This window comes from Agelaius phoeniceus, chromosome 10 (assembly GCF_051311805.1).
Source record: "Agelaius phoeniceus isolate bAgePho1 chromosome 10, bAgePho1.hap1, whole genome shotgun sequence".
In the NCBI taxonomy this organism is placed as follows: Eukaryota; Metazoa; Chordata; class Aves; order Passeriformes; family Icteridae; genus Agelaius; species Agelaius phoeniceus.
In genome coordinates this window covers 4,178,020-4,249,596 of record NC_135274.1, presented here as the reverse complement: position 1 = coordinate 4,249,596, position 71,577 = coordinate 4,178,020, and the positions used below count along the sequence as shown (strand labels likewise).

At 40.9% G+C, this 71,577-nt stretch overlaps 1 protein-coding gene across 11 annotated transcripts; it reads left to right on the top strand.

Moving 5' to 3' along the window:
- Positions 1–16,025: 16,025 nt before the first annotated feature.
- Positions 16,026–65,950, top strand: PER2 (period circadian regulator 2). 11 transcript variants are annotated; one of them, XM_077183640.1, is made up of 26 exons: positions 16,026–16,161; positions 24,687–24,743; positions 25,602–25,665; positions 27,626–27,790; positions 35,665–36,142; positions 36,916–36,984; positions 40,225–40,379; positions 40,899–41,020; positions 42,600–42,801; positions 44,298–44,349; positions 45,689–45,831; positions 46,022–46,100; positions 50,425–50,531; positions 51,200–51,353; positions 51,530–51,638; positions 52,161–52,292; positions 53,431–53,527; positions 54,060–54,216; positions 54,299–54,426; positions 55,909–56,082; positions 56,342–56,602; positions 57,340–58,187; positions 59,879–60,065; positions 60,569–60,761; positions 62,350–62,500; positions 63,479–65,950. In XM_077183640.1, exons 5-26 carry the CDS (start codon positions 35,871–35,873, stop codon positions 63,626–63,628), a joined length of 3,942 nt encoding a protein of 1,313 aa, XP_077039755.1. In that variant the 5' UTR covers positions 16,026–16,161; positions 24,687–24,743; positions 25,602–25,665; positions 27,626–27,790; positions 35,665–35,870; the 3' UTR covers positions 63,629–65,950. The 11 variants fall into 11 exon arrangements, with proteins under 11 accessions (XP_077039755.1, XP_054495733.2, XP_077039756.1 ...); XM_054639758.2 differs by having other exon boundaries at positions 27,534–27,790; XM_054639760.2 differs by lacking the exon at positions 16,026–16,161 and adding an exon at positions 16,389–16,473.
- Positions 65,951–71,577: the final 5,627 nt, after the last annotated feature.

Sequence of the window (71,577 nt, the reverse complement as noted above, 5' to 3'; positions counted from 1 at the left end):
AAAACTATAGATTTGTCCTTGGTAACTCAGTGCACCTGGCAATCAACTGGGGACACTTCTGAGTCTAAAAGGAGACAAAGCAATCACTGATTTCATACACTGCACATTCTGGTCTGTGTGAAATAGCAAATAAGGATGAAGAGAGAAAGTGAATTATGTTGACTGGTGCATGTGAACACGATATTAAAGGACACAGGAAGCTTATTAAGGCAGTACAATGGGCTGATGCTCCACTAGCTCTCTTACAGCAAGGTTACGTAATTAGCTCAGCTGTATTGAAAAAAAATCCCAATTTCTGACTTTTGAGCTTACATAGACTTCTAGCAGATGATAAAACCAAGTGAAAATGAACTTATGTTTAAAATGATGGAGATGTTTAGATGGCTATGGAAGAATCAGTAAGATTATATGAAAAATCTATCTTTCATTGTGGTCAGATAGATTTGCATCATTCATGGCAGTTTGGGGAGCAGAAAGAAGAACTGATTCCTAGGGATTATTAAATTGAGGGGGGTGATGAGCTCTTGGGAGATGCACATGCTTTGGAAAGTTAATACAAGACAGTTCAAAGACAAAACAATTCTTGAAGTGACTGCCTGCACACTTTGCTTTGTAAGCTGAATTACCAGAAGGTAAGTGAATGAATAAGTCATTTTAAGTGTTCTTGACAGTTTTAAATTTTTTCCCAAAAAAGTCTCACACGACTAAAGATGGTCAAAACTGCAATCTGAGAAGAAATGTTGGTAAACTGCTCAAGTTCCATAAGAAAGAGGGCAAGACAGTGGTAACTACTGTAGAGCTGAGGCAGCTTTTTTTGCTTTCCCAGGAAAGGGAAAGTTTCTAATCTAGAGGAACAAAACCTTGTAAAACTGCCTGTGGTTGGGCAGCTATCATCAAGAGCTCTTGCCAGGTTGTGGTAACCATAACCAGTACATTTTACTAGGGGAATTTCCTGGCACTGAGCTATTACGCTTTTAAGGGGCAGTTTTTGGAATTATTCTGCAGAAATAACACCCTTGTCTTCTCCCTTATCATTTGAACAGTGTAATTAGAATTTAACAGCTGTTGGCTGACTGCTTTACAAAGGCAAGGAAGGCCTGGTGTTTCTACATCCTGTTGGCCATAATGCAGATTTACTCTGTAGAATGTAGTCAGTGGGTTGGATAATTTGACTTCTGGTACTTATCTAATGACTGGCAGGTTGTTCTGTTTACCAGAAAATGTACAATACAGCATCAAGCTATTTACACCTTCCCTGGTTCAGCCTAGAAAACGCCTGATCCAAAGCCCAGTTACAGCAGGAGCTGGAAAGGCTCCCCAGTACCATCCAGTGCATGCTCCTGTGATATAATCTGTAATAATCCATTTAGGCTGGAAGAGCTGCCTAGATCAGGGCTGTTGCCAGCACCATACAGCCTTGCACCCATCCAGGTTTTGTTAAACTTCCTCTCTAATGATCCAAGAAAGGTACAGAAAAGAGAAAACCAAAAATTCTCACTAGTCTGAGTCAAACAACCAGGGAGACAAGAAGGAATTGCTTCTCTCAGATCAGACTGGCCAGTAAGCCAGTTCAGTTTTGGATAGGATGCAGAAAGGAAGCATCTGAAACTGTCCTGCCCCAAGGAGCACTGGGGTTAATAGTGATTGAAATATAAGCCAGTAATTACAATGCACACCTTGCCCTGGCAAAGAATACTTTTAATTTGCTTTTAATGTCTGACTCTGAAGATACCTAAAAGTTTCAGTGGCAAAGTCCAATCGTGTTATCACCAGGAAGTGTCTGCATTACTTTTGCTATCCTTTTACCTGCTTATCAGCCATCATTTCATAACCACACACACTCTTGGCATGCTTCAGTCCTCTAGAAAGCTCGATTTGAGTTGGGTCAAAACCTCTTTTTATTGTTCTGCATCCTATCTGGGCACAATGTATAGTTCTTACTCTTCTGTTTGCTGTTTTCCTTCAGTTCAACTGCCCATGTCCTCCTTGAGCATCCTGAAAGTCCCTCCCTGCACATTTGCCAGTTCTATCTCTTCTGACCATTGCAGTTCTCTGCTCTGTGCCCTGAGTAAAGGTTTGCCAAATGCTGTACGTGGTGGAACAAAATGTTCTGGTGTCTGCATTGAAAAAACCTGAAATATCTTACTACCACCATAGAATTTCTCACAGCTGCCTTTCCCCCTCAGCCTCCATGGCAGTCATCCTCATCATCCTGTTACACCTGCTGGGTCTTTTAATCTCTTTTTCTTACCTCTATAATTTAGTGTGATGGTGTTCACAGGGGTCTGAGGATGAGGGAAGAGGTGAGGGTTTGATTCTATGTTTCAGAAGGCTTGATTTATTATTTTATGATATATATTACATTAAAACTATACTGTAAGAATAGAAGAAAGGATTTCATCAGAAGGCTGGCTAAGAATAGAAAAAGAAGGAATGAATAACAAAAGTTTGTGTCTCAGACAGAGAGTCCGAGCCAGCTGACTGTGATTGGCCATTAATTAGAAACAACCCCATGAGCCCAATCCCAGATGCACCTGTTGCATTCCACAGCAGCAGATAACCATTGGTTACATTTTGTTCCTGAGGCCTCTCAGCTTCTCAGGAGGAAAAATCCTAAGGAAAGGATTTTTCAGAAAAGATGTCTGTGACAGTTTAGGACCAACAAAATTATCATTGTTGACTCAATAGTAAGTGATAGCCTCAACAATGAATTTGATCCAAATTCTCCTGCCTTTATCACCAAAACAAATCCTATTGATAGATGTAGTGCCCAGGCAGATGGCAGCCAGGTGACCTGAGACACTGCCTATCAAATCACCTAACAGTTTCATTTCAGTCTTTTGTTTTACTCAAAAGTCTCACACTTTACATGACATTTTCTTCCCACAGAGGTTTTTTTATACCAAAAGTAAAACCTGCCTACTGCACTCACTAGCTGGACATTTCTTGACTACTCAGGCATCTCTGTTCTCTTTGAATGCCTGTTGAAAATACTATTCTTTCAGGATGCCTAGGGTTGGCAGCTAGATGAAAAAACCACAGTCTTTGTTAAGGAGAAAAGGCATCTTTGGATAGCTCAAGTAAGCACAAGTATCCTCAAGGCCTGTCTTTAGCACAGATAGAGCCAGCCCACATCTTCTGCAGCTGAGCCTGCAATTTGAAAATGTCTGGAGTGAGAAAGCCAAGCCTGGCTGTGTAAGTGGTGGTGCTGGGCCCATTATGGGCTTCCCTTGCCTATATGGAGATTTATCAGCTCTCATGTAGGGTATTGAAGTGTCTTCTGATGCCATTAGGACAAGGTATCCCTGCGTCTGGGCTTGGTTAAAAATGGCCTTTGTGTAGATCATTAATACCCAGTTAAGTGCAGCTGAACACTCCTCCAGCCTTGCAGAACACATCATGGTGTGAGCCTGGAACAGAGAGGAAGCAAAAGGCACATAATCATTAAAAAGAACCTCATCAGCATAAAACCTGTCTGCTGTTATTTGGCCCAGACAGGAGGGGGGAGTCAAAATTCAATCCACTCAAACCAGCACCTTCTACTCCTGATTGTTTTCTCTTTGCAGCCCACAGCACAATCTTTGGGACCTTCTGGAGGGATCTGCAGAACCATCTCTGCCCCTCAAAATTCCCTGACAAGGGTGGGCACATCACTATATATCTGCAATGCCAGAAAGCATTGCTGTCTTTAAGCTTTCTTCTCCCACAGATAATAAGTAAATATTTAAAAAGAAATGTTGTCTTGATTTTAAAACTGCCTCAATGGAGGGAAAAACCCCAAAGAACAAACAGGCCCATGTTTATTGGTTTCAGCTGTCCAGCAGTGCAGCCAGCTGCCTGCTGCAGCTCCCTGAAGTGATTCTGCTGCTGTCAGGAGGCACCCAGAGGGCACAGCCATGACCACGCCATGGTGCCAGCCTGGGAATGCCAAACAGGGGCAGTCAGTGCAGGCAGCACTGCACTGTGACAGCAGGGGCTCTGCCAGTCACTGCTCCCTGCTCCAGGGAGTTTATTTCACAAATAATGCCAACATAGGCTAAGAGGGTCAGACTCAATCTCAAATGCAAAATTTATCTGGTCACAATTTGTCTGTATGGGATTAAAGGGCATTGTCCACCCCTTGGGTGAGCCATTCTGCTGTAACTGGCATTCATTTAAAAAGTTTTTCAGAACTCTTTTTCATCTCTTGTACATGAGTTTCTTTAGCCAAGGCTTCAAATTTCTCAAGTGTTTTCAAACATAACTGCATTTTTGTGGGTTTGTCATTGTCTCATTCTTCCTCTTTGCTTCATCCCACCTGTTCTCTGTTTCATGGTGCTGAATGAAATATTGTTCTCCCTCTTGTCTTCAACAGCTATTACTTCTCAAGTAAGTTCATTAACTCTTAAACTCCCCACTTTCTCCATGGAAAAAAGTAATCAGATTATTTGTGTCTAACTACAAAAGTTGCATACTTTGCCTAAGCCATGCATTATCCTGATGCTTCCAGAGCTGCTTCCTACACATTGACATTCTCTGATTTGGCATTGCTCAAGTTGACTGATCGTGTTGTCTTGTTTGTCATTAACAGAAACTCTCAACTCTTGTTTAAAAACAAGTATAAAATATAAATGCACCTTGGTCTTCAAATGAAAGGCTGTGAGTTTCTTGTGTTTTGGGCCTGTCCTGTGCTCTTGCAAGCATCAGAAAACTGCACTGACATGAAGTGCCTGTTGATCCCTCCATCAGCACCTCTGTGAAAAACTTGTTTTTAAAATTTTTCAATTTTAATCAATTACTTGTTTTTAAAATTTTAGAAGTTTAATAGTAATAAAATGGTTATAAAAATAGTAATACAATTAGAGTAATAATAATTTGGACAATTTGGATTAGGACAATATGAGACAATAAAGACAAAGAGTTACAGACATCCAGGTACCTTTTCTGGGCAGCACAAGGCTGAGAGGGGACCCATGTTAACAGAGGATTAACCCTTAAAAACAATAACCTGTTGCATGTTCATACACCTCATCCATGATGCATAAATTCCATTCAAACACAGGATTCTGTCTGGTCAGTGTCAGCTTCTTCCTTCTAATCCTAACAGCACCTTCAAGGTGGGAAGAAGTTTGTTTCTTCTGATAAGAGAGAAATAAATTCTTTTTGTCTGAAAGATTCAGGTGTCCTGTGGCTGCTATCTGGTGTGAGTGCTTTCTTTAAAAAAGTATCCTACATAGCATCGTTTCTATTTTAGCATTTTTTATAACCTAAAACTATATTTAACACACTACTTAAGAGAATTAATACAGCATTACTTTCTAACACAACACATACAATATTCATTGTAATATTTGCTAAAAGCCAATCATAAAACACATGCACTTTTCACAACCTCCAAGGTCAGGAGCCAACGTGAAGCATGTTGCCTGCAGCTGTACAAAGGCTCCCTGTGTCATGTGCTGCATGGGAATGAGCTCACCAGCTGAATGGAGCTACTCAACCAGTTGTGGATGCAGTCTGGCAGTCACAGAACAAACATGACTCATTTAAGAACATTCCCTTCCTTACCTTCCTTTTTAATAATTGGTTTCTCCAAAGTCAGTAAAGTAGAACTGAAGGGAGGACAGAGAGTTCTCCAGCGAGCTCTGCACAGTGTTCTCACACACCCCTTCCTGTGCTGCAGGAGCACGTTTGAAACCAGAGCTCCACAACAATTCCCTCTTCTCTGGTGGTGTCCCAGCCCTCACACTGCAATCACCTCCACAGCAGATATGGGCATGCCAGTACTTACAACAGCAATGGATGGTTCTGTGTTCTGGATCTAAAACCAAAAAGCTTTAACAAAACTAAATGCTGGCGTGCTGCAGAGACCATCATCCATGTTTATGATAACGATGGTGTTGAGATGAGAACAGGATTCTGAAAATGAGGAGATTTGTGTCTAATTTGACCATCAAAGCTTGGTTGTGTAGCTTCACATACAAGAGTGTTCACCTTTCACACTTAGTTTTCTTAACAATGAGCTAAGAAATTAATTCCTGGTATGCTTTTGCCTTTCCACCTTGCAGTAAATCAATTATCACTTTAATAAAAGTAGACAATAGAAATTACAATATATCAGGGTAAACTTTGAGAATTAGAGCTTTATTTGTAAAATATTTTTGGTATTATAAAATCTTAACTCCACCAGTACCATTGACAACAAAGAAAAAAATCTTGATTATAAAAGGGGAACTGAGGCTTTGTTTCAGATGAAGCTAATAAAGTATGCAAATAGTAGCATGATTTTTGAATGTGGAATACACAAGTCCTCATACTAGTTCTTCTCCTGTTGTTTCCCTTTGATTGTAGTGGACTGATAGTACAGGATTGCTGTGGCATCCCAAATGGGAAACAAGGGAATGCACCCACCTCAGGAGCAGTGGCTGTGCTTGGATGGGCCCAGGGCAATTTTCAAGTATATTTTGTTAATAGTCTCCCTATAAAATTCATTGTACTGTCATCCAACATGTGTCTGGGAAAAACTTCATTCAGATTGATTTGGCTGCTGTAACTGATATTTGACATTAACTCAGTGTGAATTGCAAGTTCTCCAGCTCACAATTTGAGGTGTGGTGTAAGGGCCTCATGATGTGGCAAATGACAGGTGTCTGGTCTTGGGCACTGATTTGTACTTCTGAGGGACCTGAGTCCAAGTTCTAATGATCAAGTTTATAGTGAGGTAATAGCTTATAGATAGGGACATAATGAGCTTTAATTGCATTTTAGAACTTGAGGAGATGTTTTCTCAGTAGTAAGTCAGTATATGACAAGAAAAGTTGATTCATTGGTTATTGGGTTCCAGTGAAGTCTAAAATCTGTCATTTAAAAAATTCATCTGTCATTTTAAAAAATCCCTTTTTCAGTTTGCTCTCTGAAGTGCCTTGAAGAGTAGGACAGCATCCTCTCTGACTAGGCCAAAGCACAGCTGAAGTAGATTAGCCCAGTCTTTAAATCTGAGCTGTGAAGTTTAATCAAAACACCTGTTTGCTTTTAACCCTCCTCTAACGTGAGTTAGGTAACCCTTGAGAGGGAATCCCAGATGGGACTAGAGGGAAACCAACAGAGTGAAGGTACAAAGTCTTTCAGCAGAGGAAAATTCTCCTCATTCTAGCAGTGCCATGAGTGGGGGAGCACATGAGGAAACACTTCAAGGCACCAAGAGTTAGGGGGGCAGCAGCAGCATCACGACTGCAGCCTGCCCACACTGCTGTGAGCTGTTCCCAGCTGGAGCAGGGCTCTGGCACCACAGGCTCCATGATCCAGCACTCCCTGGGTCCTCAGGTGGGCTTTCCACCCACTCAGCTCTGTGCCTGTCCAGGGAGTGCCACTGCTTCAAAGCTGACTTGGGTCTGCCCTCTCAGGCTGCCACTACAATGCAGATGTGCTCTAAGGCTGCCCCAAGTGTTCCTGGCACTGTGTTCACTTTTCAAAGACCAAGAATGCCATCACTGCATGACAGGAATCCTTCTCCCAACTAAGCCCTGCTTTCTGCAGTGTTAAATGAAGGCAGCAAGAGCTACCAGCGTTGTTACCAACCACAGCTGGTGGGTAATGCACAGTAGGAGAGCAGGGCTGGGGAAACAAAATGATAATTGTAAATTACCCATATCAATAAAAGGAATGAAAGGTGGCTGGATAAGTTTTTTAGACCCACTGGGAAGAAAGACACCCCAATGCTCACTTAGTTCTCTATCCAGCCCCAAAGAAACCATGAGCAGCATTTTTATAAACGTGCATGGAAGGCATATCTCACAACTAGGCTTTTTTGGCAAGGTAAGATTTCTTTCATCTTTCTGTTTTGATCTGGCTACTCCGTTTTTCTCAAATATAGTTTCTTTGTAGCATGAATGTAGCACAGCCTTTCCTCTAGGGAACAACAAATAACTAATATTACTTAGGATTACTAATTCCTGCCTTCTTTAAAATGCCCTTTAACCATTCTCCTTTAAGAAATGTAAGGGTTTGGTTTAGTTTGGTTTGGGTTTTTATTTTTTCTATTCACTGACTTAAACTACTTTAATTTTTTTATTGTGAAGTTACACAACAAAAGCATTGAATTCCAGAGTTCTTCTACTGCTAATGAAGTATGACATAAGTGGATAGAATATGTCTCATTATGGTAATGAGTACTATATTTTAGTTGGTTTCTGTGTAAAAAAGGCTCATGTGATCATTTTGATTTTGTCTGTGTGTTTGCATCTCCCCATTCACATGGTAATTTTAAATTTATTGTCTACTGACAGATAGGAAGAAATCCCAAGGATATTCCAGCCACATAATTCTCATAATTCTCAAGAAATTTTACACTCAGAAAACGAGGTGGTTGAGCATTTTGTTCCCAGAGCTGCACTTAGTAAAGGACTGTAGTTAAGCTCATACCAATTAAATACCAGATAATCCACAAAGATGGGAAAGATTTCTGCCCCCTTTGGTTTAGTTACTCTCTTGAGCAATTGCCAAAGCTGTTTATATCAAAGGGATTTATTCAAACACACTTCGTATCAATCCTTCGCCCCCTGGTTCTGTGTTTCAATGACAGTGTGCAAAGTGAGCTGTCCTTTCTCTTTTTCTTCTAATTGATTAGGATTAAACCAAAAGAATTTCTGATTGCTTATCAGAAACTTCTATTTATTGATAGCATCTGTAAAACTTTGTTCCTGAAGTCTCTCAGATTGACTTAGTACAAGGGACTTTTGCAATGCCTGATTATTAAAATCCCTGCTTTGTTTTCAGCAGTGTGGCCAGGTACATCAGGTTTTCTTCCTGAAGCAAACTCAGGCAGTCACTGAACACAAAAAGTCCTGAAAACAAACCCAAGCTTCCTCTGACTTCAGTAGCAGCAACGAGCAGCTCAAAACAGCTCAAGTGTGAACAAAAGCCGGAAAATTAATTGACACAGAGGAGTAATGGGAAATCCAATCTGAAAATGAAGTGGTTTTAATTAAGAGACACTCTCCAGAATTATACAGAAAGACACTCTTTCCCATTTAAAATTTGGCTCTTCCTTCCTCAACAAGTACAAATCACCGGTCTATAATTAGTTCTGTAGTGGAAGGAATGGCTGAGAGTCTGGCTGGAGTCAGGCCTGGGACTGTGACAGGGAGGGCAGTTGCTGTGCTGCAACAATTCCAGCTAGTTTGCCACTTAGCATCCAGTTTCTTACAAATGTTTCTGTTATAATCTGTTAATGTTATCATATTTGTTAAAAACAAAACCAAAGTAAGGAGGGAGAGTGCCTCAATTCCCAGTAGCTGAGAGCATGACTCCCTGGCATTGTCAGTTTACCTGTGAGCAAGTCCAGCTCCAATCCCATGCCAAGACCTAATCCAACACTTTATGTAATGATTATTTAATAAAAATTGCATAAATGCTCACTGGTGGGGAAGTCAGTACCCAGATGTTGTCTCTCTACCCTTATTCTGTTTGTGAAGCAAGGTCTGTCTCTCACTGTGTTCCTGTAAGAGACTGATACATTTCACTCTGCAGCTGTGAGCCCAAGAGCAGATCACAGACACAATGGAGGGCAGTAAACTGACTCTGGTCAGCAAATGCAGAGCTGAAATCAATGCAAAGAGTGTGCAGTAGGAACCAGTGGGGAGGCAAGGGTTGGAATACACTGTGGTACAGCTTCAGTACCATGTCCTAGGCCTGGATGCTCAGGTGTCTGTTGAAGATTTGGGTGTCTCAAGAACACCTGCTAAATAAGGGCACATTTAATCCAGAAAGGAGTGTGCCTCAGGTATCAACAGCTGCGGAAATATTTTCTGCAGTCTCATGTCGGGTCTGTCTGTCTGTCTGTCTCTGCCCCGACACGGGTAGGGTGGTTCTTGGGTGGCACACGTTTCAAAGGATGAGTCTGGACTCTTCAGCTTTTCGGTCTTCAGATTGTTTATTATTTCTTATCTACAAAATTTTCTGTCTGCACAACAGAGGTCTGATCTGCAAGCAGTCACAGGCACTCTCTGACCATCCACGGGGCAGTCATGTCTTTTTATACTAAAATTTACATACATGATATTTACCTTTATTTCCCAATACTTTTCACCCATGTTAGCAAGTGCACCTTCACATAAACCAATCTCTAAGTGCCAACATCATCACAGGAGATGGAGGACAAGAAGAAGAAAGAAGAAGGACGAGAGACGCCCTGATCCCTCCATCTTGTCTCCATAACCCCCCTGTACCAAAAACCTTAAAGTCTATAACTCACCCTCTAAATGTGTCCCTTTTACACCTCTCACTCTAAAGTGATTCTCACGCCCTCAAATTCTTGTCACTTCTGTGGATGGGTCAAAATCAAGCCACCAAGCACTCTTGGCAACATTCCAGGATTTTCAAGACCCCCAAGGGTTCTCCTGGCATCTCTGGACATCAGGAGCGATGTGCTGAGATCCCACAGTCTCATTGCCTTTAAAAGAGCTTTTCAATGCCCTGTCCATGGCATACCTGGACTTGGGAATGTACTTTCTCATCAAGGAATATTCAGCAGCTACAGGCAGGAAACAAACCCAGGGATCTTTCTGGGAGATGAACCAATTGAACTGGCTCACTGAGGGGCCAAGGAAGTAGCAGAGTGGGAAAAGGAACAATCAAGGCCACACAGCCATGAGTACTTGGTGGCAGTGGTGCCAACCCCTTGATGGAAGTGAAATGTTGGGTCAGCTCAGAAATGCTGTGAAAGTTGTCTTTGGCATAAATGTCTGGATGCTTTTGAATGGTGAAGCCCAACCTGATGTAATCACTTTCTATCAGGGCAGCAGAGGATATATAAATCCAACACAGTCGGCAAGAATAAGGATGCACTTCCCTGCTTGGCATCTCTTATTAGCTCTCTTATGCTAATCTAATGACATGCAAATTTCATTTTAAGTGTCTAACTCTGTAATTTGATGTTCCTCTTGGTCTTGGATCCTCGCTCCAGCTCAAAATATGTTCTTTGATCCTGTTTTGGTTTGGCTTTTGTGCTCCCACAGCTGTGATGTAATCCAACCAAAAACTTCTTTCATGGGATATTTTCAGTCAAGTTGGTTTCCTAACCTAACTAACAGTACAGTTGCATAATCACTGATTTTTAACTCAGTGGAGGTGGTGGGACTGTTCCTTTTGGTGGATGTGTAAGGACTTTGATCACCTGAGGCAGACTGTGAAATCACAAACTATCACTCTCTGAGTTATGCAGGAAGCTTTAAACCCCTTTTCAGCACTGTGAATTCAATTTCAAGCTCTCTTCATTCAGCTTTCTGTGAGGCTGACTGCAGAAAATGAGTTGCTAATACACACTAAACAGCAGGATCTCAGACCTGGAATGCTCTGAGCTGTCTGCTTCTAAAATCATGCTCATGAGCTTGGGGATGAGCACCTGGAGGGACAGTGGGAAGATACACCCCTTCCATTTGTATCCTTCTAAAAGAACAATTCAGGGCTCCTTCATGTGTCACTTTTCAAGATATTTGGAACATAAAATTACACTGCATTTGCCAACAGAAACTGAATTTAATAAGAATAGATAGAAAACAGCAAGAATAGGGACAGAATGAAAACCTACATTCCCCAGTTGTCTGCAAAGGTTTTCTGTCGGGCAACAAGCAGACACTTGTGCACTTTTGAACTGCAGAATATTTCAGGAACTTGCTGCTTGAGTTGAAGTTCTTTATCAGGTTTATTACATTCCTCTGCATTTTAATCAAAGCACTTTCAAAACTGTATGATATTGCTGTCTATTTGTTACAGTTTGTTCCTACACCCTCCAATTCTTTTAGAAAAACTTGTTCATATATTTACTGGTAATGGGCATAGTGGGTTTTTTCCTTTCCTCCTCCTTTGTCTGTATGAAGAGTAAGAGTGACGACTTTTGCTCATTAGCAAAAAAAGCCTTTCCGGATCTTTGCAAGAATCAATGACTGTCAGCGTCACTGTAAATGGTGAGTAATTAGACCTAGGAAATGAAGAATTAGACGTGGGCTCCAGCTGTAAAGTATTGATTGGTTTTTTTTAATAATATACAGTTCTGTCAGCACTGTGTAGTATCTTGGAACAGGAGACCTCTACAAGTGGATAGGGAAGCACAGCTATTCAAAAAGAGGAGCCTTATTTCCTTAGCAAACCCAAGCAAGCAGTCCTCAGGTAGTTTTCCTAGTGGTCCCAAATTATTCTTTTTCCATATTGAAAGACTTGGATTTTTTTCCCCTTTAAAAATGTAGATACCGTCAATACGTCACTGCTTACTGACTGAATCCTTTAGTTAAGCAAAAATTCTACTTTTTATGTATGCTGGGAAAAGGTTTGGCATTTGCGTGTGTAGCTAAAACTCTACTGATAGAAGTGTGAGAAGCAGCGGGATTCCATAGGGAGTCCCACAGGAGCAGCATGTTCCCGGCGGGGCCGCACGAGGGAGCCGGGCAGAGCCGGAGCTGTGCCCGGAGCTGTGCCCCAGCCCTGGGCAGTGTCCGGAGCTGTGCCCCGGCCCTGGGCAGTGTGCGAGCTGTCCCCCAGCCCTGGGCAGTGTCCGAGCTGTGTCCGGAGCTGTGCCCCGGCTCTGGGCAGTGTCCGAGCTGTGCCCCAGCCCTGGGCAGAGCCGGAGCTGTGCCCCAGCCCTGGGCAGAGCCGGAGCTGTGCCCGGAGCTGTGCCCCAGCCCTGGGCAGTGTCCGGAGCTGTGCCCGGAGCTGTGCCCCTGCCCTGGGCAGTGTCCGAGCTGTGCCCCAGCCCTGGGCAGAGCCGGAGCTGTGCCCCAGCCCTGGGCAGTGCCCGGAGCTGTGCCCGGAGCTGTGCCCCTGCCCTGGGCAGTGTCCGGAGCTGTGCCCCAGCCCTGGGCAGTGTCCGGAGCTGTGCCCCAGCCCTGGGCAGAACTGGAGCTGTGCCCCTGCCCTGGGCAGAACTGGAGCTGTGCCCCGGCCCTGGGCAGTGTCCGGAGCTGTGCCCCTGCCCTGGGCAGTGTCTGAGCTGTGCCCCAGCCCTGGGCAGTGTCCGGAGCTGTGCCCCAGCCCTGGGCAGTGTCTGAGCTGTGCCCCGGCCCTGGGCAGTGCCCGGAGCTGTGCCCCAGCCCTGGGCAGTGTCTGAGCTGTGCCCCGGCCCTGGGCAGTGTCTGAGCTGTGCCCCAGCCCTGGGCAGTGTCCGGAGCTGTGCCCCGGCCCTGGGCACTGTCCGAGCTGTGCTCCGGCCCTGGGCAGTGTCCGAGCTGTGCCCCAGCCCTGGGCAGTGTCCGGAGCTGTGCCCCAGCCCTGGGCAGAGCTGGAGCTGTGCCCCAACCCTGGGCAGTGTCCGGAGCTGTGCCCAGAGCTGTGCCCGAGCCCTGGACAGTGTCTGAGCTGTGCCCCAGCCCTGGACAGTGTCTGAGCTGTGCCCCAGCCCTGGACAGTGTCTGAGCTGTGCCCCGGCCCTGGGCAGTGTCTGAGCTGTGCCCCAGCCCTAGGCAGAGCCGGAGCTGTGCCCCAACCCTGGGCAGAACTGGAGCTGTGCCCCAACCCTGGGCAGTGTCTGAGCTGTGCCCAGAGCTGTGCCCCGGCCCTGGGCAGAGCCCGAGCTGTGCCCCAGCCCTGGGCAGAGCCAGAGCTGTGCCCCAGCCCTGGGCAGAACTGGAGCTGTGCCCCAGCCCTGGGCAGAACTGGAGCTGTGCCCCAGCCCTGGGCAGAGCCGGAGCTGTGCCCCAACCCGCCGGGCAGAGCCAAAGTCGTGGGACAGTGCCACAAGAGGACCTGGTGTGCAAGGCACACAAAGGGCTCGCTGAACATAGCAGTGATTTGTTCTGCCATGCTCCAAGAGTTACAACTGAACACACACACACAAAAAATAAACAAAGCTGGGAAAAAAACCCCGACCATTTTAATGCTTTCTTACAAGCTTTATGTTCTATAGAACCATTTGTGTGTGCATATACATATTTTACTCCTGCCTACCAGACAAAGTGACCTTCAAAACAAACATGTAGAACTTGTAAAATTTTGCAATAATTTTATTTTGCTTTGTTCCTTAGTAGATAAGTCAATAGCAATATTCACTCCTTTAGAAGCCATGTGCCTGCACTCTTGTTATTTCAAATTGGAGGTGTCTGGAATAATTTGTATCTACACACATGATTTCTCTTGTGCCAATTTTCTGGAAGCTGCAGAATTTGGACTGAACTTGTTCAGGGTGCATAATCACATTTTGAGTAACACAGCTTACCCTGGTTTTTGGTACATTAAATACAAAGCTGTAACTACTAAAAGATGGTATGAATAGAACTTTTAAATTCTTCCCATAAGCTTGACTGAAACAATTGATTAGTATCCCTTTAAAATAAGCAGAACTCAGGTAAGTCATCCCTCTGGTAGTTAGCAGGTGGGAAACTGGCTGTTTGTGGTGGTGGGGGTTACTCTTCTGCCAGGACTGGCATGTCCTGCTGCAGTGGGGAATGTGTGTCCTGGGAACTCATTTAGCTGTAACACAGTGCCATGCTTTGCCATCCTTCTCCTACTTGTAATCTGATGGGGTAGGGGACAGTGTGGATCTCAAGGTTTTGCTTTGGTTGAAGTGCCTTAGTTGGAGTCTGTGGTAAGAGACCACAGCCCTTAGCACACAGACAGGGACAGATATTTTTGGCACGTAACATGAAAAACAACATCCCATGGAAACCAAGAATATTATTCTACATCCCTTTAACCCTAAAGCAGAGAACTTACAAAAAGACAGTAAAATTCTGGATGTGAAGGCCTACCAACAATGGGTTGATGAAACTACAAAAAGACTGCCTAATTAGGATTAATCTTAAAATTAGACTCCTCGGAGGAGTGCAACCTAAGAATGGTATCCTGGTAAGCTGACTTGTTCATTGCAACAAATCCAGTTGCAGAATCTGGTCCTAATGCTTCCGCTGCCCACCCCCTCTCCTGTGTCCAGCAGTTAAATACTCCACAGTCCTTTACTTGCAGGCTGTTTCTGTAACAGTCAGAGCATAAATATCTGTGTACCTAATGGACTTATCCTTAACACCGCAGTGAGGGAGGGAAGCGGCATTAACCTCATTTTGCAGATAAACAGTGGAAGCCCTGATGGCTGTCCTGTGTTTCATCCTATGGAGCAACTGCCCACATGCAGGGAGTGCAAAACGCTGTCAGCCTGAACGTGGCTTTGGCTCATTCTCTGTTCCCTCTTTGCAAAGCCATCTACCACAGTGGAGACACAGGAAGCTCAGAATACGCATACACCAACATGAATTTCTCAGCTACTGATTGCTCTGCCTAGCCTTGGAAGATGTGGAGGCTGGAGCAGGCCGAGTGTTCAGCAATGGGTTATGGGCTTATCTCACCGAGCTGGTCAGGTCCTCTTAGCAGTGTAGGATGGATGGTGCAGGGGCCTGAGCGAAAACCTGTGTGACCAATGTACAAGAATTCATTAAATTCTTCCTTACTGTGAGATGGGAAACGTCAATGGTCTCTGAATATTATGCTTGAACACAAGGGGGAAATATTCTTTTAATAAATATGAAAAACTTCTTTAAACAGTCAGAATTGAAAGCAATCGTATAGTAACATGTTACCATGTGGAAATACTGTTGCCGAGAACAGTACGTTTAGAGCTCGGAAATTCTTAGTTTAATCGTTGTTGTAGTCATTCAGGCTGATGCTGCGGGCCGGTGCGGGAGAAAGCTGCAGCCCTACGCTCTTCTGCGCTGCCCTTTGCTTTGTGACCCGGCGCCTCCTGAACAATACGCGGGGGCACTTTCGAAACTTCAGGGCGTGCACCCAGCGCGGGCGGCAGCACCAGGAAATGGGATCCGGCCGCCGCTGCCTTATGTAAGCGAACCGAGCGGCGGCAGGGTGACCCCGGGGGCTGCGGCGCGGCCTGCGCGGGCCCGGGCGCTGTGCGGGAGCGCGGGGCCCTGGCGGGGCGCTCAGGCCGGGCCGAGCTGCGCTGAGGGGGCCCGGACCAGGCCCCGCGCGCGCACCAACGGTCCCTGCCCGCGCGCGCGCACGACACGTCACGCGCGGCTCCGAGCGGGCGGGGGCGGAGCCGCTCTCCCTGGGGCCGTCACGTGACCGCTGCCCCCCCCCCCCAATCCATCCTCCCCGGCCCGGCGGTCCCGTAGCGGCGGTGGCGGCGGGCGCGGGTAGAGGCGAGCGGAGCTACCGCGGCTTCGGCGGGAGGCGGCGCGGGGGCCGGCGGTGAGTGCGCCTCGGTGGCGGCGGCGGCGCGGGGGAGGGGAGGGGCGGGCCGGCGGCGGGGCAGGCTCGGGAGGCGGCCGCGGCTGTCGGTGGAAACATGGTGCCACACGTGAGGCTTATGTAAAGTGAGCGGCGGCCCGCGCGGCCAATGGCAGCGGCGCGCGCCCCGCCCCCGCCCGCGCGTCTCGCTGGCGTCACGCGGCCGCGGCCAATGGGGGCGCGGGCGGGGCGGGCGCGCGGCGGCCGGTCACGTTTCTGCCCGTATGAAGCCCGAGCCGGGAGGCGCGGGGCTGGCGGGACGCGCCGCGCGCGGTGAGTGGGGGCCCGCCGGGCGCGCTCCCCGCGGCCCGAAGGGGCTGGGGGACCCTTGGGGAGCAACGGGAGGGGGCGGCGAGCGGCGGCCGCGGGGGGCACAGGGGCTCTCCCGCCTCCCCCGCCCGCCGGGCCGAGGTTACGTAACCCTCGCGCCGGGGCTCTCCGGTTGCCGGGACGATGCGCGCGCGGGTCGCTCCCGTGCCGCGGGGTCGTTCCTGTGCCGCGGGGTCCGTCCCGCTGCCGGCCCCGGCCCGCCGGGGAGGGGGCGCGCGGGGCTCCCTCCGAAGGGCGGCTGTGACACACCCCCCCCCCCCGCTGCCCGTGAAACCGCAGCGAGGGAAGCGGCGGCCGGCTGTGAGTCGCTCCCCGGGGCGGGGTGCGGGGCTGAGTGCGGCACGGCCCCCGCCCGCCTTGGACCGGGAGAGCGTCCGGGAGTGGGGGCGCAGACACCCCCACCCCCAGCGGGGCCAGGACGGTAGCTGGGCTCTCCGAGGGGCGGCCGCCTGGGGCCGGGCAGGGGCGCACGGGGGGCGCTGGCCCCGGCCCGGAGCGGGGGAGGAGGCGGCGGGGCCGGACCCGGTCCCCCGGCGGGGCTCAGCTCTGCCGGCCGCGGGCTGCGGCCGCGTCTGTGCCAGGGGTGCGGAACCGGCGGAGAGCACGCGTGTCCCGGGGCGCTGAGCGGCACCGCGGGGGCACCGAGCTGGGCCCCACCGGGCAGGCGGGCTGCTCCACGGGAGGAACTGTGTGGCAGCGAGTAACAGAATCTCAGCGCCGCTGAGATGTGCGAGCTACAGGTGGGGTAGGCAACAGGTGCTGTCCATTTGTTTTTTGCGGTGCCCGTAGTTGTAAGGACAGTCTGTTCCTTGAGACGGTGTGGTTGTGCTGCTGTTCACATTAGGTGCATAGTATTACATGCATGATTACAAAACGCTTTATGTAAGTACAGTTTTATGCAAATAGGTGAGCAGCATGGTAACAGTCAAGCTGATGCTTTACGTTTGACTTTTCGCAATAGGGTAAGCATTTTCATAATGGGACAGCATTTCTCCGTGTACTGTAGGAGCTTAAAAATGCCTCCCGGGAGGTCGGTATGAGGTATCGGGTGCTTGGGAAACTACAGTGCTTTGTAAGTGTAGTCCAGTGAAAAAGTAACTTGGCTGAGACAGTGCATTGATTCGGATCAAAGAAACAGCACCATTAAGTATGGAAAAGACCTCTGAGATCCTTAAGTCCAACTGTTTTATCCATATGTCCAATCTAAATCTACCCTCTTGCAGTTTCAAACCACTGCCTTTCATCCTGTCACCATATGCCCTGATAAGAAGTCTTTCTCCATCTTCCTTGTAAGCTCATATCTTTCTTTTCTAAATGCAAGACTTTGAGATTTATTGTCTTGGACAGCTGAGATTGAATAGCTTTCATGAGTAAAGGGAAAAAAGTGGAAATTCTCTAATGATTCTAGTGGTAAGAGTATCTGTCAAGTCAGAAGTAGAGTAAAAAAACCTGATTAGTATAGTGAGAAAACCTTCCAAGTTGCCAGTATTGTTTCAGCCACAGTTTGATTGATGTTAGGGAGAGTGCCCACATTGTTGCACTATAACATCAAGTTCCTTCTTGCTTATGCTTGGACGTGTTTGAATGCTTTTATGATCTTTCTCTTTTGCCTTTGTCTCTGAAACTTGTGTTGTTTCTGCAAAGTGAGGAAGTTTCACTGTAGGGCTGGACTGTGGCCTTGCTCCATGCAAAGCTAGATGTTAGTCTTGTGATGAGGACACTGTCCTGAGGTGTGGAGTCCTGATTCTGGACTGTGCAGGTTGCTCACCTCACTAGTAACACATAGAGGAAAAGAGATGGCCTTTGGCCTGGAGTAGAAAAAAAAAGTCTACCAAAACTTTCTGGTTTTGGTGAGGTTTTGGCCATTTCAAGTGTGTATTTCAAGGTAGAAAGAAGATATTGTAGTTGGGTGTCATAAATGTCAAACACTGCAGTGAAAGAGGATGGTCTGTTCTGTGAAGAAGTGGTTTGGCTTGATGAAGTTCAGAAGGCAAAGGCATGGAAAGCAGGTTTTTGGCTTTTGTGCACTTCTTCAGATTTGGCAAGTTTTTTTTTTTGTTTCATTTATAATTCAAAGAATGCATGGTTTTGCTGGAATTTTTCTTTATTTGTCTGTTGGTGGGACTTGTTATAGACTTCCTATATTCGTTTTAGCAAACAAATTCTGTCAGTGAAAATCCAAGTAATTTTTATTTTGACATTTTACTGCTACTCATTTTGGACTTCCACAGAGAGGCATTAAAGAGGCAGCATACTCTTGGCATAATACCTTGTCTGGTTTTTCTTCCTCTAGTCATAAGATTAAAGTAACAACACAGTTTACTTGATAAACTTACTTGGGCCTCTCCCTGAACAATATGCTCCTACAGTAATAAGCTTTTCTAGTAGACTGAGATGTTGATGGAGTTTAGTCTCAGAGTATGAAGATAGAATGAAGTGGGGAAAGTGATTGGCAGTAGAGTTCTGGATTCTTCTTCTACTTCAGACGTTTATTATGACCAGGAAGTATTTGGCTTAGATACAGACTGATAAACAGTTTTCTTTTTTTCCTGGGTTCTTGCCACACCCTTATTTCTCTAACATCTTTACAGTATTAGAATATGCTTTACTGCATTAAAAAAAAAATCTTTTTTTCACTCCTCAAAGAATAAGGAAATGAGCAAGTTACCATGGGATGAGGTATATTTGTTGTGGTTTAAAAGCAAGAAGATTACTGGTAGCCAGTAGAACAAGTAAATTATCACTAGTCTAGATCAACTGTAGTGTTTTCCATAGGGTTGCTATGGTTGGCCTATGTTAAAAGGAACGTCATGTTCTGAGCAAGGCCTTGTGTAATAGCTGGCATGAGTGTCCTGTAGACACTGTATAATACTCATAACATTACCACATCATAATTACTAGGTAATCAGGTGTTTCTGAAAAGGAATTTCTGTCTCCAGTTTTGGTTGCATGGCCTAGAATTCCTCTATAAAGATGGTGGATTATTGGGATTTTTAACTGGATTTTCTTACTGCATTCCACATTCAGTTATATCTGTGTAGTGCAAGTTTTAAACTGCTTAAATATTCATTGTGTTAACTTAGCTTGTCAAGCACGGAACAGCAAAGGAGTCAATTAATATCCCTATTATTCTTTATGATACTGTTGTATTACTCTAAAGAGCTTTTACTTGTTCTTTTGGTTATGGATGGAGTTGAATACAGAAAGTGTTGGTCTTGAAAGTAATTCTGCTGCTGTTTTGTGTCCTGTGTAAGAAGTGTCTGTCTGCTTTCCTGCTTGAACTGTGGCCTTAAACTTAACCCCTGCTGTGGGGTCAGACTGAATATTGTTGGCTGTTGTTGGCTAGCAAAGAAGGCTTTTTTAAAGTAGAACTGACTTCTTAAAAGTAGAACCAAAGCTACATTGCCTTTGCTTGTAGAGCTCTGCCTTCTGACACTTAGAGCTTTGTTTGTGAGTGGATAGGGGTGTTTCTTTTGAGACTTCTCTCAGTGAAGTATTGTGAAAAACACCAATCGCTTGTTTTAAGAATTTTTAAATTTTCATAGTAATAAAATAGTTATAAAAATAGTAATACAATTAGAGTAATAATAATTAGGAGAAATTGAATTAGGAACAATATGAGACAATAAAGACAAAAGAGTTATGGATGTCCGGGTACCTTTTTCTGGGCACCACGAGCCCAAAAAAGGACCCACCTTAACAAAGGATTAACCCTTAAAACCAATAACCTGTTGCATGTTCATACACTTCATACATGATGCATAAATTCCATTCAAACACAGGATTCTGTCTGGTCAGTGTCAACTTCTTCCTTCTAATCCTAACAGAACCTTTGAGGCGGGAAGAAGTTTGTTTCTTCTGATAAGAGGGCAATAAATTCTTTTAGATTTAAGTGTCCTGGGGCTGCTCTCTGGTGCAAGTGCCTCATTCCTTTCCTTAAAAAAATCCCACTAACATAATTCTTATTTTAACTACAAAAGTTACCTTTTAATTACAAGATTACGTTTATCAAAATACATATGGTAAATATCTGCATAGAGCCATATAATAATGCACTTTTCACAGGTATGTTTAAAGGACATTGGAAAAGAGAAGGTAGAGTCAAAACCTCAGTTCAGAGGGTGATAGGTTTGCTATCTCTTGCTGGGATTTCTTGCATCCGCAGGCTGCTTTTGTGAATAGTGTGGCAGAGAAGACCAAAAGGAGAAGGGTGGGATTGGAGTGTGTATAAAGCGAGTGGAGATGCCTGCAGTGCCTCTGAGCCCGTTCTGGGTGTAGTAGGCAGCAGCGAACACATGGAACCCCGCATGCCTGGTGGCCGCGCCGGGCTGTGCTGCTCTAAGTGGCTTTAGCACACCGGCAGGCACGCTCGGGCAGCCTGCTCGCACCCTGCTGCCAGCGCCGCTGGGACCTCTCGGGATTTGCTGTTTATTGCAGCCCTGAGACACGGGAAAAGTCCCTGTTTCGGCCTGAGTCGGAGTTCTTCAGTTCTCAGTCTCAGAGTTGTTTGTTGTATCTTATCTATGAAAATTTTTCTCCTGTCCAGCCGAGGTGCGCTCAGCAGGACAGACAGCGGCGCTCTGCCCGCCCCCGGGGCGGTGTTATCTCTTTATACTACAAACTACTGATAACATGTTTACAATTACTTTCCTATACCTATCACCTGTGTTAGACAGTGAGCTTCTACTCTAGACCAATCCCAAAGTGCCAACATCACAGCAGAAGATGAAGATAGAGAAGAAGAAGAAAGGCTGGACATGCCCAAGTCCCTCCATCTTGTCCCCAAAACCCCCATTCTAAAAATCCCAAAACCTACCCCTTCACCTAGTGATGATTTTATTATTACACTACTTCTGTGGCTTTCAGGTCTTCATCCAAAGCTGGTAATTTGCTCCAGGGGTCATAATCAAACCCCCAGGTGTTCTGGGCTGTGTGCCAGGGTCTGTGAGCCCCTGGCAGGGGTCCCAGCAGCTCTGGACACCCAGAGGGATGCACTGAGTTCTGACAGGATACGGGCAGGCTCTGGGCCTCTGCTCTGTGTTCTGGGGGTACCTGCCAGTGTACATGGGGGCTTTGAATGGCTGTAGCTGTGACAAACAGGGCCAGGAGAGCAGCTCCTTTAAAAAGACCTTTATTAAAGACAGCTCTGGGTGGGGAACCCGAGGGGTCGCGCACGCTGCTGCTGCTCCCACAGGACTAGGACAAGGAGGAGGAGGAGGAGTGCAGCTTTGTCTCTCAGCAGAGCTGGGGCTTCCCTCCTCACCAGAGTCCTTAGGAAGACAATGTTGGCTCATAGCTTAGGGGTATCCTCCAAGCTGAGTACTATTAAAATTTTAAAAATTAAAATAAAAACTATTATGGGGGCAGAATGGAATCTGGCTCTGGTCAAGGGTAGGTGATTTAGTGTGGTTCTGCTGGGTTAAAATCATATTTGATGTGCTGGTTTCTTGTTTTGAGAGGGTTCATATAGTTCCCACAGCCTGTCATTTAAATTCAGTCCGGGTGCAAGTCCTTCTGGGAGCAGGGGAAGTGGTTCCCTACAGGGAGGGATACAAATCCGGGGTGAGGAGGGCTACAAATACAGAGTATGACGGAAAGGGATAAAAATACAGGGTAAAATAGTAACACTTAACAGCGGCAACTAAAGGCAAGTCCTAGAACTCTAACATTCAATATTTAACAACAGACCAACACTTCAAATTAAGACCCTATCAACTTCATTAACATCAACTAGGAATTACTACTCCAAAAAAGAGCTCTCATGTCCAGGGTTTCATTTCTCACAGCTGCACTAGGCTTGCACCAGTAGGGAATCCTCTGACTTGGTCCTGTGAACCCCCTTGTGAGGGGTTCCTGAGGGACAGCAGCAATGCACTGAGTTTCAGTGAGCTGCCCAGCTGTGTTCTGAAGTTTTCCTGCTTATCCACGTATGAAAGGCAGGTTAGGAGAATTTGTGTGTGTGAAAGCTTTTGTGAAGTCAAGAAGTTTTTGTACAGATGTTCTCAGCTGCTGGGGATCTGCTGCTGAAGTAGTGTGTGGTAGTCCTAGAGGAGCCTTATGAGTTCTCTGATATTTTTTGGTAGGCAACTTTGCTTGTAGAACACAATCAGAGGTGAGGCTAAATTTACCTTCCTCAACATATATAAGCATGGAATATGGATTTAATTTTTCCTTAATTTTCTTAATTTTCCATGATTTCCTTAATTTTCTCCCAATAGGAAGGAAAATGTTATTGAGGATGCTGAAGGAGTAGTGACTCAACATGTGGTTTACATGAGTGGACTGGAATACACAGAAGGCATTTCTTGGGCAAGAGGATGAGGAGATTCTGCATATGGTGTGAGCAGGCTGCAGAAGTTCTGTACAAGCAGTACCAGTGTTGATCCTGACAGGATTTGGTGGTGGGAAAGAAAATCCATCTGTATGCCAAAATGTCTGGGAAAGACTTTAGTTTTGCTTCCACCTGTTTTTGAGCATACCATGGAATTCTTAACACTTGATTTTTCTTACAGGTAGAATAGTTAGAGATGGGCAGAGATTTCTTGGTGTAGATGACTTTTTTTTAAAGTAGAACTGACTTTTAAAAAGTAGAACCAAAGCTGCATTGCCTTTCTAACATCCTGTCCTGAAACAGAGGCAATTCACTGTTAAATAACACCTGCAATTGATTGTAATTGAAGCTTAGGGAGACAAGATGAGGTGGTGAGGATGTCTAGTACTTGTCTTTTTTCTTCCTATCCTCCTTATTCCTTGCAGCTTTTGTATCTTAGTACAGTTTTTGTGCTTGACCTTATTACATGTACTTTTATGTTTCTGCTTAGTTTCTTTAATTGTACAAAGATCTTCAGTGTATAAAAGCCCTTACTTGATTCCAGTTACATCTCTGCCATGGTTCTCCTGTGACTTGAGCTCTCATTTCAGTACTAATACATCCAACTCCTAGGACAAGTACATGGTGTTTGTTAGGTTGCTGCACTTTTTGGAGTGGATTATTGATGTGAAGGGGACAAGAATTTATTTGGCACAGCATCTTCCAGAAGGGGACTTTGATTCTGGCTGAAATTTTGAACAGGCTGTGAACCACAGCAATGTCTGAAGGGCAGCATTAGCCTGGAACTACAGTCAATGTGGTGAAAGAATATCTTTTCCTTAAAGGAGAGGAGTAGTAGATATGCAAATATATGCTTAATGGGGATGTCAGCAAATACTAAAGTTGATCTAGGGTATTGAGATATTTTTAAATCTAGTTTCAGCTAGAATAAAGGTGAAATATATGACTGGTGGGACATTATTTTTCTCTCTTTTCTGACACCACTTGGCAATCTCAAATGTATAATTTTTCTCATTTTTTTTTCAAAAGGAGCAAGAATTGGCATGCTAATTTAGAGTTCTGATTATTGATGTTGTGCTTAATTGTCTCTCCAGTTCCACTTGGGAAGACAGTGGCATTTTCTGGTTACAAAGGAAATAAGGGTTTTTTTAAACTTCACACTGCATACAAATAATTTTACATACCTTTAAGAAGGCACCTTTTTTAAGACTGGAAGCTGGAAAAAAGGATGTCTAGAAATCAGCATGGGACAAGTGAAGGAGATGGTGTTTTGTGTCTCTAGATGTCTCAGCACAGGCTACTTTTTTTTTTTTTAATAGCAAATACCCAACTTGTTGGCAATTAAGGTTGGCTCCTCCTTTCACCTGTTATTCAAGGTGAAAGAACAAATTTGAGAGACAGTTTCTATTTGTTCTCAGGGATGATCAGTTCAGATTCACTGTGGAGTCTTGAGCACAGGTGGAGGGTTTAACAGCACAAGGAATTCTTACCTGAAAGGGTAGAGTGAGCTTTATTTCTGGTCTGGCAGAAGTGAGAATTTGGGCTGGTTTCTTACATTTATAAAGGGAACAGACTTCAGTGGGTAATTATTCTGGGCATTACTCAAGGAACCAATTTAGAAGTTAGGTTACAATAATACTTTTATCAGTAAAATTTAATTGCATCTCATCTTGTATTTGTAGTCTTTATAATAGTTCTTCACCTGTGGAAGACATATTTTGCATGATTTGACTTCTGTTGCATTATGAAATGGATTTGATTTTTCTTTTATAAAAAAAAATATGTTGCTTACAAAACCTGATATTCTTTTTTCTTTTTTTAATAGGAATATATTGATGACACTTTGAGATTTGGAAAGACCATGATTAGTACATTCATTGAGGTGAGTGTTTGATGCTGTACCCAAGAAAGTGGTTTGTGATATCAGTTCTTTCTTAATGACTCTGAACTGGGGAGGGTGGGAGGTGTCTCTGTGGTTTTGATATTGCTCTTTTCTGTACTTCCTTTAAAATGTAGTGTCAGAACACCCAAAAATAGGGATCTTCAGGGCTTGACATTTCCAAAGACCTGTTGCACAAGTCATGAAGTACATGGAAATGCTGTGGCTTCTCTAAATCTTTATGAAACTGGAATTCAGTGTAGTGTCAGTACCAAGTGCTGCATCTGCATTGTTTGTGCAGGTGTTTATTAATAGCTTCCATTTATTTGATTGCTCTTGCAGGTGGTAAGGAACTTTCAATTATGAGGAAAATTTTGGGGTCCAGAAAACCAAGTACCTACTGTTGCTTAGATAGTTAGGATGATAGCTCAGGAAGAAAAGGGAAAATATTATGCTCCTAAACTTGAATTTAAAAAAGCAAATCGTAGCTTCCAACATTATTTTTTGGTCAGTTGTGCTCTGTTTTGAAAATAAAGACAAGTTGACTGTTATTGGAGCAAAAAAACAAAATATAATTAAAGGAGTATGGTGGAGGAATGTAATCTGTGATTTATAATGTGCTTTCATTAAATGTGATCTGATGATGCCCCAGTACTGGCCCTAGACAGGAAAGACAGATGATGTGGATAGTACTGTGATATTGCAGTACAGATGGAATTGTAACTGAGATTTTGAGGATTAGCACTACAATGTCTGTTCAGTCTAAATGATTGAGGAAAAAACCCGACCAATCCTGTTTTTCTGTGGTTGGAAAATGTGATCTGAATGGGTTCTAACAGCTGGCTCTGTTCAATGCTGCAGGTGTGACTTCAGCTCTCTGCAGAAAGTGAAGCTGGTTCAGCTTGGTTTGCCTCCCATATCACAGGTGTGTTCCTACAGCAGGGTTTTCACTCCTTTCTAGTATCTGAAATCTTCTGTGCTTAGAATAGAGTTATGTCAGTGTGGAAGGAAATGAGGAAATGTCACAAGTTCTGTCTTGCTTGGGAACTGAACAAATTAGATTTCCTTCTGTGGAAAACACTTTACTGGAGATGCCATCTGTAGATGAAGTCTTTTAGTGTTTTGGGACTTGGGCATACTCAATCACCTGTACATTTCCTCTGAAAAATAATAGAAAACAGGTAAAATAGGCTGCCTCTAATTCTGTTCAGACTGTTTAAGTACAAGTCATTCAAACCAGGCATTTTGTTTCTGATAAAAATCCTTTTGGTGTAGATTTGCCTTACTTTCCATTAAATTGCAGAAAGGCTTATCATGAGAATTTTTAGTAGTTTACAAGGACTATTTTTCTTGATGTTTTAATGTCTTAAATGTGTTAAATGCATGAAACCAATGTGATACACAATTAAAATGGTACATGCTGTGCCACTGTGAGTATATCTCCAAACTTAGATTTTTGCAAAACTTTTTAACTTTTTTTTAATCGAAATTTTACAGGGAGTTGAGTTAGTGTAAAGGAATTGCAAGAGCTGTCTTTAAACAAGGATTTAACTGGTGCTGAAAGAACATTCCACATTTTCAATGTTCAGGCTAAAAACTGTGAAATCTGCAAGTAGTTCTGGCTACAGCAATTTCTAATGCTTCTCCTGGTCAGAGATAAAGCCTATAATTTAAATCCTGTATTATCAGTTGATGATAAAAACAGAAGCAAAACATTTCAAGAGCCAGTGCATAGAGATTTCTATCATAATTTGAGTATTTTAGAACTTGTACCGGCTTCACAACGTCACGCAGGACGGAATGTTGTGAATAAATTGTTCCTTTAGTCTGGCCAACACAAGTGTACTTTCAACAGTTGTAACAGTTTGCAGCATGTTAAATTAAGGCTTGCTAGCATGGGCTGCCTTCCAGAGTGCTTAGCTTGGGATTTGAACACTGTTCCAAACATTTCTTCTGCGTATTCAGATGAAGCACTTAAAATGATGTAATTGTCTGCCACACAAATGTTGGTCTTCTGAGTTTTATTCTACCATTTATTTGTGCCACATGGCAGTGGCATGCACTAGCAGACTTAGTTTCCTTGATTTCCTAGAAAAACTTTCAGTTTTTTTTTTGTTTTTCATTGAAATTCCCAGTGTCTCTCTTGAGAAACTTTGTATTAGGAAGAATAATAATGTTAATGGAGTTTGTTAGTACAGACTTCTGACCATAAATAAACAGGTTTTTTTACTGTGAGAGGGAGTGAGCACTGGAGCAGATTTCCCAGAGAGGCTATGGAATATCCATTTTTGGAGATAGCCAAAAGCCATCTGTTGGTGCTGAGCAGCCTGCTCCTAAGTGACTTTGCCTGAACAGGGAGTTGGGCAAGGAACCTCCAGAAGGCTCTTTTGATCTCAATCATTGTGTGAAACGAAATTTGATAAATGCCTGGTAAAATCTTTAATGCTCTTACCAATCCTACTGGGACAGAGAACCATAAAATGATATTGCAGCCAAACTTGATGAGCACTTGGAGCTCCTGCTGCCCAGACCACATCAGGGACGTGGCTCTGTGCCCTGCTGGGGAGGCCAACCCCGTGTTCCCAGTGGCTGTGTCAGCCCATGCAGACTGTACACACTGTGATACCATTCTAATTGTGAATCCTAAGGGTTCTTTTATCTAGTGCAGAACATGCTATTGCTTTAAAACTCTTTAAGACCTTATTTCAGAGCAAAAGCGTTTAAAATGCAAATTTGTGTCTTCTTCCTCTGCTGTATGACAGTTTCATGTTTAACCAACATTTATCTGCATAGGAGTGACATAGCTGTGAGCATCTCTCTGGTATCTGTTTGAAGAGGACACTGTTGGGGGGCCCAGGTATTTCTTTTATATTTTATAGTTATAGAGGTGTCCGGACTCTGTAATGGTCAAAGATTTCCAGTAGAAGAGGATGAGACAAGAATTAAATGCATGTGGGAGACTCTGGACCTAGGCACCTCATGCTTTTGATGCTAGCTGGGAGGGAGCTTGATAAACACTTTTGCCACCTTTTCACCTGTAGAAAAAACAGGTAAGAAACACACATCATTATTATGATTCATGCTAGTAGAAAGATGCTTCCCCTCCTGCTCCTCTAAAGCTTATGCAGAAAATATATTGTTCTGTGTTTGTTATCTTTAAACTGGGGCTTCAGTCATATATATGTACTCATTCAGAGCAGTGTTTTGGGTATGAATGGGGAGTTACCTTATTTTAAGCAAAAACATTTTTTAGCCTTAAACCATACTTATTCTTAAATTTAGGTCTGAGTTGCTTCAGCAAGGAAACAATCTGGTTGGAAGCATCCTCACTGTGGATGCCAGGGCCCTGATCTGATGCTGACTTCTTCCTGTGTAGGTGCTGCTATAAATTCAGGGTGGCACTCGGATGGTTCTGGAACAAGGCTGTGTCCTGATCAGTTCCCTTTGTAAAGTGGCAGCTGAAAGCAGTGGTTAATGAAGATGACCTTTATAAGACAAATAAGAGGCTTGTGTTCAGGATTTTCTTGAGCTGAAAGGTGAATCCTGATCAAAAAGTTGTGAAATGAATATTGTGAAATTGAGATTTTATGGGAGCCTTTGTGGTATACTAGATGTTGATAATTTTATTGACATTAACATCTCATTGCTTGTTCAAAAAAAGAGCAAAACTTGTTCCTGATTACTTGGAGTGAGTAATCTAGTAAAAAAGTTTCCCTTCTTTTTTTAACTAAAAAAATCTTGCAAGAAATTACTGAGCATCTTTCTTATGGTTTCCTATAATCTGAGAATATTGCCATCTTTTCTTTCCCCCCTTCCTAGAAAAGTCCTAGTGAAGGTATTCAGTTCATTGTTCTTGCCAGGAAAACACAAAGCTCTCAATGCTGAAGTTGCACAGTTGAACAAGTCACTTCTTGGATTATTGCTTGTTTTCCAACATTTTTTCTTAACGTTTTCTGACTCCCAAGCATTTGATTATTGTCTAATTGCACAGAGAGATTGCATTCATTGTAGATGTTAATTTTCAATCATAGCTAGAATTGCATGATCTGACTAAACCCTTGCTAGTTTTTTGTCATCTAAATAAGAAAACTGTTATCATTTTGCAAAGCAAAAATCCAGAAGACATTTGGAAGCCCTTGTTGTTGACAAGATCTTCAGTAAAATTTAAACCTGAACATTAGGAATGTCTCTCATAGGTTCTAGGACAGTTAAGAGTACCTGAATATTTACATGCCTTTAGGCATAAAATGTAGTTTGGTTTTTGCTTTTTTGGGAATATTTGGAATAATAGTTGTGAATTTAGACTCAAATCATGAGATATTTGCCTCTTCCTCAGTTCTTGAATTGGATAATTTTGACTCTGGATTGTTAGTTTCCTTTATATACCAGTTAGTTTCCTTTATATAGCAGTACTAAACATGATCATTTTTATGTGAAAGGAAATCTGGAAAAATGTTCTCTGAATATAACCAGATCTCTGCTGAAACAAGATTTTTGGGTTTAAAGTTATTGTTTCAGAAGAAATCTGCCTCCTTGGTGTTCTACAATCCTTCTTAAGGGTGTTTTTCAAAAACAAGCTCAATTACTTCTTTCAGCATTTGCCCATACATATTTTGGTGTGGTTTTTTGGCCATGTTCAAGTTCAGGCTGTTTCCTTTGTCTTACTGCAGAATAAAGGAGCAACTGTAGGTAATGAATAACCAGAAGACCTTTGCTGCATATCTAACCTGGCAAATCAATGCCTGCATTTGTCCTTAGTGCTCAGTGGAATTCTGGTACCTTTCACACACTGCATCAGGATCTTAGAGAGCTCTAGTCTTTGCCAGAGGCAATAGAATGGGGTTTTGTGAGCCAGTTGCTGTAAAATTAAGCTTAGCTGGTGCCAGTTTAATTTTATAGAAGTTTTTATTTATAGAGTCAAAATAGACATCCCTTAAAAGTTTAGAAGGTGAAGCAGAAAAGAAAGAAAAACCTGGTTTCTTTTGATATCAAACCTAAAAGAGCTCTTTGTGTTTCCATGTTGAGATCTTCCTGAACTCAATATGGGATGTAATTACCTTCCTCAAACTGGTAACAAGAGAGAACCTCACACTGGGAAAACATGCAAGCTTTTGCCTTCCAGTGTTGTTTGGTTAGTGATTGGGCATTTATTCAAGCATATGAGTGGGATGAATATGTGCAATTTATTATGTCATTTTCCCTGAGATTAGTTTCAAAGATAATTAATCTCTCTGTGCTGTCTGACCGTCTGTGCTCCTGAAGTGTTCACACAGTGCTGGTGTCTGCATGCAGATGTTCCACTTAAATGCCTTTCTGTGCTCACAGTGAATCTGGCCAGCTGCATCTCTTCTTATCTAAATTGCAGAGCGTGGTGGAGGGTTATTGCCAGCCTGAGCTTTTTGCACAATTACTCCTGTCTCTTCTAAGACCATGTCTCCAAAGTTAGGGCATGTATTAACATCAAATTATAAATTAAAAAAGCACCAACATTCTCTCAAAGAGGTAAAGTCTTGTTTTAGAAAGGCTTCCCTTTCTGCAGAAGCTCTTACAAGTTTATAATAATATTTTTCTTGTTCCTTCCTCTTCACTCTTCCTGTATTCCTTACTCTGCTATGTGCCTCTGGCACTGAGGCTTTTGAGATTTTGAAACTGAAGAAATTTTGTGCAAGATTGACTTTCAGTGACGTTAATCTTCCAGTCTTGGCTAAGAAAACCATTCCAGCTCATGCTGAGCCAGTTCTTTTTGAAACATACCTTTAAAGATGACAAACTTATGTTTTCTCCATTACTCAAATACTCTTTTTATTTTGGTTTTTTTTTTTTTTTTTCTGGTTTGATTGTCTTTGTGATCCAAATTGTAGTCACTATAATGTAGTTATTAGGTGTGGACAAAGCTGCAGAAGTTCTGGCATGTTGTTAGTTAGAACCAGAAGTAACACAACTGAATTGCTTCTTGACACAAATTTCTGCCAGGTATCAAGAGGAAAAAAATTCACATAGTGTTTCCTAAGGGTCAGTATCTATTATTTTATGTTGGTAACTCTCTTAATTTGTACTCATTGCTTAAAATAAAAATGTTTTTTAAAACCCTGAAAGCTTGACTGTCATTGAATCAATCAACTCTTGTTTCAGGAATTGCAGGAAATTCCTCAAAAGTTATTGGATAGCATACAGATTTATTTATTTATTTTGGGAACAATTCTCTCCCACCTAAGGAAACACTGCTGAAGTTTCCTACAAATACCTGGCAGAAGCTAGCCTGGGTGTCATGGAAAGAAGGGAGGAGATGAGACAATAGATGATATTTGGAGGTGGAAAAAATAATTCACCAGTGGTTTAACTGGTGAACTTCATTTTCATTGCCTCTTAGACTTCCAAAGATTACAAAAAATACTTTGGGAAAATAATTTTCCAAGGAAAGGTCGTGTCAAAAAAGTATTTGTGAACAATTCTCATGGCTGGAAATACTACAGCACATGTAATCCTCTCTGGCATCAGAATTCAGGAGAAAAGGTTTCTTGTGCCTAAAGAGGCAAAACCAAAATAAAAAACCAAAATATTTGCATCAGAGGAGGAAAGCTGTGGCACAATCATTGCTCTTCCTATAAATAGCACAATTTTACTGCATTACTGCTGTATTGGGCTAATTACCTTCAGAGAATTTAGGGCTATTCTGAGACTCTGTCTTTGGTAGTTCATGCTTATAAACCTATAGTAGTGATTTACATAGTTTTCTTTATAGGAGTAAATATAGCAGCCCAAAGTTGGAGTTTTTTTAGTTTTTTAATTTGTGAGAGCTCTTTTCCTGTATCTCTAAAGAAAACATAATTTCCTAACAGATACAGTGGTGTTTTGATTATGGCAATATTTTTTTTCTCATGTATCTAAAGCTCTTTCTAAGTAAGCAGCATTTTGTCAGGAAAACAGGAAGAAACTCCACAGTTTGGTACAGACTATAGGATGAGAAATTGTAGATCTTGCCTTACATTTGTACACCTCAGGCCTCCTTTAAGGTGATGCTGTGAGTGCATTTTTTTCTTAAAGCTTCGTTTGATCTGTGATGGGGTTAATTACTGTTAATTACCTTCACTCATGGAACTCTCCATCGAGTTTTACAACCTGGGTGTCCTCTGAGAAATAACAGGATCAATGACACTGGGAAATGGCTTTGGAGAGTGGTTGGTTGCAGTTATTTAAGCAGACTTGCTCTGATTTACACAGCAGTGGGAAGAGCATCCCCTGGGTGCAAATGGATCAGCACATTTAGGTGTGAAATGAATTTGTAGAGAATCCTACAAGATGGCCTTAAAATAGAACAAAGTACTTTAGAGAAATATGTGAAAAATGCCAATCACTTGTTTTTAAAATTTTAAAAGTTTAATAGTAATGTAATGGTTATAAAAATACTAATATAATTAGAGTAATAATAATTTGGACAAGCTGGATTAGGACAATACAAGACAATAAAAACAAAGAGTTATGGACAGTCTGGGTGCCTTTTTCTGGGCAGCATAAGCCTGAAAAAGGACCCACATTAACAGAGGATTAACCCTTAAAATCAACAGCCTGTTGCATATTCATACACCTCATCCATGATGCATAAATTCCATTCCAACACAGGATTCTGTCTGGTCAGTGTCAGCTTCCTCCTCTGAATCCTAAGGTGTTTTCAGGACTGAGCAGGCAGGAAGAAGTTTGTTTTGATAATGGGGCAATAAATTCTCTTTCTCTGAAAGATTCAGGTGTCCTGTGGCTGCTATCTGGTGCAAGTCCTTTATTTTAAAAAGTATCTTACATAGCATAGTTTCTGTTTTAACATTGTTATAACCTAAAACTATGTTTAACACACTACTTAATAAAATTAATGCAGCATAACTTTCTAACATAACACATATAATATTCATTTTAATATTTGCAAAAAGCCAATCATGAATATGCATTTTTCACAAATAGAACTATCAAAGATGCATTGTAGTAGGACTCATGAGAAGTAATTTTAGTTGATTGGCTTTAAGACATTTATAGCATGGTGTGGCTAAAGCTGATAGGCCAAGAGAAGCTTATAGTGTCTTGTAATAAAGAAGTAGTTGAATTCTGCTTGTGATGGCATGAATTATAACACCTGTATTGTCTCCCCCTTCCCATGAGACTGAAAATGGACTAAAAGTGTATAAAATGCCTCTGTTGCCCCATCTCTGGCTCAGAAAAGAGCTTAACCTGACAGATTTCAGAGCACTGCTCTCTGTGCAGCACCAGAGGTTTGTCCATGCAGGAATTCCTGTGCCACGTTCCATGCTGGCTCTCAGGGCTGCTTTGGTCCCTGTCATACCCAGGAGGCTGAGCTCAGCTGTGGCACTGCTGGGACACCCAGAGCTTCTCTCAGTGTCCCCACAGGGCAGGGCAAGTGTCAGCTCCTTGTGGCACCGAGATTAGATCAGAGCTGAACTATCTGACCCGGTTAATCATTGGCCACCAGAGAATGTGCCATTGTGACATAATCCTGCAGTTTCAGCTCAGAGTAAATATCTTTTATCACAGGCTCTGGTTATGTAATTCTCAAGACACAAGTGGTTAACCTTAGTCCAGGAAAAAACTGTCAGAGCTCCTGAGGGGTAATTCAGTGCCTGGATATTATAGCAGCATCACAGGAGGCCTGTTTTATCTGCATTAAAATACCTGTAGGGAATACCTGCAGAAGGAAAAAATATATTTTACTCTACTGAAAGGCATTTTTCTAAGTGAATTCTAATAATATAATTATTAATTATAATAATATAATTCACTTAGAAAAGTACATAATCTATAATATATAAAATATTATAGATATATTACATATATTATATATAAGATAGGCATAAAGGCATTTTTCAAAGTGAATTCTAATAATATAATTATAATATAATTCACTTAGAAAAATATATCATATATAAAATATAATAGATAATATGTTATATATAATATATAATGTGTATTATATATAATGTAATATATATAATTTTTCAAGTGAATTATAATAATATAATTATAATACAATAATTCACTTAGAAAAATATACAATATATAAAATATAATAGATAATATGTTATATATAATATATAATGTATATTATATATAATGTAATATATATAATTTTTCAAGTGAATTATAATAATATAATTATAATATAATAATTCACTTAGAAAAATATATAATATATAAAATATAATAGATAATATGTTATATATAATATATAATGTGTATTATATATAATGTAATATATATAATTTTTCAAGTGAATTATAATAATATAATTATAATACAATAATTCACTTAGAAAAATATACAATATATAAAATATAATAGATAATATGTTATATATAATATATAATGTATATTATATATAATGTAATATATATAATTTTTCAAGTGAATTATAATAATATAATTCACTTGTGAATTATATACACCTATAATTATTCACCTGTAATTCACTTGTGAATATACTCATAAGGAAAGAAAATTATTTCTATCTTTATACCATTACTGATAGCTTAAGCGAATGTCCTTAAACTATACTTTTAAATGAAAGCAGATATATTGCATATTATTTTGACCAAATGAGGAGACAAGTAGTGTTTTCTGGAAAATGCAAAAAAAATGTAAAATGCCTGGAAAAGCATCAATTAGAAGGGTAAGAAAATAGCTTCCATGTGGTGTTGCTTTGGAGGGAGTTGAATCATGGTGTGTTTTAAATTACTGTGGTGAATGTTTTCCATTTCAGTCTTTTCTTAAATACCTAAATATTTATTTATTTGTGTTTAAGACAAAACTGCTGTAGTTAATATGAACAAAACTTGGTTGTTATTTTTTTTTATTCGCTGTCATTCTTGTCAATGGTTTCTTAGTTAATAATTGTAATGGTGAATATTTTAAAGGAACAAAGAGGAAGGAACATACATGGTTCTGTTGTCTTGAAAACTACAGAGAGTCACACAAAGAATCTTAGTTCATAGTTTTACACTCTTGTTGTCTCTGAGTTGCTGAAGTGGATGAGGATGTGAGTCAGATTAAATATGATCTTTTTAAAAGATAAATAAAGTTGAACTGCTCTCCAGTACTTCTCTTTTGATGGTACTTCACTATTGGTCTGGCTTTGATTCACCTCTGTATACACTCTGATTGTTGAGCCTGGTGCTTCAGAATTTGGTTTAAAAGCAGGGCTGTGGGGTGGTTTTTGTTTTAACCTTCTTTTTCCAAACAACTTTTATCATAGCCCCCAAATGAGTAGTAATTAGTAGATAAAATTCTTCTCAAGGTTATTCATGCCTTAGAGTTTTTGGTGGTGGTGATGAGGTGTGTTTGTGTGTTTAGTTTCCCTGTTCCTGCTGCATGTTCTGTGTGCTCACCTACATGGCTGTTGTATAAAGAAAGAAATGAAGAGTTCAGTAGTGTTCCTTCCCAACTGATCTTAAAAGAAACAAACCCCAATATAAAACAGAAGACCAACCCAAATCACCTCCACAGCAAATAAGCAATGCTCTGATGTCTGAATAGAGGTTTTTTCCATTATCAAGCTAAACTGAAAGGCAGTGGAATGGTTTCACTGAAAATCATAACAGCTATAATCCAAATCTAGGCAGCAATACTGACAAGTATTAAGTAAGAAAATAGAAAACAAGGGAATATGTGATCTTTTCAGGAGTTTTTCCATGTTTTCCTTCAACTTACTTTCTTATGTGTGGGTTTTTACTAAAAAATAAATACCTTTTTCATGATAAAACATTGTGAGTTTTTTTCAATTTAACTGCAACATTTCACCATGTAAATGCTGAATATATTAACCATGCATGTAATTTTTTACTTTCTTCAGTCAGTGCAAATTCCTGTTTGTCAGTAAAACAAACAAGAAAATAAATTTTTTTTTCTTCCTTCCCTTCCTCCTCAGATTTGTGCATCTGTACTTCCAAACAGAGTTTATACAGAGGGAAAATTCTGAATATGGCTTGATTTGCTCTTGGTCTTGGCAGTGTTTCTGATGAGTGTCCCACGGACTCTGTCAAGTTCTGGGGGTTCTCCTCTAGCACTGAGGAGCAGAACCCTGGCATCAGTGGAAACCTTTCTCCATCCTTCTCCTTAAAAGAGCAGCTCAAGATGAGTGACTATTCTGGACTTCCCACTGACCACAGCCAGATGATTGCTGAAGACTCAGAAATTCAAGCAAAGCCTGAGCACCCTCATGAAGTTCTTCAGGAAGATATTGAAATGAGCAGTGGCTCCAGTGGGAATGACTCCAGTGGGAATGACTCCAGTGGGAATGACACAAATGAAAACTATTCAAGTGGGCATGATTCTCATGGTCATGAATCTGATGAAAATGGGAAGGATTCAGCAATGCTCATGGAATCTTCAGACTGTCATAAAAGGTAGTAGCTCTTATTAAATACATTTCACTTTTATTTTTGTCTCTAAAGACTATTTACATTTGAATCAATATTTCTGAATAATAACTAAGGTAGAAAGCCTCTTCAGCAGGGAGCTGAGTGTGCTGCTTAAGTTGTACTCTGATGTGGTGTAAATTATGTAGTATAAATCTTAAAGAAAAGATTTCTGGTGTTGGTGTTTGCATTGCCAGCATAATTTCCATCTTTCTTCTCATCACTGAGTGTTTAACTTGCCTTATTTATTTATTTTCTTGTAAACCAACTTCTGTAACTGTATGTCAAAACCTGTCAGTTAATTCTTATGTGTGAGGGTACAACCATGCTATATTAAAATATTAAAATTAAAATATTTAATATTAAAATAATATTTCCAGTAGTAGTTTACTGGACAGAGCAAAGCCATGTTAAGAACCATCTCTGTAGTAGTCCTGTGAGACCAGGGTGTTGGGAGTCAGGGATCCTTATGGGTCCTTTCCCACTCAAGCTGTTCTGTGCTGCTTAGATAAATGTTTGCAGCTTTAGTGCCCATTTGTTGTACCATGCAGAAGCTTTTAACATTTGGGGTTGGGATTTTGGGGTTTTTGTGTTGGGGTGTTTTTTGTGGTGGGTTTTTTTTTGGTGGTTTTTTTTTTGGTTTTGGTTGGTTTTTTTTTTTTTGAGGTAGCCAGTCATTAATAGGAAAATAAAAAGCTACAATGAACAAGTTTTTTGTTAGGTTTTCAAATATTAATCTTTTTCTCTTTTCCTTATTCTAGTTCAAGCTCAAATGCATTTAGTCTGATGATTGCAAACTCTGAACACAATCAGTCCAGCAGTGGATGCAGGTAAATTAATGGGCATATATTTTTCAGTAATATGCTAAATGCTAAAAACTAAATAATGTCGTATTTTGTTTTTTTTGTTTTGTTTTGCCTCAACCTGGATGGCTACACAAGAAATCCTGTCTTTGATTTCTTCCTGTCCATAATCAGTAGCATCTCATATTAACCACTTGATTAAATTAGAGCTTTTTGTTGCTGTTCCATGTGAGTTGTGTGGTAACCTTTGAAGTTGTGTTACTTTGTTTTGATTTGGTAGCTTAACTCTGTCATTTTGGTTTTTTGTGGGTCCCTTTGAATATTGCTTTAGTTACAGTGGGGTTTTGCAGCTTTGAATTGTTTTTTTTTGCTCTTCAGAATTTAGCCTGAACTTGGTGGTGTGTTACCATTAGAATTCACCGTTGAGCTGGGTTATTCCTGGTGTCCAGCAGTGTGTTACCATTAGAATTCACCATTGAGCTGGGTTATTCCTGGTGTCCAGCAGCTGTGTTACCATCAGAATTCACCATTGAGCTGGGTTATTCCTGGTGTCCAGCAGCTGTATCCCCTGCCTCTCCTGTGTTCCATTTGCTGGGATTCAAGGCCCCAGGGAGTAAGGCTGAATGATTCACAAACCCCAGCTGCAGGAATGAATCCCTCTGTATGAACTCTGCTTTTGTCCCTGATAGCCTTGAGGAGCCTGGTAGCTTGAAGGCTCATATTTAGACACTTCAGAGTACCCTGCTGCACTTGTTTTAAGTCAACTTTTTTTAAGTCAACTTGTTGACTAAGTCAACTAAGTTGACATTTTTTAAGCCAACTTTTAAGTCAGATCAGGAGGCCAAAGCTTGGTCCTGAGCAGATCAAAGATATCTAGCTAGAGCATGTTGATGTTAAGACCCATATCTAAGATCTGCCTACCTGAATGTGTTTCTACCTGATGCAGTTCCCAGAAAAGTGCAAATTCAAATTACTCCCATGCACCATTTGGTGTGTGCTCACCATATTTTCTGTGTCTGCCTTGCGTGCACCTGGAGATTTTGTTTCATTCTGTATTTTCAACTGGAAATTGTGATCCAGACTTTATGTTGCTTAGTGTGAAAAAGTAAACCAAAGTTATTTTTTAGTCTTTGTTTCCCATTGATTTGGTTTTCTTCACTGTGAAATTTTGGAGAGTTTAGTTACTACAGTTTTTTTGCTGTTTCAATTTTAAATTTTATTAATAACTCTCTGCTCAGAAATAATTAAGAATTCAGATGGTAGTGTGTTCTCCCCAGCCATTAGGTACTGTGCTAGAGGGTTACAGAGCAAAATCTGATCATTTGGGAATGGAAGACTGAAGATATCTTGAGAATGATCTTCAAAGAGAAGACTAAAGTAGTCTGACAAACTCCTTACCTTCGTAGGCTTGATCTTTGATTCAGGTTTGCATTCAGTATCAGTGCCAACCAACAACTCTAGTTTAATATCTGTAGATACCTTTCCAATTTGCTGTCCACAAAAAGCAAAATGAAAAGCTCCTATCTTTATAAACTTGCTTATTCTGTCTTCTGCAAGTCACACCTTCCCTGTGGCTGCCTGCTGTGCCTGATGCTCCTGCTCTCTGGAAAAACATTCTGGAGTTGTGTAACTTATTTTCCAAGAATGTCCATCTTCTGTGTTTGCTGCTGCTGTAGGCTAATTTGGAAAGGTTTTTTTCCTTGCAGAAGAATCTGACCACTCTCATGAAGCAGTCTGTGCTCTGAGAGTACAAACCAGCAGTATGCTCAGTTATTTCATAATCTTTCCTCTCTCTTTTTCCCTACTGCCAGCATGAAGGGTTCTTCTATGAAACCCTGCTAACAAAGCCCTGTTTGATTGCAGCAGTCCAAGCTGTCAAGCCACGTTGTACACATGATTTTAATACACAGCATGAACATCATGTTTCCCAAGGGAGTGCTACAGTCTTTTGTTTGATCCCTTGCCATTATTTCTTGGTACAAAATGACCAGTGAGTAAATGAATGATGTGTGTCTCCCAGTGCTCTGTGATGGAATCAAGAACAATGTGTATTCTCTAGTACAGCTTTGTCACTTTGCAAGCATTTTTGGTGAAATACACCCAACACCTGTCAGATGATTTATCTACCTTTTCAAGCACTTAAAACCTCTCAGAAAAATGTTCACAAATCCTCTTGAAAATTACTTGGCAGCTGAAGCAGCTTTTCTGGCCACTTCAGTCAGGCAGTGCAGTTGCCAGGACTATTGTTTCCACAGCAGTGCTCAGGGTAACTTCTTACAGGTTGCCAGCCAGGACAATCAGGTGTTAAGAAAAGACCTTCCTTTGGAAGGGAAATAAAATTCAGGAAGATTTAAGAACAGCTCTATAATCCTCTTGATCATTGTGAATGATCAGCTTTTAAAATCTCCAATGTGAAAGGCAAGGTGATTTATTATTTTAACTCCTTCCTACCCATCTGCCATCCATCTTTGCTACCCTTTCCCCCACTTCCCTCACCTCCTTTTCTCTTCTTTTGTGACTGTATCAGCACCTCTCAATAATGGGGGGAGATCCCAGGAACTGGAAAGGAAGGTGACAACTTTCTGATATTGGCATTGATAGTCAATGTAGTTTGTCCTTCTCCACTGAGACAGCTCTTCTGAACATGAGACCTGTGAATGCAGCTTCTGTCTCCAGCCTCCTCTGATTCTTTCCCTTACAAATTTAGTCAGAGTTTCCTCATCTTATTTATTGTGTTACCATGCTTAGATGGGATACATTATTCAAAGGATTTCTCCATTTGTTTTCTTAACTTGATGCTCTCCCACTGCCATTCCCTTTTCAGGGACCTTTCTTAAGAGAATCTGCTTGAACAGGAGGTGAAGAGTTGAATGGACCTCCTGCTTCTCTCCTTTGGAGTCCATGAACATTTCTGAGTTTGATTTTGAAAGGAACTAAGGAAAATACCACTAAAAAGGGAGGAGGGGGACTGTGGCAAAGGAAAAAAAATAAATTCTGTGGTGCTTGGACATATGTACTGTTGCACATACAGAGTCCATTTTACAATTACATTCCAGGTGGTGGTAAATCTTTCATTTTAAATGGTCACATAAGAATTTCCTTAAGTTCTGGAACATGATACTGAGTGAGTGCTGGTAAAGTTAATGAGGCTGGTGATAGAAATTGATGTCAGTGAAAAGTGCCAGAGTATGTTTGGGCTTCTCTGAGGATGATGTGTCACTTTAAGCATTCAAGTGATGTTGTGGTTTTTTTTTTTTCATCTTACAGTAGTGAGCAGTCCACTAAAGCCAAAACACAAAAGGAATTGCTGAAAACACTGCAGGAGCTGAAAGCTCACCTTCCTTCTGAGAAGAGAGTCAAAGGCAAATCCAGTGTCCTAACGACATTGAAATATGCCCTTAAAAGCATTAAACAAGTTAAAGGTAATAATAAAGTGTGATACTGCCTAGATAATGCCAACCTGGCTAAAGTGAAACTTTCAAAACAGGAGTTTAAATAAACATAGCTCTACAAAGAGAGCTGTTCTATGACTGAAAACCTTCCTAACCAGATATTTCCATGTTGTTCCTATTTGTTGGCTTTGTTAACTTCTGTTCCTTTGGGAGTTGAAGCAGCTCTCTAGAGACTTGATGTTTTACTGCTGTTTGGTTGAGTTAGAAAATTGATTTGAAAACAATTTACAGTTTCATACTGTTTGAGCTGTCAGACTACAATATGTGACCATTCCTATATGGGTAGATTAAGATGTGTACTTTTGTTTGAGTTACTGATGAGGAAACTCTACCAGGGAAAATGATGTATTTGGAGTAGTGCCTAGATTTCCCAACTGCCAACTTCACAACTTCTGCATTTATGCCAAAAAATATTTTTGCCATTTACTGCTTGTGGGCAGGGTATTTATTGATAATCTTGATTATAAATTGTTTGTTGTTCTCATGTAGCCAATGAGGAATATTACCAGTTGTTGATGATTAATGAATCCCAGCCTGCTGGTCTCAATGTATCATCTTACACAGTGGAAGAAGTGGAGACTATAACCTCAGAATACATCATGAAAAATGCGGTGAGTATGCTGCCCTGAGTCTCAGTGGGGACTGAAAAGGTTTCCTGGAACTGGAATTCTCAGCCATGCCTCCTTCTTACAAGGGAAGGGTTGGTAGCTAGGCCACAAAGCTGAAGAAACTAAGGGGGATGTTAAGAAACTCTGAGCTTTTTCAGATTTTACAAACTTGTTTCTATTGGTTAGGTGGGAAATAAGAAGTTTGACCTCCCTGATCCCCTGAGTGGTACCTCGTGCCTGGAGGTGGTGGTGTCACAAATCTCTGTGTCCATGTGATACAAAGCACTGAGACACATCTTTGGGTTTCATTTCAGGGCAGTTGCAAAAGTTGGAGAGTTAAATTTTTCCAAATTTTGGTTGAGGCACACAGTGAATTACTTCAGCTTATTCTTATAACTAGGGGTTATTTGATGTTTCACCAGTTTTGTGTTAGTGTGACTGAAAAGTGACAAAAGTATTGGAATCACTGTGTGCTTTCCTGTGGGATTTGTCTGCTCTCTGCAGGCTTTCTGTGGGGTCCAGTGATGCTGTGTTCTCATAGAGACAAGAACAGCTAGGACCATCACTGGAGTTCTAGCAGTGAAATGATAACCTGAATGATTTTTTAAATTACATTTATTTCCATATTATTAGTATTTTAGGAATAAATTATGGAGTCTTCAAAAAATAATGGCATCTAAATGTATTAGACTATCTCCTACTATTTTTTTGAGCTGCAACCTCATTGAATATATGAAGTCTGAACTCTCTAAAACAAGAGCATGGTGGGGGATGTTCCATAGCTTGAAGTAGATGGGTTTTGTTGAATGTGTGAATAGTAAAGACTGCCCACAAGGTGAAATAAATAGGAAGTGTAGAGTACAACTGAGAAATTCAGCCAAATATCATAAACATTGTTCAATTAATGTGAATATCTGTTTGTGAAAGCAGTGTTCTGCTGGCAGCTCTTCAGTTCCTGTGCAGTGTTTGGGAGTGCAGCACTCAAGGTTGTGACGCAGGGAGCTCCTCTGTGGCAGGAAGAGAAACAATTACAAGTGTGTGGGACTTCTTCCCACCTGTGTACTCATTATTTTTTACCAAGTGGTTTAGAGCCCTTTTTTCACTTTTTGTGGATGGACCAGCTAACACAAACAGCCTTTCAAAAATGCCTGAATTTCTTACATGTAAATCATGTCTGTAATAACAAGCACAGGGAAAATGTGAAGTTATAGAGCTAGAAGGTCATTAATTCTTAGTTTGTAAATTCATTTTGCATCACAGAACTATAGACAATGATATTTAGGGCTTGTAACCCAGTAAATAGTAGTGTATTATTCTTACTGCATAATTGAAAAATAGCAGTGTATTATTCTTACTAGTATAGTAATAGTAGTGTATTATTCTTACTGCATAATTGAAAAATATTCTGTGTCTACTTAATGAGCAGATTCATTGTGTTCAATATCTGTAATAAAATTAAGTTTCCTTAATTCTCATTTTGAACTTACTAATGTTTTTATATCTTAAATGTTTTTCTCAGAAATATATGCTGCACTGAAGAATGTTTCAAACAATCTAAATAATTTGAGATTTTTGTTTTTAGGATATGTTTGCTGTAGCTGTTTCTTTGATAACTGGGAAAATTTTATACATCTCTGATCAAGCTGCTTCTATCCTTCGCTGCAAGAGGGGCTATTTTAAAAATGCCAAATTTGTGGAGTTCTTGGCACCTCAGGATGTCAGTGTGTTCTATACTTCTACCACCCCATACAGATTACCATCATGGAACATCTGCAATAGAGCTGGTGAGTGGGCTCAGCAGCAGATACTCCTCTGACCTTCCTGCAGTCACACAAATGCAAATACTGATTTTGGATGTCCTTCCATCCTTCCCCATTACTGCTTGAGGGTATAGCACAGGGTCATTATTAGAACACCTCTGAACAACCCTAGGTGTACAAATCTATTCTGTAAATCAGCAAGACTTGTGTCTTGGTTCAAAGTCTTCTCAATGTCATTATTTATCAGTTCTCATTCCCCTTTCAGCCAGATGATGAATGAAAACAAAGTAGGAATTCATGCTGAATGGTGAATTTACTTTCCACTTGTACTAGCAATCAAATGAAAACAATTTTTCTTCACATTTTCTCTTCCTCAAGTGTAAAGGGGACAATACTCTGTCTCCTTCCTTTTAAAATAGTTATGATTTGAATTCTGGACACCTTGATTATGGTGTAGAAAAAGGTATTTCAGCTGTCATCACTGACACTCATCAAGTGTAATCACAGCTCTCTTCTTCTAGCCTTAGAAAAATTATTTTAGGATAATTAATGGTGAAGGATCAGATGTCTCAGGGCACTTGATATTTGTTTGTGGTAGGATTGTTTTACTCATGTACCTGCAGCTGTTAGTAATTGAGAAATATCTGCCAACTGTTTCAACTAAATACTTGAAATTCAAGGTCTGCTTTAAATGTTTGAAATTCCAATCCATTGCATACTAAATCTGTGAAGTAAAGCCAGGGTGTGAACCATATTTAATCTGAAAAAACAATCAGCAGTAAACATGTGCTAAGCAATGCAAACATAAAGCAGGTCAGAAGGGACCTTGTGAGTTCTCCAGTGCAACCTCTGGCTCAAAACAGGGTCAGTGGTAAATTATATATAATCCTAATTACTCAGTTAGGCAGGAGTTTTTTTGGTTTTGCTTTCTTGAAACATTTTCTGTAGCTTTATTATGTTTGTATACAGCTTCAAATTTAAAAAATGCAGCAAGTAGAAGTGTGCACACTCTCATGTATTTGTTGCCAAACAATATAATATCCAAAATATTGTGCACTGAAGGCCTTTGAAATGCCAGAGCTTCCCTTGGGAATCAGTGTGTGGCTACTCTGAAAAAGGAGGGAAATTAGCTTAAAACATGAGAGAAGTCTTCAGGAAAAAGAGAGAAGAGGGGTGCTAGGAAGTGCATTTGATGGTCAGATTTGGGGTCCTAGGTAACCAAACAGTTTTGGTCATTGGTGTAAAGTACTGTGAAAATGTTGGTAAGAGTAAGCAGCTCAAACTGGAGAGCTGTTTAGATATGTTTAAGAAAAAGACTTGATAAAGCAGGAGCTGTGATTCACACACCAGCCTCAGAAGCTGAGTGATGTTCAGATTTAGTTGCTTATGATGTACATATGGAGAGTTCAGGGAAAACTGAAACTTAAAAAAATGTATTATCTAAGAAAAAATTCTTACACTAAATATCATCATCTTCTAGTAATTTGTAACTTGTTATGAAATATGTTTAATATTTCTAGAGTCTTCCACCCAGGATTGCATGGAAGAGAAATCTTTTTTCTGTCGCATCAGGTAAGTCAATATTGTAAAGCTTAGTGTTGTGTTATGAAACCAAGCATTACATAAGGATTTGACTTTTATAAGAACCATATGGTTTGAACACTTCATGCTTTTTCATAATGTGATTGTAAAGCAAAACATATGCACATCCTTGAGTTGATGAACTGTAGCAGCTACAGAGAAAATGGAACTGATTTCAGGAAGTTCCATCTTGGCAGTTAATCCCTGTGAGTATTGACTTTGTGCCATAAAGGAAGGTGGTACAGCATCTCCTCCTGCTTTGGAAAGCCTTTGGGTCATGCAAATAGAACTGTTCAGCACCTGCTTCAGTCTCCTTCATTCTAAAAAACCAATGGCTCAGATTTATCTCAGGTGTCCCCTAGGAAGATACTCAAGGATTTCTTGACTTGTCTCTTTTGTCCTCTGGTTAATAGAGGACACAATTCTTTAATTTTCTTTTCTTCCTTCTTTTCCTGACCCAATCACTCCTCTTTAGTTTTGGGGGGTTTTTTATTTATTTAGGTAAAGCTGGCACCTTAGTTCATGTTCTTTCATGTGCACTTTGATTTCTTGATGCTTACTGCCTCTCTGGCAGCATTTCTGAAGCAAAAATAGTGGATCCAATTATTTAATTACTTCTGGAGTAAATAGAAATCCTTACTATCGAGGTATGAATAAACTTGAAATGAATTGGAGGTAATGCAGAGCTCCAGAGTGTTGCATTGGATGTGCTGTAGAAGTGTTACTGGAGATTTTTTAACTGCTTGTGTTACTGGAGATTTTTTGTCCAACTACTGCTTTCAAAAGCTTTACTTGTATTTAGTTCTGCTGTTATAAACTTATTACAACTGATTCTTCTTTGGTCACTGTGTAAATGGTTGTTGTTTTCATTACTGTGTTTGCATTCTGGTTAAGCAAACACCTGTTATTAGATATTGAGTCTTCACTGCTTCTAAACTGGAATAAATATTGATTAAAAGATGACCTTTGTGTTAACTCAGGGGATATAGCAGGCTTCATAAAAAAGCCCTGTAAATTCATCCCTCTGAAGGAGAACAAAGTAACTTAATTTATTGTGTGAGCTGGTTTTCTATCAGACTTTCATGTGATGCTGCTGTGGATATTGTTTCAGGCAGTAGAGAGAACAGCACAATCTTTATGGAAGTTGGTATACAAAGGATACCATCAAAATTAGGTTCTCTTCCACCAAAAAAAAAAGTCAAGCTAAGATCTTGGGTGCTATTTTAGTAGCTAACATGCAGTTCTTGTGTCATGAGGGAAATGCATAAATTAAAATTGTGTTCAGTGTAAGATGAATCTGTTGAAATAATTAACTCTCTTTAATTATTAGTGCGGGAAAGGAGCGGGAAAATGAGATTTGCTATCACCCATTCCGGATGACTCCCTACCTTATCAAAGTGCAAGACCCAGAAATAGCAGAAGACCAGCTTTGCTGTGTGTTGCTTGCAGAAAAAGTCCATTCTGGTTATGAAGGTAAGCATTGAGTGCACAAAGACTGGCTTGCTTTCCTAAAAGTAAGATGTCTTCAAGCTTTATTAAAATGAAAGAGAATTGTTTCTGTTCTCTGTCCTTGCTGCTTTCCTCTATGCTCTTGGGAGTGGCAGCTTGAAGTACTATGTATGCAAAACCCCCAGTTGCTAATGTGCTTTTATTTTTCTCTCAGCACCCAGAATTCCTCCTGACAAAAGGATTTTTACAACTACGCACACACCAACCTGTTTGTTTCAGGATGTAGATGAAAGGTAACTTAAAAAATTATTTTTAAATTTACTGATGAGCAAGCTATCCAATATCTTTGCAGTATTTAAGGTGTCTGTATGGGGTTAAAAATCATGCAACTACTGAAGGGTATTTAACCTAAGAAAAGCACATCCCCCCGTTTTCACTATGCATGAGAACACGTTACACTGGTATTTAAGTGCCTGCTAACAACTTGTTCTTCCACTTTCTTTCCCTCTTGGGAAATTCTGGACATAAATTCAATCAATGAATCCATGTTCAAAAGAATTCCTGTGCTGCCAGTTATCACCTGTATGAGACATTTAGGTGTGGGTTTTTTGGTTTTTTAAGTTTGATTCAGCACATGTGCTGCTGTTGCTCTCTTCTGGCCCAGGGACAGCTAGAGGTACAGCTTTTGAATACAACATTAGATCTTCTAAAAAAAAGATAAAAACAATTCCAATTGCACTGGCTGAAGGCTTCAAATTGCTTTGACAGTCATAAAAGCTGGTTAGAGTAAGTATTTACAGCCTAAATTAGAAACAAAAATGCCACCTGTGATCTTAATGTATATACAAAGACTTAGGAACTGAGGTCTAAAGCTTTCATAGAATCGTTTAGGTTGCAAAAGGCCTCTAAGATCATCAAGTCCAGCACTAAGCTCTGTCCCTAAATGCCTCATCTGCACATTTTTAAATACTCTGGGGATGGTGACTGCACCCCTTCTGTGGGCAGCCTGTTACTTGACAACCCCTTCCATGAAGAAATGTTTCCTAATAGCCAGTCTAAACCTGCCCTGAGGCCATTTCCTCTTGTCCTGTCAATTATTCCCTGGGAGAATCAATTCTCTCACCCAATTTGCTGTTGTCTGCAAATTGATGAAGGGTGCTCTCCATGCCCTTGGCCAGATCATGGATAAAGACATTAAACCCAATCCTGAGCCCTGGGGACTTGACTTGAAAAGAGAATTCATGTATTCCTGAGTTGAAAACACTGCCTTTCCCCTTCCTTTTCCACTTCCTTGATATGTTCTTTGTGATGGTTTCTGATATTTGGTGCTTTATTTTGATATTTTTTTCCTCCTTAGCAAAACCCAAGTAAGCTGCAATGTTAACATCTGACTGCTGAGATTCTCCCATTTGTTTTTAAACATTCTAAGAATGCTAAAATTTTCTTTGGAGGTTGAGATGGTGGGGATGTCTTCAGAGAGAGTAGGAGCCTAATGGACAATTTTGAGATTCTGGGGTATTTTTGGGGTGGAAATCTAGTTTCTAAAAAAATATTTCATTCTTGGCAAAATCCTTAAATGCAGCAGGAGAGGGGGATTGGGGAAAGGAGGTTATTGTGATGTTTGACTAAGATGGAGTCAAGGTAAAAAGAACACTGCTGGACTTCTGAGACAGTTTTACCTGTAGAGAGGCAGATGTTGTGGCTGAGCTCCTGTAGGATAGGCAGTGAAATGCTGACAAACTGTTTTTCCATGCTGTGGTATATACAGTCCCTCTCAACAGCTCAAGTTGATAAAAGCACTTAATCCACTGTAGTTGTGTCTTCATGGATTTTTCTCTCTCCTTCATTTCCAAGCTTCAAGCCAGCTGCAGAATGGGTTTATCTCTGCAAAGAGGCTGAGGCACAGTGCAAAGCTTCTGTTCCTCTGTTCCTCAGTGATCTCCAGTGGTCATTTAACAGAAATGGCAAAATTGCTGAGTGGAGAGCCTTGCCCTTATTCTTGGGCTTGAGCAGAGCAGTAAATCCTTCCTTGTCAATCCTATGGAAGCTTCTTTCCTCTTAGTTTGATGTTACCACTTGCTCTCAAGTACCATTTTTCTAACACTTCCAGTGAGGGCTGATATCTTGGTCTGAAATTAGGACTTTGTGTCATTTATTTCTGTTCTTGTGATTGTGTAGTTGATTTTTAATTATTTAACTCCTGAGAGCATTGGCAGCCTGATAAATGTTTACCAAGATATGCATATGCAGTTTGTTACTCTTAAGTTCTCCAGGGTTTGGTGGAATACACAAAGCAAGAGTTTCTTAAAGAAAGCAGAATCTTAATATTTGAAAATGTGCAACTGAGCACCTGCTGTTGACTGAGTGTTGTTCATAACATAACCCTGAAACTGTTGCTTGACATTAAACCCAATCCTGAACCCTGGGGACAAATACATATAGGAATGATCCATTTAATTTCAAGAAAATATCTATTTTTACTTAATTTACTCTGTGCAGAGATTGACCTGCAGAGATCAGACAAATATGCATTTTTCCAACCCATGAGCACGTACTGATTACAGAAATTAACTTTATGCATATTTGTCTGATCTCTGCTTTAATATATTTGATATTTCACACATTTACTGAGTGTAAATTTGTAGTGGAATGATCTTTGTAAATTAATTTAAAGCAGTTTTGTGTGTAACTTATAATAATAATATAAAGAAACTTCCTATTCATGTTTTTTGACACTTTAAATGTCGTTCTATGAAACACAAACTAAACTTGGCAGCATCTCCTCATCAGCCATTCTTATGCCACATGTGTATTTGCATTCATAAAATTAATTTATTAACTTAACCTCTGAATTTTTATGAGTTATTCATTATGAGGAAGCATAATGATGCCAAGATATCATTCTCAAATACAGCATTATATGAGCACTGAAGGGCTGCTTGGAAGGGACTGCTGGAGCTCTTGGTCCTGTCCTTTTGCTTGAAATGAAACCTTGCCCAGTCCTGGCTAAGGTCAGCTGTGGCCTTGTCTCAATAATGCCTGAAAACTTTCAGAGACAGAGATGACTCAATCTGTATGGAAACCTCCTGTGTTGCACTGCTCTGTTAGAAACCTTTTCCATCATCAGCATCAGCTTTCCAGACTCCAGTCTGGGACCATTGCCTGTAGTTTTATTGTCTGGCACCATCAAGAACATTTAACTCCATTTTTGTAACTCCTCTTTCCAGCAGTGTGGGAAGTCCTGGATCATCTTTTAGTTTCCTTTTCATCAGAGCAGGCAAGGCCAGCTCAGTCTCACATTGTAGATCCCTGACTTTCATAAAGCAGGTGGCAAAGAGGAGCAGTGCTGAACAAAACCTTCTTATGGTGTTATTTGATGAAGCCTTGGCTAAAGTTGTTTGGAGTTGACTGAGATTTTAAAGTCCTCATGTGCTTTGAACTTGGCAGCACTTCTAAATGTCAATGTGTCAAAGGGATCTGGTTTGGTATGAGTTCCATGCCAGTTTCTGCTCTGTTGCTTTAGTTCATCTACAAGCTTTTAAGACTGATTATTAAGCTAATTGCTTTGATAATAGGGCATTAGTTGCTCTCCACTTTCCCCTCTCAGGCTCTTTGCTGGAAGGGTATGTTTGATGTTTTGGGGAACTGATGTCATTCCAGTGGGTTGTTAGAAGTGCAATGTTGAAGGCATTTGCTGCATAATGCTTTTGGGTTCCTGCCTGACACAGATCCCCTGTCTGGGGCTGAGTTCTTCCTTAAAGCTGTTCAGATACTCAGGTATCTCCCTGCCCCTGGGCCTTTGGCAGGGAGTGGGGCTGGGGGAAGATACACAGCATTTTGAGTTTACAAAAGGACTTGCTGGCATCTGGCAGCTTAAACATCACTGAGTTGTGTTGACTTACTACATTTTTTTTTTCAAAGCACATTTTCAGTGGTTAACCTTCAGGGTAGGGTGCAGAATGGTATTTGTGAACTTTCACTCTTTATCCTTAATGCAAATGCTTGAAGTGATCCATAAAAATTGTTTTGTCACATGAATTAGTTTTTCACATCACTAGAAGTGGTCATGGATAACGTGCAGGAATTCGGTGCCAATGGTTTGAATTTTCTAGTTAATAAGCTTGCTCCCTTGCAGCTCCTCTGAGCTGAACTCTTCACCTGCCTGTGAGAAAGTTGTCTTGAGTGCTGGTCAGCTCTCCTGGTGCTAGTTCAGCTGTGGTAATCCTGTGATCCTTAGCCATGGCTCCCAGCCAAGGGATTGGGGTACTATTTACCTTCAGGAGAGTTTTACAAGATTAAACTTCATTAATGCTCTTTTAAAATTGGGGTAAGTATTTATCCTCTAAAGTTAGGCAGCAAAGAAAGGACAGAACTGCTGTAGCAAACTCCTTGATTTGGTCTAAGCACCAGCCTAGAAACAAACAAAGCCTCCCTTGCCCTAAGTCTGTGACTGTTGTTAACTTGGCACTGCTTTTTCACCAAATGTAAACTTAAAATTATTCATGCTCTTCACAGGAAATGCAGCAAAGAACTCTTAAAATGACAACATTTCAAACATGAAATGTACATTTATTCTACTTGATTTTTATTATGTTTTCTGTGTCTTTCTTTCTCCAGAGCAGTACCTCTGTTGGGATACCTACCTCAGGATTTAATAGGAACACCAGTCTTGGTACATCTTCACCCAAATGACAGACCCTTAATGCTAGCAATTCACAAAAAAAGTATGTAACTTCTTACTGTGTAGAAATACACATTTTTTTTCTTGAACTTAATTAAAATTACTATAAAGACCTCAACAAGTAGTAGGAGAAACTTAATTGTGACTTTGATTCTTTTCCACAAGTAAATACTGAATCTTTTACTGCACAACTTGATTCTTAATGCAAATCCATGAAAATGAGAAATGACTCAGTTTTGTACTTTCAAAGAAGAATACATATCTGTTGTAAACAAATTGGCTATAAATTAATATTTCATACATAAAAGTATGAAATGAATGAAAGTATAAAAAAGTATGAGAATGATGTGATAGAAGTTGTCATATCTTACATGTTACTCTTTCTTATTTCATGGACAAGAAAATAAGAGCCATTCTGGCAAAGTTTTTAAAGCCACTTCTTCAGCCTTCTTTAGTTTGTTGTATTCTAAAGGTGATTTTCTTGACCATAGTCCAGTAAATTATGAAGATCTGCTTATTCTGGTAGCTCAGAATTTCTAAATGTATCAGTGTACCCAGTATTTGTTCCCTCAAGTGTCATCTTCCTCCATAAAGAGGAAGTACATTGAATGTCCATTCCCTCCATGAATGTACAGTTCATTGTAAAATCCTGAATTATGTGGAATTGTGCAAACATTAATCTGAAATTTCTGTTTGATTCCTTCATTGCAGTTCTTCAGTATGGAGGGCAGCCTTTTGACTATTCACCAATCAGGTTTTGCACTAGGAATGGAGATTATATCACCATGGACACCAGCTGGTCCAGTTTCATCAACCCTTGGAGTCGAAAAGTGTCATTTATTATTGGGAGACACAAAGTTAGGACGTAAGTCAGGATATTTTTGTTTTCCCTTCCCTCAGGTTTACATAGAGATCCTTAAGATGAAGGAACAGAATAAGCATTAAATTCTGTGTAGGATATGTAGGTGGTAAATTGAAAGTGGTCTCTGTGGTTGAAACACCTGAATTTGCAGTGAGCTGGTGTCTGTTTGGTTCGTGCAGGGGTCCCTTAAATGAAGATGTCTTTGCTGCTCCCAACTACACAGAGGACAGGATCCTGCACCCCAGTGTTCAGGAGATCACAGAGCAGATCTACAGGCTGCTCCTGCAGGTACAGCTCTGCCCCTTCCTTCCCTGCTCACACCCTGCTGCCACAGCCTCTCTGTCCTGCTGTCACTCCTACTCTGCTGGAGTTGGTGGCTGCAATCCTTGGAATTCCTTGCACTCATCATTACCACACAAGATTTACTGAAGTATGTTAAAGCTCCAGTTGATATCTTAAGAATTTTGTGTATTTGTGGAGTCCTCCAGATAAACAAACAAAAGAACACCAAAAAAAAAAAAAACCAAAAAACCAACAAAAAACAAAAAACAAAAAACCCCAACAAAACAAAAAACAAAAAAAAAAGCAACCAAAAAACCACCCCCCCCCCCAAAAAAACAACCAAAAAACAAAAAAAACCACCCCAAAACAAAACAAAAAATCTCAAAAAAACCCCACAAAAGAAAACAACCAAAAAAACCCAATGTAAAATAAAATCGCTTTTCCTGACATGGAATTACTGGTGTCCTGAAGTGGGTGTGTGTATACAATACATACATACATATATTTTTTTTTATGTTGTTTTAACAGCCTGTACACAACAGTGGATCCAGTGGCTATGGGAGTCTGGGTAGCAATGGTTCACACGAGCACCTGATGAGTGTGGCATCCTCCAGTGACAGCACAGGAAATAATAATGAAGACACTCATAAGGATAAACCAGTAGGTTTTTGATTTTTCTCATTCAAAAGAAACTAAGTGGGGATTTTTAACTTTTAGAATAATGTTTTCAAATTAGAAATATGAGAAAGGATAAAGAAAATGCCATCTTTCTTTTTTGGTTTAATACATAAAAACCCTTTTGTCTGAGGGAATAAACATTTCTGGTGTAGATGAAGCCTCAGGGTACTGAAGCACAGTGATAGACATGAAAGTCAGTGTTAAAGAGAATTTAAACCTGTACAGTGTGTTCACTTAATCTCTCTGTTACATGTTTTATGCTGTGTTTCTTGGAAAACCAGCCAGATATGTGAAAGCAGTTTCTTTTGGGAGGAGAAAGTCTGTAATTACTGTTTTCCCAAATGAAAGAAAGAAGATTAAATGCAGTAATACCAGCAGAACCAAGGGATAGCTTGACCCTGGTCGCTTTTAATGTTGCAAAAATACAGCATTTATATAGAATGAAATAAATTAAATGAAATAAAACAATTTTCTAGTTTGTGCTTAGAACTTTACTTTGTGTTTAATTCTGAAAGCCAAAAATTTTCCTTGATAAGTTGTATTGCTTGTAGGCTAATTCTCCCAAATCTGATTTGTGCTTCTGTGATCAGACTTTGCAGACTCCTACTCTTGCCAAGGTGCTCACTTTCCTGGCTTTCAGTTCTTAAACACTGGTGGAGTAAGCAGATGAAGTCTCAGGATTTCTTATTTAACAGGGAAATAGATGCCTGGCATTCCTTCACTATTTCCACAGACAGTGAAGGCTGTTACAGTCCAGTTCTGTTACATCCTCTCAGTGTTTGGTTGGACTTTAGGTTTTTTTACCAAGTGATAGGTTTGGTTTTTTCCTGAAGTCATCTTTGTAATGGGTATTTTATATTTTCCTAGCCAAGTTATTCAAACAGATTAAAAGAAATAGAGAGTAATTGTTTGCAGGAAACATACCTTAAATTTCTTCTCTTCCCAACTCCAAATTTCTGCAGCTGCACAATAAAATTGTATATCTACATATTTCTCCTGTGATCAAAGTAATTGCAAGATAGAGATTAACTGAGGTTAGATTTAGTCTACTGAGGAATCACTGTGCATAATGTTTTATGTCAAAACTTTGAAATAACTGTTCTTCCTAAACTGCTTTCAGGAGGTTTGTCAATATGCCCGTAAGGTCAAGAATAAAGGCCAGCATATTTTCACTGACAGCAAAGCAAAACTGGACTACAAGAAAGAGTCTTTGGCAGGTAGGACATGAGCAGTTCCAGTCTCCTGTGCTGCTGCCTTGGATAATATGGCAGCAGGACTTTTTTCTAATTGAGCTCTATTCAATGCATAACAACAGCATTTTATCAATTCAGATTTTATTGTCCTGTGTCTCTCTACTGTGCCCAGGAAAATACTGTGTTTGGCTGTAATGAATCAATAGTGGTGTAACACAGTAAAGGCATGGCCTAAAGCTGTTGTCTTGAAATAATTTAGGTGGGCACTAGAGTTGTCCTCATCCTGAGTGGGTTTCAACACTAATTTTATATATTCTCTTACAGCCATAGTGTCTATTCCCTTTGGATCCACATGCAATCTAATTAAACTTTATAACTCCAAGCACCCATAAGGACAGCAAATGTTCACATAATATTCATTTATTGGTGCATTACAGTGGCTAATTTGTGACCTGCTAAACATGTAGAAATGAAAAACCTTTACTACTGTTGCTTTTAGGGGAGTTTGTAAGGATTTAATGCCTTAAATGCATAATAGCAGTATCTCCTTCCACAGAAAAACAGAATACTGCTGGTGGCCAGGTGAAAGGTGTAGGGGGAAAGGATACTGCAGGAACAGTTGCTCCAAAAAATGTGACTACTGAAGAGCTGGCTTGGAAAGAACAACCTGTGTATTCCTATCAGCAGATCAGTTGTTTGGACAGTGTCATCAGGTGAGCAACCTGTGAGTAAATTACTCTTGACCTCTGGACACAGGACCAGTATGTCTAATATTGCTAAATCTTTGTATTTTAGGTACTTGGAGAGTTGTAATGTGCCTGGTACAGCAAAAAGAAAATGTGAGCCTTCAACTAGTGTTGCATCACTGAGTTCTGGAGTTCATGAACCAAAAGCAGCTGATAATTCTATCCAGCCTTTGGGAGGTAACTCCACATCACAGCTTTTTCATAGCTGAGTTTTGCTGGCAGGCAGTTGGATGCTTCTTCTTTGCAAAATAATGACAAGTGTATCTTAGGCATGACCTCATAGCTTCTTTCTCAGGGTTTGATGTTGGTGATTTAACTTTTAGCATTAATATCTTCCTTACAATTAAAATACTGAGTAGTTGATGCATATAATATGCATATCCGGATTGTAGATGCAATAAACTAATTTGTACTGTGCAAAATACAGTAGGATTTTGAGGTTCAGGACTTGAATCATTATCAAATGTAGGAAGTTTATTTCACAGTTAGGACTTGTAAGAGCAGTCAGCTGAAGAACCTAGCAGCTAATTAATTGCAACAAAAATACACATCTTAGTTTTCTGCTTAAAAAAAAAAGGAACAAGAGAAGATAAAATGCAGCATTGGAATGTTCTGTGTTTTGTAAGATGTTAGAACCCAATGTTCATCCATGAAACAAAAAGCTGGGGATTACTGAGGCAAGTTGTCTAAAAAGTCTGCTGCAGACAGAAACATTCAGTTAATTTTTTAGGCCTTAGATGTAGTATTTACATATAGTCCCTTGTCTGGATGGGGAGCTAAGTGAAGATTTGTAACTGGTCAGTCCAAGGACTGTGAGATTGGTAAAGAGCTGCATGCAAATGAGAGATTGGCTCATTCTACCTTGTGATTATATGGGGCTGAAGGGAGAGTGTCCAGTGGAGTTTCTCAAAAATTGGTTGTGGCAATGATCTTAGCTATTTGATGAGCTTCAAAAAGAAATTCTAATGCAGCTTTTAGAATCAAATTAGAAGGTATTGGTAGAGCAGGAACAAAGAGCCTACAGCAGGGGTTGAAATGCTGTAATTTGGAGTCTCTGTGGTTCTGGTTGGCAGGAGATGATGTGGGTCACCAGCTCTTTGCTGCACTGATGACTGAGACAGATGAAGTCCCCAGTCAGGAAAAAGGCAAACTTTAGATCTTAAATATGTGTTATGGAAGTATTCCTATGAGAGGAGGAATGTTTTAATGCTGCTTTGTGAGGCACTGCTCTGACCTCTGCTGGATTACTGGGTGAAGCTTTCAGGGGAGAGAATTTTAAAGAGCTGGATGCTCAAAACAAAGCTCTTACAGTAACCAGCTAATGAAAGAAATCAGTGTACAACACTGTGGGGCAACTTACTCTTGGGCTGAAAGAGGCTAGAAAATTTCTTCCAAAATTGTGCCATGAAAGAAGAGGGAAGACCAGAAAAAGAGGAAAATATCCTTTATTGAAAAGGTTTGGTTTGGCTGTGTATGGGCTTAGAGGATTGCATTTGTTGCTCCACAGTCATTCTATTCCTGGAATGTATAAAGTAAAAAGTTCACTTTTTTGTCTTGTCAAGCACACTTTGGCTTTACTGTTTTGCAGCCCTAGCAGCATGTAACTTGAATTTGCTCTTGTTTATGTTCAGTAAGCTGCAACTTTCTTTCTTTTAACAGATCCTGCTGTGTTGAAGGCATCTGGTAAATCGAGTGGTCCCCCAGTGGTTGGTGCTCACTTAACATCTTTGGCTTTACCTGGCAAGCCTGAAAGTGTTGTGTCCCTCACCAGTCAGTGCAGCTACAGTAGCACCATTGTTCATGTTGGAGACAAAAAAACACAACCTGAATTAGGTAGGATTTTTGCTAATATTTTTTCTTCAAGATGGCAAGTGCTAGCAAGTTCAAATTTGAGACATGTGAACAGCTGATGTCTGCCCATGATTTCCATTTTCTTCCAGCCAAAAGGTGGCCTTAGGAAATGGAATAAATAGGGATGGAATGTGTAATCTTAAACTTGCAGCAAAATGATTACAGAATTGTAATACCTTAAAAATGCATGTACAGGGTTTTCTTGGCTTCATCTTGAGTATTTTGCCTTCTGTTCCTGTAGAAATGATAGAAGATGGTCCAAGTGGAGCAGAAATCATAGATGGCCAACTTCTTGCCCCTCCATCCAGCTCTGCACACATAAATCAAGAGAAGGAGCCATTTAAAAAACTGGGACTTACAAAGGAAGTGCTTGCAGTGCATACACAAAAAGAGGAGCAGAGCTTCTTGAACAAATTCAAAGAAATAAAGAGATTTAATATTTTTCAATCACACTGCAATTACTACTTACAAGATAAACCAAAAGGACGGCCTGCTGAACGTGGTATGGCAATAGTTTTCACCATAAAACTTGCATTTATATAGAAAGTAAATCCAGTTGGGAGGGCATTTCTATTTTTAGTGGTTTTGTGGGGCCAGTGTGAACAGTGACAGTTGCATGCTATTTTCAAAACCCGCAGAAAAATCTTCTGACAAATCTTGCTCAAAGATTAAAGTGGAATATTGCTTTTAGTTACTAAAATGGACGTTTTAGTAACTAATATTTTGATTTTTGTCTGTTCTCTCTACTATTACTGTCATGCATCTACTCTCAAAGGACAAAAAAAACCTTCTTTAGAATGTTTGCCTTACTGTATCTGTGCTTGTATTCCCTTGCTTTTCTTTTCCTTCTGTCTTGCCATCTGTGTTTTGTTCAGATTTGTGGTTTTGTTTTGTTTTCAGCTCCTTTGTTTTCCAGTTTTCTCCATTCCACTGTTGTGTAATTGGTGAGACAATCTGATAATTGTTGCCTTTAAGGTAATAATGTGATCAGCAGGATGGAAATGGCAGAGACTAGCAGTAGTGGTGAGATTGTTTTGTTTATTAGGCCTAGGAGCTCTGGATGGCATTTTCAGAAGTGCTGTCTTTGTTCTCATTTGGGCAGTGACTTGACTTGGAACAGAAGTCAGACACTGCTAAGCATTTTTTCAGATTTTTATCTTAACTTTTTAAATTAAATACTTATACAAGTCCTGTATAGCTGCATCCTTATAACCTTTCTTACAACTTTTCCTTTTGCAGGTGGCCGTGGACAGAGAAACGCCGCGTCTGGAGCGGATCAGCCGTGGAAGAAGAGCGGGAAGAACAGGAAATCCAAGCGCATTAAACCGCAGGAATCCTCGGACAGCACAACTTCTGGGGCCAAATTCCCGCACCGCTTCCCCCTGCAAGGGTTAAACGCCACAGCCTGGTCACCCTCAGAGACGTCCCAAGCCAGCTACTCAGCAGTGTCCTTCCCCACTGTCATGCCTGCCTATTCCCTTCCCGTTTTCCCAGCAGCGGGGACGGTGCCACCGGCTCCTGAAACTTCCCTCTCTGGTTTCAATCACTTGCCAGACTCTGCAAACACTTGTCCCATGGGGCCATCCCAGTTCTCTGCACCTTTCATGACCCCTGTGGTGGCTCTCGTGCTCCCCAACTACGTGTACCCGGAGATGAACAATAACTTACCTCAAACGCTTTACCCCGGCCAGCCCAACTTCCCTGGCCATCCCAGCTTCTCCTCCCAGCCGGTGTTCCCAGCACAGCCCCCCTTTGCCACAGGCAGCCCCTTCCCACAGCAGGCGTTTTTCCAGGCTCAGCCATTCCAGTACAACCCCCCAGCAGAGCCCGAGAGGGCCCCCATGGCCGAGCCCCGCCAGGACCCCTCCCGTTCCTGCACTCCGCAGTCGCCGCCTCCTCAGGACCAGGCTTCACCTCCACTCTTCCAGTCCAGGTGCAGCTCTCCCCTGAACCTCCTGCAGCTGGAGGAAACCACAAAGACTGCAGAGAGCGGGGCTGCTGCGGGGTTACACGGAGCTCTGGCCGACGAGGGAGCCATGGGCAACATCAGCACAGCAGACAACGGCAGCGGCAAGGAATCCCTACCTGTGAGTCTGGGTCACACCCCTTCTCCTGCAGCATTTCCAGTCCTTCCCCTTCCAGGGCAACTTGGTAACAATAGACAGAAGTTATATAATGCCTGGAGCATTACAAATGTAATTGGTAAATTCACAATTGTAGTTGGTAAATTCAAACTTGAGCAAACTGAACAAAACGTGAAGTCCAAACATTAGAATAGCCTCAACCTTTAAAAATTAAATCTGCCTCATCATTCTTCTAAAGTTACACTAGGAGACTTGGAAATATACCCTGAAAGAGTTTTATTCCATTTCACTGAAGAAAATAAGAATATGGATAAGCCCACTGAAAACCACTGAAATAAACTAGCACTTTATTTTTAGCAAAAACTTTTGTGCTAGTGAATTTGTGTGCATGGGAAAAACAATCTGTAAGTGGTCTGAAAGAAGCTGATTTAAATTAAAACCACATCTGTGTTTACAAACAAACAACCAAAGTAAATGAAGAATTCATCATTTTTTGCAGACCATAACTTCATTTTTGTTTTGTTTGTTGCACTAAAACTGTGCTATTTGGTAACTTCAAGGGTTTTTTATTTTGTGACTTATTTCAGTTTGATAAATCAGTCTAACAAATAAATTGAGCTGTAAAGGTTTCCGTAGTAGAAATATGTAAACTATTATTTGTGCTTTCTAAAGGCACCATGGAGTATCATTACAAATGCTGATGGGATGGAGCAGCATCCTGTATTTTTTTTGGCTGCCTCTTTCCATTATTCAGGAATGTGTTCAGGGTAAAGTCAGTTCTTTCCATTATTACATGTTTTGCTAAGTTCTGTCAGCCTTAATTGCTAATATTGAATCTTGAAACTGATTTGCAGACAAGTTTTGATTCGGTTAAAAATTATTGTAGTTAATGCTCTTTCCCTTAAAAAGAAACAAATTAGTGATCTTGCCTGGGAAGCACCTGGGAACATTTTCTTACTACTCCCAATGCTGCTCTTCCTTCTCATCTTAAGGGGCTGGAACCTCCCAGCCCACAGAGGGATGTTGCTGCAAATCCTTTGAGGTAGATTACAGTAGGAGCAGTTGTTGCTATGTTGTGAGTGGCTTGGGGAAAGTCTGACTTGTCCAGGACAGGAGGTGCTGCCAACAGTGAACAGGAAATACATTTCTTACTTTCTTATGAAACTATATTATTAATTTTTTGAAGAGAAATGCAGTTGGTCTCCATTCATTATTCCTTGGCATATGTTATTGGTCTTTGAATAATCATGTCAGCATTAGAATATGAAGTCAAATGGATATATTACTAATCATTCATGTGATTAGTAATACAGCTATTACATTTAGTAATAAATGCATTAATTAATAAGGCTCATCTCATATGCCCTTCTCATACCAGTTGATCCCATCCTCTTGGTTTGTCTCCTCTAGTTTTGAATGTAGGAATTTTTTTTCCCTAAGAGAAATGTTGAGCTAATTTTGTAAGATGGTCTTGGGTTAAAGTACATGGTGATGTGTAAGTATAGAGAAGTGCTGACAACCTTGTAACCTTTTATTTAAATGGACACTGCAAAACTATGAACTGTTTATTACCTTGAAGCATAATTCCTGAGAATTTATTAATTTAAAGTTACAAAGCTATTACATTTAGCAATAAACAGCTTCGATTTTTGGTGTCTGGGGTTTTTAATTTTATTTTTTCTCCTTATCACTAGGCTGAATCTCCAATGGATGCTCAAAACAGCGATGAGCTCTCCATGTCCAGTGTCCTGCTTGACATTTTACTGCAGGAGGATGCATGCTCAGGCACGGGCTCAGCCTCTTCAGGGAGTGGTGTGTCTGCAGCTGCTGAGTCCCTGGGCTCTGGGTCCAATGGCTGTGGCATGTCAGGGAGCAGAACAGGTAACTCAGGCAGCCAGAACCCTCCTGAACAGTTTGAGGTGTTGCAAACACCATGAACAGCAAGTGAAAAGCTTTATCCTTGCTGCTGTTGCATAGTTTATTCTTGATTTCTTTCTTACTGCCTTGTACAAATGTTTTTCTGTTCTGCTTGATTTGCAGAAGAGAACCTTTGCTAAGTGTGTGTAAAACAGGCATTAAGATATTATGCAGGTATAAAGGAATAATAAAAAGACCATACTCCTTCATGTTCATTTAAAACTTTTAAATTAAAGTGAGCTAATTATTCTGTTGAAAATTACTGGAGATTTTATTTAAGAATTTGACTTTGTAGAAGATTAATGCAGTTACTCAAGGGTGGAAGTTCCCTCTGTTTAAAAAAAAAGAACTAGAATAGTGGTTGTATTTACACATTCAGTTCTCTTTAATCTTCTCTACAGTCAAAAATACTCAGATAATCCATGTATTGGACAATTTATAATGGAATGTTAAATCTCTGTTTACAGGTAGCAGTGAAACTAGTCACACCAGCAAATACTTTGGCAGCATTGATTCCTCAGAGAATCATCATAAAACCAAAATGAAGACAGAAATGGAGGAAAGTGAGCACTTCATCAAGTATGTGCTGCAGGATCCCATCTGGCTGCTGATGGCCAACACAGATGACACAGTGATGATGACTTACCAGATCCCCTCCAGGTAATGCCACTGGGGAAGCACAATGTTCAGGAGGAAAGATGTATAGGAATCCCTGTCTCTGCAGAAATAATCTGGTTTTCATGTTTACCTCAGTGCCAAGAAAACTCCTTGCTTCCTTTATATATTTTGTACACTACACAAGAATTTCTCAAGCAGGAGAAATTGTTTAATTAGGTTTAGCTGTATTTTTAGGTCAGTTTCCTGAGTTGAAATGAACTGTGTGTATTTTTTGGAAGCTGTTCCATAGTTAGTGATTTGTTACACTTGCCCAGAAAGCCCTGGTGAATGTGCTTAGATCTAGGCATGGTCTGGCTGGAAGATCTCCAGTCCTTGGCTCCTGTCCTTGAGGTGCCACATTCAGTGCAGTGCTGCTCTTGGACTTGTGGACTTTTTTTCTGGGTTGTTAACTTCCTTCCATGTGTTCATTCAGCTCCATAAATTAGGACAAGGAAGTAGAAGGTAAAAATCACCAGGCTTCTCATAAAATAAACTTATTTTAAAAAATAAAAAACTCATTACTTCAGTAGCAAAGAGCAGATACAGGGGAAGAAGGGGTGACAAGTCTGGATTATTATTATTATTATTATTATTATTATTTTCAAGTCTGGATTATATTATTATTTTTTTCAACCTGCTTGTTCATATTTCTTGGGAGCAGTGAATGGTGTTCTGAGAAGAAGTAGAGGTTTCAGTAAAGACAAGCCTTTGAAAGGGCAGGTAAACAAGCTTTCAAAATACAGAAGCACAGGCATGATGGGGAAAGTAAAGAATACATTGTAAGAACTTGAGTGGGGTTTTTTCCCTAGTTTTAAAAATAGTTGGACATTTCTCTGGTTTTGTAGTCTGAAGTGTTGACAGCCACAGGTGGGAATTCCAGTGGCCCACAAAAGCAGCAAAGGCTGCCAAAGACCAGGATATTTTGGTAAGAAGAGTAAAGTTTATTGTCAGAGTGTGGTGCCCAAGAAGTGAAGTGTAAATCCAACCTGCTCTTAGCTATCCTGTAAAGAAAAGGAATTATTTTGGGTTTCTTGGAGCTTGCTTTCTCTTGTTGTCTTTTATAGAGGGATACAGCTTGTCAATTTGCTGTGGGATGGGTTTTTGTAGGTTTGAATGGAGGTAGGGCATTTGGAGGGAGAGGGAATTTTGGCTGCTGAAACAGAGCTGATTTCTAAAGTTTAGTTCATTCTTGGAGACCTCCTTAAACACATCTCACCGCTCCTGCTTTATCTCCTGTGCACTGAGGGTCTGCTTTGGGCTGTCCCCTCTGGAGGGGGCTTGGCCCTGCAGCAGCAGCAGCAGAGGGAAACTGGAGCTCTGCTGGTTTTACTGGTGCTGCCTGAACTGCTCTAAGAAAACTGTTCCCACTGATGGGATTTGAAAAGACAGTGAGCCAGAGCCAGAGATGTCTGCAAATGCAGAGAGCAGCTGGAGTAATCACATTTCATTTTCTTCCCATCTAAGATTTCTAAGCATAACGTTGTGGAACAAAAATAGTCTTTAAAAATGTTAGTATTTGACTGTGTGACCTCATGTAGGCATGAAGCCCAGAAACTGATGAAGCTCAATTTCTAAATACATTTTATTTTAGGGATTTGGAAACAGTTTTAAAGGAAGATAAGCAGAAATTAAAGCAAATGCAGAAACTACAGCCAAAATTTACAGAAGAACAAAAAAGAGAGCTTATTGAAGTTCATCCATGGATCCAGCAAGGTGGACTGCCAAAAACTGTTGCTAATTCTGTAAGTTTAGTGGGTTAATTACTTTTGCATGTATAATAGTGCTTAAATTATTAGCTGCCTATGTTAGACTCTTCCTTTCCTGTTGCTATGAAAGCTTGGTCAATTATGTATAGGAAAAAAAAAGAAATTCAAGCTTCCATGCAGTGGTTTCTAGCTTGATTCAATTTAGCATAAATCTCCTTTCCAGTGGAGGAAATTAAAGAACTGGTGAATACAGTACAAGACATTTCCTTCCTCTTTCTGAATTTCTGTGTCTCTGTTTGAAATACTTCAGCAACTCAGCAGAAACTTCACTACATAAAAATCTCTACTTTATGTGCAGAAATGGATGCCCATTGTTTTCAGAGTACAAAATGAATGGCAATATACTATATAATAATATAATATAAATATAAAAGGATCTATAATATAAATATAAAAGGATTTTATAATATAATATAAAAGGATCTATCTATCTAGACTTTTCAGTCAGGATTGATTCCTCTGAGTAGTTTAATGGCTTGAAAGGGGAAAGAACAAAGCATCCATGCAATTTTATTTGTTTGTGTATCTTGCTTATTCATGCACAAATACCTGATTGCATTTTCTTTTCCCTAAGCTTTCTATCATTTGAGGCTTTTTTTGCACAAAAGCTGTCAAACAGAGAGGCTCTGTTTGCACTTGAGTGTTTCAAAAGTCATTGTGAAGGAATTGCAGTGGAATCCTCACTGAGGTGTTAATGTCACTGCAGCACTGATCCTACCAGCACCCACCTTGTGGCACAACTGCTTCCAGTTGTGTTCTCCAGTACTTGCATTGATTTATTGCACTGCACAGAACCATGGTGTGTGGAAAAGTTGTGGAGTAAAATGCATCTGGTAGCTACAGCCCAGGTGGAAAGGTTCTCTTGGAATCAAGGATTGCATGCAGGTGGGCTGGTGCTTGGAAAAGCTTTTTTCATTTTACTTACGAGTGCTTCTATTCTTTTTTTCTTTTTAGGAATGTATTTTTTGTGAGGACAATATACAGAGCAATTTTTATACATCATATGATGAAGAAATCCATGAAATGGACCTTAATGAAATGATTGAAGATAGTGGAGAAAACAACTTGGTTTCCCTGAATCAAGTCAGTGAAGAACAAACATAGCCTTTGAGCCTGTTGTTTTGAAAATTGCTTCAAAACGACAGTGAAGGATCCACAAAGGTTTTAATCTTTTTATCCAGCTGGATGAATGCAGTTCATAAAAGCAAATGTGTTTTTCTTGCTCTAGAAGAGTCATTTGTGAATGAATCTCTTTTTAAATGGTGGCAATCTCTTCCCAGTAAGGACATTGTTGAAGATGGTATAGCTTTTCTTTAAAAGACTCATTTTGCACTTACATGCCTCAAGTATTTCTTTATAAACTATAGAAACTTTCATTGATGCCTACTGTTTTTTGTAGAGTGGGTTAAGAAGTGCTGCAAATCTCCTCACCTACATATGGTTCTTCAAATCTCCTTTTGGTGATGGTTCAGCATTGTAAATTGTTGAGCAGTTCTGCTTAGTGGCTCTTTAGCATTGTTCTTAATATTTGAAGTGGTCCAGCACAGTAGAAGAAATAACCTTCAAGGAAATCAGTTCACACTTGCCCTTCTCATACCAGTTGATCCCATCCTCTTTGTTTGTCTCCTCTAGTTTTGAATGTAGAAACTTCTTGTGTCTAAGAGGAATGTTGAGCTGATTTTATAAGATGGTCTGGTATTAAAGTTCATGTTGATGTGTAAGTACAGAGGACTGCAGACAACTTTGTAGCCTTTTATGTAAATGGACACTGCAAAACTATGAACTGTTTATTACCTTGAAGCATAATTTCTGAGAAATTTTTACTCAAGAAATCCTTATGCTTAAAGATTTAAAAAACTTAAGACCACAGAGGATGACTGGCCATGCTCCAGTGGCTGTTAGCCAGACCTTGGGGTAACTTCCACCTTTATTGCTGACTTGTTCTGTCAGGAGGTTGGCCATCAGTTTTTCCAATGTGGCTAAACAAACATCAAATTTGTATGTGGCAAGAGAGAATTAGCTGTGTCTTGTCATTTGAACATAGTTCTCATAAAAAAGAAGTGATTTTGAGAATAGTGTTGACCAACTCTATTTGATTTCCATAATCTCAAATTTAGTGTGGCTGGAATCCTTTGCTGTCGAAGATTTCATTTTAATGCCTCTGAGATTGTATTGACTTGAATGTGTGTTCTTTATGTTCCTGTGCTCTTTATGTCTGTTGGATGTGGGAAGAGAACATGAGAGACAACTGTTCATGTGTTGGTTAGTTAGGACTAATTTAGTCCTTTAAAGCAGTTTAGCTGCTGTATTGCCAGATGTCAGCTGTGAGTCTTGGGATGGAAAATGACGAAAGTTAATTCAATTAACTTCAATATGTTTGTCTTAAAATAATTTTCATGGGAAGCATTTCCTTTTTTAGTAGGATAACATTTCTATTCACTGAAATGTAAGGTTATTTGCATTCTATACAAATATTTCTCTTTCTATACAGGGAGGATGTGAAGTTAGATCTGGCACCAAAAACATGCAAAAATGACTGGTATTGGCTTAGCATAAGAAATAATTTGTTTCAAGTAATTAGTTATTAATTGGAAAATTTGCACTGGAGACAGGTTCTGCAGGTAGCAAAGTGTGTCAGCTTGTGAACCAAGCAGAATCACAATTTCAAAGAATGAGTAAGTATTTTAAATGTGGTGTGAAGCACTGCCCAGCAAGATCTGATGCCTGTCTTTAACAGCTCAGCAAGGTCAAACGTAAATATTTGTAAATACAAAGTGAATGAGAAATTTTCCAGTGTTGGTGTTCACGTCCGATGTATTAAATGTTTTAATCATAAATGGAACAGTGCAGCTATACCAGCATAGTAAATATATTTCATTTTTACATGGAGACACAAACATGGACCAGGGTTTGGGAAAAATGAAAGCTTTATATAAAAGGAGTGCATCATCATTATACAAATAATTTTCAAAGACTTCTCAACCACTTTGAACTTCTTTGCTTTAGCATGCTTTTTTTTTCCCCCATGTCTTTTTTTATTTGTCCTCATTTCTTTTATTATTTTTTTTTTCAATGACCATCTTGTAACCATAACTTAGTGAAAGGAAGAGAAAAGTATATTTAGAGCATTTTGTGGATGTGCTTACTTATGGACTTAATCTTGCATCCTTAAAGTGTTTGCATTTACAGGGTGGTATTAAAATATTTTCCTGTAACTTTAAATCTACATGCCTCCATTTATAGATAAGATTCTGAAGCTGTAATTTTTCCAAACTGTTGTAAGATGATTTATTTGTGATGACACTTTGTCAACATGTCAACAATGTTTTCTGTACACTGTGCAATATATTTTGGTTTTGCCACTTGTGACTAATTTTTATGACTTTGCTTTTTAGAAAACTGGTAAATAAAACAGATATATTTTTAGTTGCCTTTTTGTTCCTTGAGGCTTCTACTCCAAGTAAGAAGTCAGAATATATGTGCTTTACTGATGGCATGTGAGCTGGTATTTCAGACTGCAGAGCTTGCTGTGGTGTTAGCTCTGCCTTCCTGTCCTGGAGTGAAACTTCTGCCAGCTTTTCTGACCTCTGACTTCAGTGGTGACATGGAAGATTGAATCTGTATATTGAGGAGGTGTTCTGAAATCATGTGCAAATGTCCTGCAAGAGCACTTGCAGCTGGGCTCTGTGTTGGTAAAATCTGCCAGAGTCTCCTCTGGTGTTTTTTGCTTTGTTCAGTGTCAGCTGCAGCCCCTGAGCTTTACAGGGCTGGCTTGGGGACAGGGAGCTCCAGTCGTGCCCCTTGGATTTGCTCTGTGCAGTGATTTTCAGTCTTCTCTCGAGGTGTGAGGTGTTGTCTTTGAAGGCTGCTACACTTGCCAGGCTGCAGTGCTGCCCTGCCCATGTTCACTTCTCTGCTGAGTGAGCAGTGCTGGATGGAGCTCAGGGCTTGCACTCCTCCTGTTCAGGAGGGACTCAGGGTGGGAGACCTTCTTTAATTCTTATTCTCCATGGCTGTGTTGTGAGAGGTTTGGGGAATTTTTTAAATGGAACAAGCTGAATTGGTCATAAAGGGCCCAGATCCTTCTGTCAGCTGCACAGTCAGGGTGTTTGTACCACAGAGCAGTTCAGCTCTCAGGGGAATTGCCTCCACACCAAGGGCACACTGGTGGTGGTGGTGGTGTGCACTTAATTGCCAAGAGCTGCATTTTAAAACATGCCCCTTGAACACATTATCCAAGGCTCTTTGCAATCCTCTGAATTAACCCTAAATTTGTGTGCAGTTCTGTGTCTGTCTAAAAACACTTCTGTCCTAAAGCACCCAGGTTCCTTGCTCAGGTCAGAGAGCAGAGATGTGTTGGTGGAGCTCTGACAGAGCTCCAAACAAACCTGTGTGTCACCCCCTGAACCACAGTGTCACCCCTGAACCACAGTGTCACCCCTGAACCACAGTGTCACCCTGTGCCACCCTGTGCCACTCCAGAGGTGCTGCCATTTGGATGCAAGTTCTGGTAACTGGTAACAAGAACCTTGGGAGCACTGGGATAAACCACCAGGTAAATGTTTCACACTCATTTCTGCTTTTGGAAACTTTTTTTTCCAATTGTTAATGTAATAAGAGTATGAGTTCAACGTGGTTTCAGGTGTTCACAGACTCCTCCTCGGTGAGGTGTCTTCTGTCAGCAGCCAGAGCCAAGGGCTTGCCCTGCAGAGCTGTTGGGAGGAGCCTTTGGCCGGGTTTTTGCCACCTCGGCAGCCCCTAGATGTCACTGGTGTCCTGGGATTATCCTTGGCAGCATCTCCACCCGTTTGTCTTTATTCAGCTTCCTGTACACTGGGGCTGTGGAGTTCGCCATGACATTGTTTGATGTGAAGTGAAAGCTCTGTGGCTTGAATTTCAAATAAGATAATGAGAAATTCCTACTGAAGAGCTGTTGGCCCAACGACAGTGAATGCAAACATAAGCTCTGCTTGGAAAAGGGAAACAGAATGCTAAAAGCATCAGCTTTTAGTCCACTTAACAGCTGTCATGAATATAGAGGTGAAAAAAGATGCTGTCCTTACTGAGAATTAAGATCCTTGATGGTTATTTTCTCTCTAAGAAGGGTGGAAAGAACCCAAGGAATTGAGGAGCCTCTGACCCAAAGAAGAGCATGGTGAAACGAGTTGCATATTTCTGGCAAAGTAACAAACAGATGACTTGAAGGAGGATAAGGTTTGTAGGTGTAACTTCCAGAAATCCTACTGTTTAATTGATCATAAGAGCCTAGGAGCTTCAGAAATTTATTCAGTATATTGAACAAGGTAACCAACAGCTCAAGAACTCCTTTATTTTCAGGGGTGCTACACGAGGTGTGTAACAGCTGAGTCTCTGCTTCACTGAAACAAAATACCAAACAAACAAAAAACTAAACCCAACCTTCTCCAGGCTGTCCAAGTGGAAAAGTAACATAACCCTGGGTAGAAACGGAGGCAACTGAACTCTTAATCATGGGTATTTCTCTTGGTACCTGCTGATAAAATGTGAGCTCCAGGAGGCTGCTGTGTGTGTGCGGTGAGCTCCATTCCCATTCCAAACATGAATAGTGTTTAACCCCAGTGGATAATGCCCAGTGTGAAAACACTTGCCTCTGCCTTGGAGAGAAAATGCTTTTCCCTGAAGGACAGGCTGTGAAAGAGGCGCCGTGTGGTGGGGCAGGTGCAGGGATGGGCAGGTGGGGACAATGCCGTGTCTGTGGTGCAGGAGGGTTTGGGAAGCAGCACCTGCTGCAGCTGCCCTGAGAGGTTTGCTGGGGCATCCCTCAGCCCCGGAGGGATCTGCTGCTTTGCACTTCATTTGTTTCCGTTTGTTTTGGAGACAGATACAAGGGTGGATTCAAATTTCCTGGTATTCCGGGATTTGTCAAGGTGTACTTTTCACTCCTCACTCTGTAGTAAAATAGGATATCGTGAATTTATTGCTCTCTTGGAATTGTTACAGTGGTCTAAAAGTAAACTGCTTGTGTTGCTGTTGCACTGCCTGCTTCAAAAATTCTACTTCTGTCCAAGAACTTACTGGCTGTGCTTTTCCTTTTTAAAAACCCTGACTCTTGCTTGTCTAAGGTAAGGTCTACTGCTTTCCCCTCTGCTGTCAGCAGCTGCTGCCGTGGAAATCTGTGGCGTTTTTGCACAGGGTGCTGGATAAATTCAGCAATGTGCCTCTCTAACTGGCTGTAATGTTGAGTTTGCTCAGCTGTAGGAAGCAGGGCGAGGGCTGGGTGCCTGTGCCCAGCCAGGTTTGCAGGAGCAGCTCCGAGCCTGGCGGGATGGGCTCAGCCCTTGCAGCCCCAGGTGAGTGCTGGGGGTGGCACTCAGGGTTTCCACCGAGGGTTTCACCTGAGCCCTTTCTGCTCCCTGTCACTTCTGCTCCTCCTGACGCCTCTCTCCAGCCTTGGAGTGTTTGCAGTTTTGGGAGCACGTACAGAGCGAGGCTGGCACATGCACTGGGCTCAGGACTTGCTTTGTTCCTCTGTTAATGAACTTCTCCCACCTCCTTTAACACTCACTCTCAGTTTTGAATACTGGCAGATCTGTCCTCATATATTTTGGAAAACTATACTTTTGTGGTTCCCTTGTGTTTCTAAATTTGGTGCAAACCAGGGGTTTCTGATGAAAATGGTTAATTGGATTGCAGAGTAACAACTTTGTGCCGAGCAGAGCCTGCAGTGCAGAGCTACTGTTTCTTCTGGAGTCCTGAAATACGGAGTTTGTTTCTGCAGCAATATAGGATTCTAGGACATAAAATCATGTTCTATTTCTCTTGCAGTGAGAGAACACATGTCATTTACTGTACCAACCAGTGTATTTTGGTATCAAACGGTATGTAAGTGAACCATTTTGTATTTTTCATTGTTCAATGTAAAAGCTCTCTTCTAGTGCAGTTTCTCTTTCTTCCTGTTTAGGCTAAATGAGGTTTCAATTTACTTAAAGAAAACAACAAAAAAACCCCAAACAAACAAACAAAAAAACAACAACAAAACAAAACAAAAACAAAAAAAAACCCAGAAAAAACAAGCCAAAAGGGACCCAAAAAACCAAAAACGGCCCTCCTCTCAACAAAAAAAATACAACAACAACAAAAAACCACCAAACAAAAAAAAACCAAAAACCAAAAAACAACAACAAAAAAACCCCAAAAAACAAAAAAAAAAAACCAAAAAAAAAAACAAAACAAAAACAAAAAAAAAAAAAAAAAAAAAAAAAAAAACCCCCCAAAACAAATAAAAAACCACTCCAGGAAATAATGGAGTTGAAAAGAGATACAGGTCTGTCTCAGGGCATGGAAAACCCAGGAATGCCCCAATGGCTCTGGCTGCAGGAGGACGTTTGGGGTGACCCTGGCTCTGCCTGTGCCTCCAGGTTGTGCCTGTGCAGAGCTCCCAGCCTGGGCCAGACCCAGCATCTTCTCTGCTGCAATTTGTGCATTTAAAAAGCATCTGGCGTGTCCCAGTGCGGGCAGCAGTGACAATGGCAGGAATGTGGCCATCGGGAGCTATTTCCAGTGTCTATATGCAGTTGTCTTTACAAGCCTCCTCCTTTTTTGTGCTCTGAAGAGCTGTGCCTGCCTGTGAATAGGGCAGACTTTGTCCCAGCTGCTCAGAGCAGGGAGGGGAGGTGGGCAGAGCCTTCTGCTCAGATCTGATTTCTGATTTTCTGCCTCTTCCCAAACCCCGCATCCCTGAGGCAGCAAAACTTCTGTTCACTCCTGGCTGCCCTGAAGATGTTTTGCCTCCCTCCCTTTTAGAGACAAATCCGAGTATAAATATATTTATTATCGAATTTTGTGCTGAAAATTTTAATTTTTAAATTTTTTAACTGCCAAAGCCACGTGGCAATACCAAAGGGTTCCCACACCGTGTAAAGAGCTTGGGAATTCTTCCATTGTCTTTAGCTTCCATTGTCTTTTAGCATACAAGAAGATGGTTAATGAACTCTTTCAGTAAAGGCTGCTAAAGCTTTGGATGTAGTCAGGCAGTCAATTTCATATTATTTTAGAAATAATTACTTTGCATTACATGAGCAGTGAATTTAAATGAGTTCAGCTATAAAGACCTGATTAGGAGCACACATATGAACATTGTTTTATTAGTCCTGCCAGTCCCCCTAAAATACCTGCCCTGTATGTGCTCTACCATTATGAGGTGATACTTAGGTCTTTAATAATACAATTTCCAGGGTGTTCTGGCTTGGATTTTTCAGGAAAATCTGTTTGCTTGTTTGGCTTTTTAATTTTTTTCTTTTCTGTCTGATAGTCTCTTAGCTAACAGGTGGGATAAAGGTGTCTGTATCTCAATCTCAGAAAACCATTTATAGTCTCCCATCGATTTCATGGCAGAATGATATAAACTGAAGCAGACTGCAGTCTGTAAATGGTTGTCCAGGTTTCACTTACTGACAGAACTCGTTTGATGAGGTGATTTATGGCTGCCTTTACCAGCTCATGCAGTGCTCAGAGCCTGTGAAGTTCCTGGAGTTGTCCCTCACTCATTGCCCTGGCAGGGTGGCTCTGCAGGCCGAGTCTTTTTGGGAGGATTGGGCAGCACCAAAGGCTCAGAAGCTGTGGCTCAGTGCCCACGGTGCTTTCTGAGGGGACAAAGTGCAGCCTTGCAGGGCAGGCTGGGGTTCCCTGCTCCAGGAATGGCTGAAGGAGCTGCCAGGAGCTCAGGGGGGAAGAGCAGCACTGACCTGGGCTGAGAGGAGTCTGGGAATGGAGGTGGAACTGTCACCTTGGGCATTCATACAGCCCAACTCACTCACTCAAACACTTCCAAAGAGCACTTGTAAAACTGTCAGATGTAAAGTTTGTCTTTCAGCTGAGAAGAGCAATGTGTGCTCTGTTCTGCAGGGAGCTCCCAGGAGTGGGGACGCAAGAGCCTTCCCCAGATCCTGCAGATCCTCTCAACACACAGGGCTGGCTTGAAGCTGGTTGCCAAAACCCCCCGTGAGTAAATGGCTGTAATTAAATGTAATTCAATGTATGCCCAGCCCTCCAAGCACTGTCTCTGCACTGCTCAG

Excerpts from the sequence above, each read along its gene's own strand:
- PER2 (XM_077183644.1), top strand. The coding sequence starts at position 35,871 with ATGAGTGACTATTCTGGACTTCCCACTGACCACAGCCAGATGATTGCT. Across the intron at positions 56,083-56,341 it reads AAAAACACAACCTGAATTAG|AAATGATAGAAGATGGTCCA; the intron begins GTAGGATTTTTG and ends CTGTTCCTGTAG. Across the intron at positions 62,501-63,478 it reads CAAAAACTGTTGCTAATTCT|GAATGTATTTTTTGTGAGGA; the intron begins GTAAGTTTAGTG and ends TTTTCTTTTTAG.